Source organism: Adiantum capillus-veneris, chromosome 25, assembly GCF_014529385.1.
Source record: "Adiantum capillus-veneris isolate H3 chromosome 25, ASM1452938v2, whole genome shotgun sequence".
NCBI classification, from domain to species: domain Eukaryota; kingdom Viridiplantae; phylum Streptophyta; class Polypodiopsida; order Polypodiales; family Pteridaceae; genus Adiantum; species Adiantum capillus-veneris.
This window is the reverse complement of record NC_140955.1, coordinates 91,211,003-91,283,091: the sequence shown is the minus strand read 5'-3', so window position 1 is coordinate 91,283,091 and position 72,089 is coordinate 91,211,003. Positions and strand designations below refer to the sequence as shown.

General features: G+C 41.8%; 1 protein-coding gene across 2 annotated transcripts; it reads left to right on the top strand.

The window, feature by feature from the left end:
* The first annotated feature begins 39,423 nt into the window (after positions 1–39,423).
* Positions 39,424–42,582, top strand: LOC147425276 (putative pentatricopeptide repeat-containing protein At3g47840). 2 transcript variants are annotated; one of them, XM_086500446.1, is made up of 2 exons: positions 39,424–41,139; positions 41,412–42,582. In XM_086500446.1, exon 1 carries the CDS (start codon positions 39,539–39,541, stop codon positions 41,123–41,125), a length of 1,587 nt encoding a protein of 528 aa, XP_086356572.1. In that variant the 5' UTR covers positions 39,424–39,538; the 3' UTR covers positions 41,126–41,139; positions 41,412–42,582. The 2 variants fall into 2 exon arrangements, 1 of the variants encoding a protein (XP_086356572.1); XR_015186457.1 differs by having other exon boundaries at positions 39,425–41,580; positions 41,660–42,582.
* The last annotated feature ends 29,507 nt before the right edge of the window (positions 42,583–72,089 follow it).

Sequence of the window (72,089 nt, the reverse complement as noted above, 5' to 3'; positions counted from 1 at the left end):
TATGATCGTGGTTCGGACCTCAGAAGACATGAAGTCCACTAGTTTGGCAACATTCATTGGCGTTTTGCAGGGTGTAGGTCCTTGACTAGGAACTGGTGAGGATGGAATCTCATATTCCTCAATGGGATCAGGTATTCCTTCGTTAAACATCCTTCCCAACAAGAAGGGTGTATGCTCACTTTCTGATGTCCCGTCCTCACTCCCTTCTGGGATGATACTAGATATGGCTAACGGTCTATGGTTCATGTGGGGTGGATGAACTTGCGTGGGAAACACTGTGTCATGAATTTTGATATGCATGGGTTCTGGTTCTAGTTTCCTTTGAGTCCCCTCCACTAAACCTCTTAGATGTTTCACCTGCTTAATCTCGTCTACAGGGTTTGGGTACGTCCCAATCTTCTTTTTACGATTCTTCCCTTTTTGCCCCTGCGGTTTATCTTGGGGGTCTTGGATTGGATTTGGAAACACTTGTGGTGTTTTCAGAGGCTCTTTATGGTTTTCTCTCATTCGGTTTTCATTAGGTTCCATGTTACGGTTTTCTTTGTCGGTCTTTCCCTTTGTGGTATTGGTTCTAGTCTCCATTGTCTCGACTGAATCTGAATCATCCTCGAGGTCATTCATATACACGGGGTCATCTTCTGTTCCTATGTTTGTTTTGGAACTTGGCTTTGAATTTTCCGTATTCTGCGACTTCTTCCTTCGTGTCTTCTTTTTCTTTGCTTGGATAACTGAAATGGTATCTCTCTCTTCGAGGATATGTCCTGGCCCTTGAAGCATGGACCGTGTAATCGCATAAGCGGGTGCGACGAGTGGTATTGGTGATGTCACACTAGCAATTTCGACCAAATTCAGGGGTGTGATTTTAGGCGCATTTGGGTTATAGGGGCATTGGGAAATCAAGTGATCTATGCCACAACGATTACATGTGAGTATTGGCATTGCAGACGTGCTCCCTTGATTCATTTGCATCTGTGCAGCATTCTTTTGCAGCCTAATAGGGCACTCCGCTACTCGATGTGGTCCACCACACTCGTAGCATTGAAGAGGTGGCCTCCTAGCCTGGGTGTTGATATTTTGACCTCTGGATGCGACAGCAGCAGCTTGATAAACCAGCTTGACTTGTCCCCAACAATCTTCCATGTAGTATATAGGACACTCTTCCAATGTATCAAGTCCGTAGGCAATACTAGTGTCTATTTCCTCCTCACAGCCATCTGGATAAGCATTTGATGGCTCGCAACCCACTTGGTTCATAGGGGCGACTCTTGGATGCGGGGGCTGCGGTCCTAGCACAGGAGGTGGTAGCGGTGTAGCTTGTACAACATTTTGAGATCTAAGGAGCATGTGTTGCGGTAGTTGCTCAACAGGTGGAGTAGGCATCAATACAGGAGCTCGAGGTGCATCCGTCCAGGCTACAGGTGGTCTATTTGCCATCATACGTTTGATCATTAAACAATCCTTAGCTTGGTGACCATACCTACCACATGCGTTGCAAGTTCCATTAAATTTTACTCTAAACGTAGGGCACTCACTAGTGCTATGTGGACCTAAGCAAATGGAACACCATTGTTGCTCCCTTCTTGGATACATGTGACTATTTTGAGGGGGTCGATTATCCTTAAGAGACTCTTGGATTGCCTTGGTGAGGTCTGTCAAGAATGTTTCAAATACCTTTGGCTCATTGGCAATGGGCTTTGCAGTCATGGGTTCATACTCAATGGCTTGTGAGCTAGTGGATCTCGTGTTAGTAGACACCCTCATGCCTGCTATCATCAAGTTGTCCTCTAGTTGGATTGCATTGGCAGTGACATCTTCCCAGGTTGTGATACCTCTAATCACTAGTCCATTATAGATTCCTTCATTCCTCAACCCTCGAATGAATCGATCAAGCAGTTGGTTATTGTTGAAGCGCTCATTTACAGGGCAACGAGAGTTTAAGTGCTTTAGACGACTAATGAAGTCCCTTACTGACTCTCCTTCCTTACGTTCGGCCTTCTGTAGCTGAGATGCTACACCCCAAAGCACACCTTCTCGTATGTACTCCTTTAGAAACAACCTTCGAAGGGTAGGGTAGATTGTTTTCTCGTCCACCCTTAGGGTCCTATACCAATCTCCAGCCTTCCCACTTAATGTCAAGCTTAAGGCATTGCACTTATGTAGTTCATTGCGTTCCCCTAGGGAATCACATACTTGTTCAAACACTTCAATGTGTTTCCTAGCATCTTCGTCCCCATTGAATTTTTGCGTGAGTTTGGCAATTTGTGCTGCCTTACTTCTAGGCTCTCTATCATATGCATGACGCATATTTTCCGCGATAGATCGACCTATGGTTTGAGCAAACGCTGCCAAGTCACCTATGTGAGGAGGCAGGGCCGGTGGAGGTACTCTTGGAATCATATGTGGGAGAGGAACGGGTGCCGGTCTTGGCATATGTGTAGATGATGCAGGATATGGAACATAACCGGGCATAGGTCCACTCGGATAAGAGCTAGGGAGAGGCACTCGAGGAGCATAAGCAAGTGGTACAATTGGAGGTGTGGGGGCCATGTGTGCATAAGGGGCTAGAGGCACATACGGTCGAGGCCCCATATTAGGTACTACAACACTAGGTAGTGGCACTGCGCTAACCGTAGATGTCATCGGTACATTCTCTGTTAGGCTTATCCCTGGAGTGAGCACTGTGTTTTCCTTGATAGAGGGTTGAGCCAAGTTAGGGAAGCTAAAGTTTTCGCTCGGAGGCTCAGATTGCATAGAGACCCCAGGTGAAATGACGTAAGATGGGTCCATGGGGCTCATTAGAGGAGTCTCCATTTGTGATAGAGTAGGCTGTTGAGCCTTGCTCGTATCCAGAAATCTCATGGGGCCAGTTGAGAGTATATTTACCCCTCGGTTTTGCCTTTCTAATTGAATAATGCCATGGATAACATTACAGATCATTTTCTGTTGATCTTCGATGCTCGTGGCACTAGAGGTGGATTGTACAATCTCTATCCATCCTACATGGTAGGCGTGGCCAGAGTGTAGATCCGTCAACACCTCAGTGTGGAGGTCGTATGTCCAATGATCATTAATGAACAATCCTTCTAGAGTCGACGTGTTAACGGTTTCTTGTGAGGTAGAAGCAATGTTGCTCCCCGTGGTTTTACTTGTCACCAACGGTACTCTAGAGGGAACTTCTGAAGGAGGCAGCTCAACAGGGCCTTCTTGGTAAGAAGTTGGTAGGATATCCACATGGACACTCTTTAGGGGTGTGGGGTCCACGTGCGATGTGAAAGGAGATTCCACTTCCCCACCCCCTTCGTGTGCTTCATTTGCATCAGGTTCCGAGCGAGTAGCTCTACCTAATGTTTCCATGAAACGGCTAAACATACTAGTACTAGGCTGTGGAGCTTCGGGAGGTGCATGGCCTTCTCTCTTAGTGTTTTGGGTAGGGTATGCTTCCATGATTTCTGAGTCGGAGGAGGAATCACTAGCGGCTATTTTAGGGTCTTGGGTGGTGCTACCTTGTGTCCCCGCTGAGGGTCTAGAGCTTATCGTGGATGGGTAATGGGTGTCCGTATGAACAGAGGCACCCTCAATATGCTCATGTTCTAGCACCCGCCCAGAGCGTAAGTGCATGTGCTTTTGATACCCTAAGGTGTCAAAAAGCTGCTCTAGGAGGCCTTGTGACTAGTTTTTAGCGTGTTTTTTGTTTGTTTTTTTGCTAGATTTTTTAGAGCGTGTCGTGGAATGGGCCGTGTGATAGCTCGAAATGAGCGTATCGGTCAGAGGGTCGTGCCGTGCTTTACAGCCCTCCGTTTGGTCACTCTATGCCCTCGGAATCCCTAAAACTGTCAATTTCCAGTAGGGAACTAGGCCCAAACTAGAAAGTCTAAGGGTGCAAGTGGGAAGAGAAAGGAGGAGAGTGGAGGACTTGTCCCACATGCTCTCATTCTCTCTTGAGGGAGTAGGGTATATATATAAGAGTGAGTCTAGTATATATCATAGGACTGAGGCCTGGGCCTGGGCCTGGGCTTGGGCTTGGGCTTGGGCTTGGGCTTGGGCTTGGGAAAATGATCCCGATCCCGATCTATCTTTTATACAAACCAACCCGTCCGTTTTAAGTCACGTTTTTTATTTTCGAAAAATTTCGCCGCCCGCTCACTCGCGTTTTTTATTTCCGAATTTTTTATTTTTTTTATTTTTTTTTAATTTTTTTTTGTTAATGCAGAAAATACAGAAACTGAAAAAAACGCAGAAATGCAGAAAATGCAGAAATTGCAGAAAATTAAAAAAACGCAGAAATTGCAGAAAATTAAAAAAACGCAGAAATGCAGAAAATTGCAGAAATTGAAAACGCCGAACTTGAAAATGCAGAAATTACAGAAATTGAAAAAACGCAGACAATAGCAGAAATTGAAACTTGACAGCAAATGCAGAAAAACGCAAAAAACAGAAATCTCCACACACTCCTTCCCCGCCTTTCCTATGATAGAAATTGCACCACAAGGAAGCATAAAGTGCTAGCCGAGCTTAGTGTAGGGCATATCCCCGGCAACGGCGCCAAAAATGTGTGCTCCTTGCCGCACTGTCGAAGCAAGGGACTTGCCAATACACCGTGTGCGAGCCACAAACGGCTCCAAGCACACAACAAGCCTAAACTAGCAAGCTCAAGAAAACAAAGGGTGTGTCACTCACCGCTCTACGCTCGCCTTCGTGGTGGATTCCTCGCCGCGATGAAGAAGAAGCTGCAGTCGTGCCGCGCTCAACCGCTTCGCCGCCGTCGTGCCTTCGTAATGCTCGATCGCACACACACTCTCCCTCTCTCTCTCTCTCTCTCTCTCACACACACACACACACACGCACAAGGAGGTGAAGAAGAAGAAGATGGAGATGGAGATGGAGCAAGAGCACTCTTCAATTGCACAAATGAGAGAATGAGTAAAAATTAGGTTTAGTTGGCTTTTATAGGAGCTCACCCCATTCACACTTGGGCGCCCATGCTTAACCAACTAATCCCTTGAATGTCCAAGTTAAAGTGCGCCTCTCATCGGCGATCACTCTACCTTTCCCTATTGGTCCGACAAGCCTGGTACCTGACTCTATCGAATACATAATACACGTCTGTCGTAGGTGATGGGGTGTCCGTGAGCCGTGAGGGTTAACAGTGAGGTCGTGGGTCTGAGACCATGAGCGAATTGATGTTGTGTTTTATAAGTGTTTTGCTTAGTGCTTGAAGCTTCCATCTTCATTGCACTAGCTAGTATTGAAGGAACACAAAGTATTGTAAAAATTTCTCTCTTGATGGGAGAAACCTATAATACAAAGCCTTTTGGAGGGGGGACCGGCTCCATATGAATATGGTCCTCAACCGTTGTCAATAGATTAATTTCTCTCTGTTTTGAAGTATTGTTCATGCTATCTAACTAGGTGTTATGATATTTGTTGCTCTCTCCACCCAAGCACTCTTGTTATTCTCATTAGGAATCTATTCTAATGAAATGCTCACTATGTTCATGCTATTTTCCGCTACACACAAGTTACTTGGCCATTAAATGTTATAGTAGAGCATGTAGAACTGCTAAGAGTTCCTTCTGACATATGCCTAGAGCTTGCTCAACAGGATCGAGCCTTCGACTTTCATAGGCTATGGCGTGCCCTTCTTGGAGAAAAACAGCTCCAAGGCAATCACCACAGGTGTCGCATTGGACCTCAAATGGCTTTGAGAGATCCGATAGTGTAAGCACATGTTGAGAGATAAGATTGTCTTTAAGATTTTTGAAAGCATTGTTCTCCTTTGTGGACCAAATATACCTAACGTTTTTCTTTGTTAGGTCATGTAATGGTCCGGAGATTTGTGAGAACTTTTCTATGAAGAATCTATAGTATGCACACATACCTATAAAGCTTCTTAGTTCATGCAAATTCCTTGGATTAGGCCATCCTTTTATTACCTTTAGCTTTGATGGATCCATTTGGATGCAATCTTGAGAAATAATGTGACCTAAATACTGAGTCTCTTGTAATAAAAATTCACTTTTCTTTCCATTAATATAAAGTTTATTCTCTTGTAAAACTTGAAATATTACCTAGAGGTGTTTCTTGTGTTCGTCTAATGAATTAGAGTAGATGATTATGTCATCAAAGAACACTCCAGTCAAGGTTCGGTGAGGCCTGAATAGCTTCTCCATCAAGTGGTTAAATGTGGTTGGTGCATTGGTCAAGCCAAAAGGCATGACAATGTACTCGTAAAGACCAAACATAGTGCGAAATGCGGTCTTTACAATGTCTTGATAAACTATTATTATTTGATGATAGCCACGTTTTAGGTCAATCCTACTGAAGTAGGTGGACCCTTGTAGCTTACCAAATAGGTCTTCTACCCGTGGAATGGGAAACCTATTCTTGATAGTGATCCTATTTAGTGCTCTATAATCAACACACATACAATATGTGTCATCTTTCTTTTGCACTAATAACACTGGTGAACAAAATGGAGATGAGCTAGGCCTAACCATGCCTTTCTCAACCAACTCATGCACTTGCCGCATAATCTCCTCTTTTTGAGCTTGAGAAACTTGATAAGGAGGTTTAATCACCGTTAATTGCATAAAGCAGGTGGGCTTCAAGGATGAAAAATCCCTATTCTACTTACTATTTTGCAATTAATAACACCAAATATTTGTAGCAAACTTGAGGACCTCTCTTTTCATGGGTGCTGGAAAAGACACTACCAACATCATCTACACTAACAATGAGAGTGCATTGGCAGCTGCAAGGAACCTAGTTTTTCATGCTCGCACAATGCACACTGAGGTGCATTATCACTATGTCAGAGAGAGACTCTCAGCTGGAGAGATCAACTTGGCTTATGTGCCGAAAAAGGACGACCTTGCAGATTTGTTCACAAAGGCCTTGCCTCGTGAGAAGTTCAAAAGCTTTCCGCAAAGCTTTGGGCTTGCTTCCCTTTATGGATTGATCATGCACTCAAGGCATGGCACTTCCCTATACCCTATGTGCCAGCTCTTGTTCACCACATTTGTCATGAATATTAATTTCCAACCTTCTAAAAGTATTTAATAATTTAAATTGGCCATTTAAGTCCAAGGAAAATAAAAAGAGAACAAGTGAAATTGATTAAGCCACCTTATGCGGGATATAGAGGGATTCAATCTACTCTCAAGGGAGTAGAGATATACTTTTATTGGCCAACAATGAAGTCATACATACCAAACTATGTTTCCAAATGAATTATATGTCAAAAGAAAAAGTATGATAGAGGGAAGAAGCATGGCTTACTTCAGCCATTGTATATACCTGATTCCCCATAGGAAAGTATATCCATGGATCTCATCTTTGGATTACCCAAGTCTATACAACATGGGAACATGGGAATATGGTCAATAATAGACAGGTTTAGCAAAAAACAAACACATTTCATACCGTTCAAAAAGACTATTAAAGCCCACCATATGGAAATCCTCTTTATCTATCAGGTCTTTAACATTAGGTTTGTGTGACCATAAGCCACTTTAGTGGCTATAAATAACTTTGGTGTAAATTCTTGTTCTCATGAACCATAGAAAACCTCAACAAAATTGTTCAGGGATTTATGCTCAAGGCATTCTGGGAGTTGAAAAAAAAAATAAAAAAATAATAAAAATTTAGTATTTTCCAAGGGCCATCTTTTAGGTACAATCGAACAAAACTTGCTCACAAGTTTTGATATTTCATGTAGACCCCATAAAAACCTTCAAAGCACATTGATTTTTTTAAAAAAAAATCCTTGGACATGTATACAATAAGAATTAGGCATATATTATTTTTAGGAAAAATATTCTCAACTTGGCATAGGCTTCAAAAACAAGCATGCTATCAAATTTAAAAGCCACTTTAGTGGCTATTTATTATTTCTACAAAAAACATTTTTTTATTATTTTGTATACTAAGATGTTCCTCTATGTGATAGGGTCTCATTAATATCCTATGCTCATGGTTTTATGAAAATTAGGAAGTCTTAAAGCTAATTTTCTAGAATGAGGTACCAAGTCACTATTGTGGCTCAAGCCACTTAAATGGCATAAATACAAACCTGGTGCTAAGTATCATGGCATACCAACATCTATAGTATCTTATAGAGATCCAAGAATGACCAACAATTTTTGGAAATTTGGGTACTAAATTGAATTTTTCTTCGGCCTATCACCCACAAACGGATGGCCAAAGTGAGATAACAAATTCAACCATCATTGATCTACTTAAAGCTTATGTTACATAAGTAGATCAAAGAGATTAATGAGAAAAGTATTTACCCTTAGTAGAGTATGCGTACAATAACACTGTCCATACTTCTACAAGAAAGGCACCCTTTGAGGAAAGTGAAGGAAGACCCAAGCTCCCATTGATAGTCAAGACACTTGGGAATATATTTTCTGGTGATGAGTATAGTAGAGATCTTAAAGAATATTTTCAAAAGGTTAAAGAAGCTATATCCATCATGCAATAGAATAAAAAGGCTCCTGCTGATAAGTATAGATGAGCCTTGACCTTTAAAGAATTTCCAAAAGCACACCTAAGTCAAACTATGGGCAAGGGAACACAAGGACGCCCAACGAGTCCAAAAATATTATGCTAAGTTACCAAAAAAATATCATGGCCCATTTCAAATTCTTAAGCCTATCAATGAAATAGCTTATAAGTTATGTTACCAACAAGTTACCTGGCTCATTCATAATGACTCTCACGTGAGACATTTGAAACTTTATAAGGGTGAGCCACCCAATGAAATGAACTAGTAATTGAAGAACCACCCGAGTTTGAGACCATCCTATGATAGGAAGAGAAGGTTTTATGAAGTGGTAAGACTATCCGATGATATCTTGTCAAATTTAAGCGTTATCATTTTGAAGATGCAAGGTGGATTCAAGACATCTAGCTAAAGGATAATGTAAAACTTGTATAAAGAATTTTTTCTTGTTTTGACTCTATGATTTCTTTTGAATGTTCATAAGTTTTAAGTGTATGCATACCATGATTCAAGCTTGCAACATCTTAGTTTCTCAAGCATCCAGTAGATCTTGCCGATCTACTATGAAAGATGATTAGGGCTACGTAAAGACATGCTTGCAACAATTAAACCTTCCAAGAACCAACAAGTGGAGTTAGTTACCACTGTGGAGGAATTTCAACGGGTAAAAAGGGATCCTCTACCCAAAGTAATAGGACTAACTATGAATTTATTTTTTCACCCCATAGTCAAGGACGACTATGACTTCAAGCCAGAGGTAATGTCATGAATATTAATTTCTAACCTTTCCAAACTATTTTCTAGCTTAAATTGGACACTTAAATCCAGGGAAAATAAAATGAGAACAAGTGAGATTGATTACGTGCTAATGGACCAACCGGTCAAGGCTTGGTAGGAAAGTCCATAAAAGAACAAGGGTAATTGTTAACTAGTTATGTCAGTCATAGGTACGAATCAAAGAAGGATAAATGTATCTTGGGCAGCCTTGATCAAAGGTACATGACAAAAGAGATGATTGAGAGCCTATAGGAGCCTAAAAATAGAAAGTGACTGTGCTAAGATCAAGTCATTAGAATAAAAGACTCCAAGTATGAAGTCTCGAAAGCCTTAGGATGAAACTCTAACTTGCCACAAATTGTCTAAATTTAGCAAATTTTGGGAGCAACTTGGTGGCACCTCCAAAGCATCGTGCTAAGGTTTTGCACATGAGGTGAAAGTTTAAAGCCCAAAGGGTAAGTTTTATTTTTACCAAAGATTATCCTAATTCAGTAGTAGGTCCTAAATTAGCAGGTAGATTGTAGCCCTGGGTCACCTTCATAAGCCTCCAAGGTTTGTAAAATGCTCTTATACCCAAGATAATGAATAAAAGGGTAGGTTTATAGTTTTTATTAAGTTGACTCTAGCCTTTGTTTACTAAGCTTAGGTAGGCCACATATCTAAAGTAGCACACACTTGATTTATGTGAAATTAACAAGCATGTGTGAGTATACATGGTGTGTGCACTTTCCAAGAAGAGTCCAAGAGAAGGGGGGGCAAGTTTTAGCATGCAAGGAAAGCGGGACAAGTGCTGGAGCATTCCAGTGTGTTGCATTAGGAGGTTTTCCCACCTCATTGGTCAAGTGTGAAGAATTCTAACTTAAGACTAGTTGCTTTCTTGCATAGATATATAAGAGAGGCTCATTGAATTTTTGAAGCTCTTGCTCCTCTCACACACTCTCTCAAGTACCCAAGTTGGAAAAGCAAGCTCTCTCCCCCCCTCTCTCATGGGAGCTCTAGAGATAGACTCTATGGACAAGCTCTTGGTTAAGGATGCACATCCAAGCCAATGAAAGCTTCTTCTTCTCCATCTCTACTATTCTATCATACTATGCTATGCTAAAATCTTGACCATGAGCAAGCATATACAAAGAATCCACTATCAAATTGGTACCAACCAATACTAAAATGGTATTAACCCAGTACCAAATTAGTTCTAACCAGCACAAAATTGAGACAATAGCATAGCCAAATTGGTAATGTACATTACCAAAATTGGCACAAAATAGTATCAAACTTTCAATAGTACCAAAACAATACCAGAACTTACTACTAATTATATACATGTAAGGTAAATTTGCCAAAATAGACTAGTGTACTGAAACAATTCATTAGTAAAGACTACACAAGTTACGATGGACAACAAGGTGGACTTTTCATTGATCAATAATATGCAAAGTAGCAGTTATACAAAAGGTGTTATTTTTAACAAGTTAAATATCACAAGAAGAGGCACTAAACTCAGGTTACAATAAGCAAGAGTGTCAGATTGTATATACCTCATTAGAAGACAGGAGTCAAAGCGGTAGGAGTAGTACTCCATTGCTATGAAATGATTAGCTACAATGGATGAAAGGTCATCCTCCACATCAAACAAGGGGGTCCTATGAGCATACATCGTATTGAGTGAGTAGATTAATCTCAAAACAATACAACTAGTCCATGCTCATCACGAGCCATGGATTAAAAGAATTGCAGAGGCCACAATAGTGCCATTACTTGCCTCCTCAAATTCTTGGGGATCTACTGTTGCCCTTTGCCATGAAGGGAAAATTGGGAAGAGGCCTTCACTTCTCATGTGATGAGAAAAATAGAGTGCTTCCTTACAACAGCCACGTTGGGATTATCTATAATAGTAATGAAAGTTTGAACATGAAGACGATCAAGAACTTCTCATGCAATCTGCCTACATTAAAAAAAGTGTGATATTTTAAAAATAATAATGCAACCGTTACAAAATCCCAACCATGTGGACAAATATCCTGCAAGATTTTTGAATCTATCTATATGCTAAAAAGGTAAAAAGGTAATTTACAGTGTCCATCAAAGTGCTGGGTGAAGGTCCAATTGGGTTTGAGCCTTGACCAAGAGAATGTTATATCTTTCCAAGGCTAATCTGTAGTTCTCCATATCGTTAGTGAATTCATGAAGCTAGTCATGTAGGTGTTGGGGTTACAAGTTTCAGTAGTAGAAGCAGTCTTGCTTAAATCCTTCTTTTCACCCTCATCTTCCTTTTTCCACGTAGCTCCTTTCTCTCCACTAGGGTGTTTAGGGTTTGGGAAGGAGGGTTATACCCTAGGATCTTGAAGAACACCATCTTCATGTTTCAAGAAAGTCTTTGCAAGAGCACAAACATGTATTGTAAAAAATCTCTCTTTTGAGAGGATTATAATACAAGCCTTTTTGGAGGAGGGGGGGGGGGGGGGGGGGGGGGGGGGGGGGGGGGGGGGTGGGATCGGGTCCAAGCAAATCCGATCCTCATTGAGTTGTCAATCTTAATTAAGTATTCTCTTTAAATTTTGTGCATGGTTATGGTGTTTTTTTAATGTGTATTTGTGTAAAGAAATCAACCTGGCACAACCTATATTCTCCCTTCTATCTTTCTCTTAAGGGAAAACTCTCTTCTTTCTTTGTTAAATTCCGCTAAATCTAAAAGTTAGTATTTGATTATTTGACAACATCACTCCCAGGGGTGATTTGTTTCCATATATATGTGGTAGTATGTGTGTGGACACACTTAGGACCACCGACGCGTTTTGTCTCTCACTAAGAGGTTTTTTCCCCCATCCATTGGATGTATACCCATTACTCTAGGGTTTACTCATCTTTCCATTGTTCACTAAGCAATACACTTTCTATTGTGTGCCTTGAGATTATTCATCTTCTCTAAGTTGTGTGCGTTTCCTTGCAACCTAATTTTGGCATTTTCTAGATACAAGTATAGTGTTTTCACAAGTGGCAACTTTTGACAATGCTTTTAGTAGTTTTACTACAAGATGTTATGCATTGATAGATACACTTTTTCTAATAGCACTTAGAGTGCTATTGTTGGGGGTCTTCGTAGTATCACCTAATCACAACCCAAGACTAGCAAAACTATCAATCCTAAGATCGGCAACCCCGGCCAGAGCTTGAGGCATGAGCATCATTGGATGTATTGAATGAGAGGATTCAAGAGAATTCTCTTCCAATGCAATAGAGATTATCCATGAATCACTAACTCTAATCATATCATAATCATCATCAAGCATCACCTACACACATTGAACCCACCAAAGTCCAACTTGCTATAGACTTGAATTTCAAAGCACTCTCTTGACAAGCACACACTAATTGCATTGGTGTTGGCCTCTCCAAGAATCACATGCTAATCAAGGTACTTAAGCAAAAGCTACACACACAAGGGTGAATGATGCTTTAATCTCATTAAACCCATCCACACATGATCAAACAGTAGGGCATATACTCTAATCACAAGATTAAGAACCTACTTAATCAACCTAATTAGAGATGTTAAATATCACAAATTGAGTAGTCATAGAATGATAGGAGTGGTCAATAAACAAGAAGTCATCACCACACACTCATAGAATAATGAGAAGGTGAAACTACTTCATGACATAATGGAATATAGAAAAATTAAGACTAATGAAAAAAGTAGAGATTATATTAATCAAGAAGTGCTTCTCTAATTACAAAGGATTAGCACTACCCTTCTAAGCATGGGCGTTAAGCTCAAGGCTACGCCATCCATAGAGTGAACACTCAAGAGTGAGCTCTCAAGAATGGATACTCAAGAATGAAGCCTCTTTGCATAAAAGGCTTTCTTATAAAGGCATGAACCATAATCCTTCCTACTATGGGATTAAGTTGAGCCCTCTAGCATATACAATTTGGAACTCCCAATGAGCCCAAGACCAATGAAAAAAGTAGAGATTATATTAATCAAGAAGTGCTTCTCTAATTAAGACTAATGAAAAAAGTAGAGATTATATTAATCAAGAAGTGCTTCTCTAATTACAAAGGATTAGCACTACCCTTCTAAGCATGGGCGTTAAGCTCAAGGCTACGCCATCCATAGAGTGAACACTCAAGAGTGAGCTCTCAAGAATGGATACTCAAGAATGGATCCTCAAGAATGAAGCCTCTTTGCATAAAAGGCTTTCTTATAAAGGCATGCACCATAATCCTTTAAGGTATGAAAAAAGTAGAGATTATATTAATCAAGAAGTGCTTCTCTAATTACAAAGGATTAGCACTACCCTTCTAAGCATGGGCGTTAAGCTCAAAGCTACGCCATCCATAGAGTAAACACTCAAGAGTGAGCTCTCAAGAATGGATACTCAAGAACGGATCCTCAAGAATGAAGCCTCTTTGCATAAAAGGCTTTCTTATAAAGGCATGCACCATAATCCTTCCTACTATGGGATTAAGTTGAGCCCTCTAGCATATACAATTTGGAACTCCCAATGAGCCCAAGACCTTATACAATGTGAATAGGAAATATTGTGCACATCCATAGCACATCTCTAGCTTGGTGCATAATCGGTGTAGCATGTGTTAGCAATTGCTAACATTCGCCTCCTCCTACATTAGGAAAAATATGAATCCTCTAGGGGCCCTTTGGGATTAAAGTTAATTAGAGGCCAACCAATGAGAAGAGGGTGGTGGACACACTCTATGCCCTCAAAAATGTAGGGGGACAAAGTAGTCTTACACTTTTTAAATGGGCTCTTACCTAATGAGAAGGTGGGGTGGGGGGGGGGGGGTGGGCCATATGGAACCTCCAACTTCCCTCCTTTTTGATCCGGTTATGAAAAAATCCCAAAAATTTGAAATTTTTCAAAAATTTCAAAACTCAAATTTCATCTTCTGAAAACCCCCCTAAAACTATTTTATGGTCAAAAAAATATTTTTTGATCTCAAAAAGTCAAAACGTGCATCCAAAAATCCAAAAATTCAAAAATTTTTAAAAACTTTTAAAAAATCTTTTTTTGCTATCCAGAGCTCCCCCAAAATTAGTTATTAGGCAAAAAGGGATTTTCTCTCTCTAGAACCCCTTTTCCAACCCCTCCTTGGTTGCAACCATCACACTCATCCTCTACTCCAACACTCTCTCTCTTTACACCATCTCCATTGCTGCAGCAAGGAAGCTCCTCTCTCCTCCCCTACCACCTTCCATTGCCACACCAAGCAAGGCTTATCCACCTTCTCCTCCCAGTGCCACACCAAGCAAGGGTTGTCCACCTTCTCCTCCCATTGCCACAAGGGTTGACCATTTTCTCATATCACTTTATCACACCTACATTGTAGCAACAAGCAAGGTTCTTCTCCTCTTCCTAGTTTGCTTTGCTCAACCATGGCCAACTCTACTTCGCAAAGGCGACCAAAGGATGAGGTCACAGCACTTGCATGCCACAACACTAGAGGTGTAGATGATGAGTGGGTGCCACAAGAGCTCACCAAAGGTGCTTGGGTATACATGCAACCATCTGCTGTTGGCCCTCATCGTGTGCGGAATCGTGCAAACTTGGATCTTCATTGGAAAGGAAAGCTCCTTGGCTTCAAGAACCGCAAAGACAAGGGGACCATAGCCATTGTGCAACATGTTTTCTCAATGTCAACCATGCACTTGCAACAACCACCTCGATTTCCAACACATTGTAAGTACATGTTTTGAGAATACAAAGCTAAGTGTGAAATCACAGTGTAATGTTATTATGGATTCATACTTAACATTTGTCATGCATTTATAGTCATATTTCCATCCACGTTGGTGGAGGAGCAGCCACTACATAGTCTCTTCGGCACATTCAATGCTATACATGCGGATATTGGAGCAATAATGTTCCCGCATCTTTGCCCAACCAAACTGGTTCAAAGAAGGATTTTCTTCTATTCTCACTCCTATATTGTCCCTACTTCTACACAAGCATTTGGAACGCTTGAACCCATCAAAGTAACTTCCTTATTAAGTATGGAGTGGCCGGTCCCAGATTTGTGGTCGGTAGCATCTTTCAAGCAAAAGATGATAATGGATGTCCAAAACTCTTTGAAATACTCTAAAGCTTCTAGGTCTGTGGGCTTGAGCTGGTGTTTGCCTATTCATTGTTTTTTGCACATTTTTAAAGAGTTTGGATTTGTGGAGACTACCACAATGCTTGTATGTAAAGATGCGCATTACGAGGAATTAGGAAGGCTTTTAGAAGAGGACTGGGGTTTTGTGGAGGGCATGCACAACGGGGACCGGTACCGTTGTAAGGTTGGAGCTTCAGGTATTGGAATGCGCTATTTGAAATCCCGCACCTCCTTGTACATACGATTTCACTATGATCGTTGGATGTGCAAGCTTGGAGTGTGCACTCCCTTACAAAGTGTAGACGGCGCTATTGCAAGCTTTGACATTGCAGTGAAGATGCCCAACGATGCTTTGGAGGCAGTCCAAGTGAACAAGCATTGGACTCTCAGTAATGTTCGAGAACATTTGGTTATTATGGGTTTTGAGGCCCTTCAACAAGCACAATTTCGTTTACAAGGTCACAAGGTGAGAATCCTTCCACCACATTTTCAATACATCATGGTTTGTCGATCATTAGATGCTTATTGTAATGAATGTCCGCAGATTGGGAAGAGAATGGAAGACAAATTGAAGGTCGAGGAGGACTGGGGGATAGATGGAACTATGCTATCGATCTTATAACTTTGTAACTCTTGCAATTTTCATATTGATCCCCGCTGTAATCAACATGATTTGCTTCGGCAAATCATGCCTTTGAATATAATTTTTTGCATTGGGATGAGAAATCATTTTTTTGGTGAAAGTGCCTTTTTTTTTTAATGTCTTAAAAAAAGGGTACATTATAAAAGGGGGGCCACCTAACTCATTCACTATTTTCACTTTTGCAACTCCTGAGCTCCTCCACTCTCTATCCACACCCCAGGCTAAACATGGATGCTGCCACAGCCTCTGCATCTGTACCCACATCCACCCCTTTGTCACGCTTCATCCTCTTCCTCGAGGACACCAAATACAAAGGGAAGTTGGACCTCCACACCTTTTTTACTCGTCTCCCTGACCTTGACGCCACAGTTGCCCTTCACATGGATGCATTTGAGGAGATTTCTGCGTTCATGGAGGAGCACATCATAAAATATTCTGTATCTATCCCCCCACATGCAGGGATCTGGGTGCCTTGCGATCTTTTGCACTATATACACAAAGGTGATCGCCCATTCGCCAAGCGGTTGCAACGATTCCAAGAAATTGCAACCAATGCAGGCCATTACTTGGACGAGCAAGCCCCTGGGGTGTCAACGCTCAAGAAGCGCAAGTTGGGGGTGGAGTACCTTTCTCGGCTCGCAACATTTATCTTCTTGGTGAGCGAGGAACCTGATTTGGAGGAGCTTCGCTTACCACACCTTCAAGTTGGGTCCTTTATCAAGGACACCAAGGAGCAGCAGGTTATCCCCATGAACCCTGTAGCGAAAGGAAAAGCACACCAGCTCGAGTACCCTAGGGGTCTTGAGGAAGTGGTTGAGAAATCCATAGTTGCGGCTGGCCCTAGTGACACTCCAGTGCCACTACAACTGACGGATGTGGCTATCCCAGAGGTAGAAATTAGCCGCTTCTCCTCAGTGTTAGTGGATGGGGAGGAGTTTGTGTTCCTGCATGATTTGGAAAAAGCATTTGGCCTGCACATGGATGAATTCTTGAGCGTGCTATGCAACAGCAGCAAATGTCCCTTAGACAATATGCCAGATGCCCTAGAAAGCAAGCTCTTGCCAGATGGGGACTCTGTTGTTGACACTATTGCAGTTGTATGTGCGGAGGTCCTGGCAGCAGAGCAGTTGCACGTTGCTGATGAAGATTTCCAAGCCACGCAAGCCAAGGTTGAGGCTGCTAGGATGCCTATGCCATTATGCAACCTCCCATCTGATGATCCAAAGCTTGTATCTGTGGTGCATGGGACCATTGACTTGGATGCAAAGGGCAACAGGGAGGAGGATGACAAGGAGCAGGAGGTAAACTGTATCCTAATTTTCATGTTACTATTTTATCCTTTGTGTCTTTTTTCTCAACCTTCATCGGTTTATGACAGGATGTTGTGGAGGTTGATGATTTTGCTGCAAGGACGGGTGGCAAGCGGACGGGCTTTGGACCGCAAGCTTCCCTTGCGCATTACCTCGGACAACTCCCCCCTGGCGATGTGGCCATTATCCATAATGAATTTACTCCCCAGGCCCATTTTATGACTTGGTCGTTAAAAGCTTTGAGCAAGTTTTTGTGTTTGAGTACCATTGCTCAAACTGCGCATCAAGTGTTCCTAGTGTGTAGATCCCTTGTATGCACAGCGTTTGGCACTGGCTTTCGTGGTAAAGTGGTTGCCCAGATAGGGATACATGCTTCCATTGGCTCAACTGACCCAAATGCCATAGCGCAGTCCCTCTTGACTGGGGAGTTGCCTTACGCGCAAAATAGGCGCCAGGAAATGGTCAAAAAAATTCTGAACTCCTCAGATACATGATGTAAAATCACCGTGCTAGAAGGAATAAAAAATATTTGAAATTGTCTCTCTATATTGCAAATTATTTTCAATCTGATTTGTCAATCTTGAAAATTGTTTCAATTGGTGATATGAATTGTTTTTTGACTTTGTTATTTCAAGGTATGTAATTGCAGTCAATTTGAGTATAATTGTGATTTTTAAGTACCCTAGGGGGTTAGATTAGCCTGTAAGGGGCAAAAAATGCCTGGCCACAAGGGCGCGCAAATGGCCCATCCATCAGTTTTGGATAGGCCATTTGCGCGCCCTTGTGGCCAGGCATTTTTTTGCCCCTTATAGGCCAATCTACCCCCTAGGGTACTTAAAAAGCACAAATTTATTGCAATGGATTGGTTTTGCATCATTCATTTAAATGCAACCTTTTTATGGCAATTCCAGTATATGTTCACACTCAAGGACACTAGAAAAGCTCAAATCAATTATGAAATGAAGTTTCCAGCAAACTATCACTTGCTTTAGCTCTACCTACTACACCCTTGCACCAAAAAGTCAAATTACATTGGACACTTGGTTTCACAATATGTTATTTGTTTTGATATCCTATATGGAATTCAAAGCTTGAAATGACCAAAAAAAGGTGTCCATAAGGATCCATATAAAATATTGATGCAAAACCACTAGGTTTTAGTAAATTTGGTTATTTTAAGTACCCTTGGGGGTAGATAAGCCTACAAGGGGCAGAAAAAGGCCTGGCCACAAGGGCGCACAAATGGCCCATCCATCAGTTATGGATGGGCCATTTGTGCGCCCTTGTGGCCAGGCCTTTTTCTGCCCCTTGTAGGCTTATCTACCTCTAAAGGTACTTAAAATGCACAAATTTACTAAAATTGACTACAATTACATACAGAACTTGAAATTACAAAGATAATAGACAGAGTAGACACAACTGTTGATCATATTGTCATTGGAAAGTCAAATCATTACAAAGATAAGGGTGTGCAATACAAAAAGAGGAGTAACTTCGGCTAATGCTCGAAGTCTCGTCGCAATCGTCGTGCAAGCTGCATATCTTTTGGCTGTATTGTCACTCGCTTTGCATGAATGGCACATAGGTTGGTATCTTCCAACACTGAAATGATGTGGACCTCTGCAGCTTCTTGAATAGCCTCTAGCGCTATTGCTTGCATTCTATACTGATTTCCATAGCTTTGAAGCACTTCCTTCACAGTGCGAGCAAAGGGGGCGCGTCGAATCAAGAGCTCCGTCGTCTTCTGGTAGTGGCGGATTTCTGCAAATGCCCTTGCTATTTTTCGGCGCCGCTGCGGTTGTCTTGGGGGCACTTGCACATTTGCTGGCGGGCGGCGTGAAGGCTTCTTGAAAAACTTAGACTTGCGTCTGTTTACATGCTTAGGGGCTGGTTCTGCAGCCTGTTCTGATTCTTCCTCTTCCCTTGGTTGCTGATCTTGTCGTGTGGGGAGAGCTCCCTAAACTTGAGGCAATGTCTTCCCCCCAATGGCCACCCGGTGTGTGTGCGGTATTTTTTCTCGCAACCATGGTAGCTCACTCTCTGATTCGGTGTCTGTATTGACCACCCGAGTCCTGGATGGTCCTGCTTGTGATTGGGGGCGCGACGGTTGCTCCCTATCGGACTCTAATGTTTGCTGGCCCTCTACTTCTCTCCAGCGGTGGGCACGTTGCTTCATTCTCTTTCTAGGTGTTATATCTTGAGGAGGTGGAGATTCAACTGTCCTTGATGACTCTCGTGCCCTACCACCATGCCCACTACCAGAAGAGTTCCTGGAACGGCCAGGTGTTCGTGGCCGTTTTCTTGTGCCTTTAAGCCATGATGGCTTCTCACATCCTTGGAGGGTGTTTTTGTTGGCAGGCGGATGCTCTTTCGCGGTTTGTTTGGTGCGCGCCATTTCGTTGGTAAGAGCTCACCTGTTCTTAAGAAATGAGTGATTTATGAGAGCATGCAATATTTATAAGGGCCCATTTAAAAAGGGCCCTGTTCACACTAACTTTTTTAAAAGAAGTATTATTTTTTAAATAAACATGTCGCTAAGAGTTGGACCCTGCGTTCACGTTTAGTGACTCGCGTAGTATCCACTTTGATCCTTGTCGCACTCTGCATCGCCGCCATGCAGCATGCTTGGTGGGACCTTGCGACATTTGCCACTTGTTGCTATGCTCTTGACGACTCCATTTGCGCACTTCAATAGCAATCTTGGATTGTCACGCACGCTCCATTGTGAGCTTACGAGCAAATGTTGTGCGAAAAAACCAGTTGAACATCTCCTCCAAATAATTGGATTGCACCATTCCACCACCATGTCGAGTATTTTTGAAGTACACTCCCCTTGCTCGATAATGGGACTTCTCCATGCCTTGAGTGCTAAAAATTTCAAGCGATCCATACTTGTGCATAAAAAATGCACCATGCGCAAACAAGATATGTTGTTCACATGAGCAAACGATCCACATTAGTAAATAAAAACAATCCCTTGTAATGAATACACCATGAATGACTTACCATGTAATGTGTGATGTTATTTTCACCCCAAGAAAGGGTGAAGACCTTGGTAAAATCCGCCAAAGCTTCTTGAAATGATTGCCGTTGTTCTTCTGTTGTGCTGTTAAGGCTCATAAGCTTGACCATTTTATCAAAATGGGCCCAAACTTGCTTGCGCTTGTTTGCAAGCTCGCCATTTGAATCATTGTCAGTAGTAGCTTTGCATAACTCCTTCCAAAGCTCCCAAAGGTTACCTGCCTGCTGGTTGGAGCTGCTTTGAGCATCATATCGACTTGGCTTTCCTTGGGAAACTTTCTTCAAAAAGTGTCTAGCTTTTTGTCCACTCATTGACACTTGTTGAGCAATTTCATGGGCCTCCCCTGTATTCTTTGCAACAACTATAGACACATTTCCACCGTGACAGCCAATGGAATTCAAGAGTACCTCCACTCTTTCGATCGCTTCCTGGGACTTTTCCAACGGTTTCATTGTGAAAGCATAGTCAATGTGGAGCTTCAATAGCCTATCAAAAATACGCATGAATGCGTGTAATGTACAAAAATGTACATTCGATAGAGGAAATCGAAAGATTGGATTCCAAGTGTGGTCCTTTTGATCACGGTCTGGGGCATTGAGCATGGGACATCTCAGAATAGACGCTTCCCATTCTCTACCTTCATCTCCGACATCATGACAATCTAACCCTTGTTCTCCATGCCCTTGCCATGGAAGCATGTAATTGGCCTTTGCAGTGCTCTTATGTGATTTTTGTCCATTAGGTTTGTACCCTCGAGTGCAAAATGGACAAGGCATGAGAGAAGAAGCCCCTTGTTTGCAGCCAAGCAAACACTTTATGGTCTTCAAATCCCCACCTAAGTGCCACTCCACATCATAACTACCAAAGCCCTCAATCTCCAACTTCTGACCTGCAATTTGGGAGTGTATTACTTCTGTGATCCATGGAGTTCTCTCAAAAATCCACGAAAGTACTCCATTGGTCTCTTTGGGCACCTCAATAGCACCCAACCACCAAATGTCTTTCTCTGATTGCACGCTAAAAGATAGGGTGGGATATGGCTCGACTGAATCCCTTCGCTTGGTTTGCAGAAGAGCCTCGTTCATTAGAGTGACACTTAGCCTCTCTAACCTTCGGCCTATCACTATTTGACACTCATCGAGTTTCAGCACAAAAGCGATTTTTGTGCCAAGTACTACAAAATAAATAGTGCTAAGACCTTAAACTTCAGCTTCTATGAAAAGAATAATACCAAAGAAAAAAGTAAAGTGTGTCACCTTCTTCAGGTAACTCGTAAAATCTAAACATGGATTCTTGAAGCCTTCTAAGATCCACGAAAATATTGTTCCACATTGTGTAAGGAAAGCCCTTATTCGAAGGTCTTATGGATTGTTTCTTACCTTTTCCCCTTGTCTTTGTTGCGCACAAAGCATAAAGGAAAGTTGGCATTGTGTCCTCAATGTGTAGGTATGTCCCAATGCGGCAGAACACATAAAGGGAAGTTGGCATTGTGTCTTCAATGTGTAGGTATGTCCCAATGCGGGAGAACACATCTTTGTCTGTGGCCTTCTTTGCGAGCTTGACCTTGTGAGGAACGGGAAATAGGTTTTCCACAATGCCATGTTCTTTGAGGGCATCCTTTAGGAGTTGAAAAATAGCTTGATAGGATTTGGTGTTGATTCCAGCCTCATCACAAGCTTGTTAAACGTCATCATCATTAACCACATTTCTTAATTTACGCATAAGGTCCTTGGTGACTGCATCCTTAATGTGCTTACCTCCAGGTGATTGTAAGATAGAAATAACGTCCTTGGTATTGAGACAACTAGTGAGAAGGTTGACTCGATTATCTTGGCTTGTTCCACCGCATACCTCCTGGATGAAGTTTCTAGCAACAAATAAACATAAATGTTAGAGAATAGTGTGAAGTAAGAATGCAGCATGCAAGTAAAGACCAAATCACCTTGTGGCTGTAACTCGTCGTTTGCGTGCTCCTCCGGAATGTGCAAGAGTTTCAATGGATGAATACGGGCGTTTGCGTTCCCTTGCACCAAGGGGTGTTTCTTTCAAGTATGTGATGGTGTTGGTAAGCTTCTGGATGTGGGACTCCTTTTTTTGCATTTGTTGTTCAAGACTTTTAACTACCCTCTCCGAAGAGGCAACACTCTCTTGTAATGCCGTCGTCTTGAGGTGAAGAGCTTGACATTCGTGCATCCACATATGCAAAGAAGCACCTGCACCCATACACAGCCGCTTGCAATAGCCTAACAAGCCTGCTTCTCCCCTCCCAAGAAATTGAGAAATGTGGAAAGGCTATTAAACGGTGGATGGAAGCGGCTTATAGGATCGTAAAGATACAAATGGCCATCCACCCAAATGTCAACATTGGTCTCACAAGCGGTGCGACGTTCCTGTGATGACCTTTGATCACCTTCACTAGTGGTCTTCGATGCAAATGCTGTGGGTAAGCGAATATGTATGCTTTTGGTGTGCGGAGTACGTGGTGGTGGAAGCAAACCATTTGTGATGTCCGTGAGCACCATGGAAGCTGTTGCGTGAGGAGGCAAATGATGAAAAGATAGAGGGGGAAGGGTAGAGAGGCCGAGCAGGATGGGAGGAGAGAAGGAGGGAGGGAGAGATTGGGGAGGAGGAGGAAGGTAGGGGCAGAGAGTGAGAGGAGAGGGAGAGGGAGAGAGGAGGGAGGAGGATGAGAGAACAAAATGTTTATTACTTTTTGGGGGAAAAGATTTTTGAAAAAATGGACTTTCTAAGCTTGTGGGTTAAAAAATGGGTCAAAAAATGATTTTTGGATATGTATATATGTTGGGAGGGAGTTTTAAGTAAAAAACAAATAAAAATGAATTTTTTTTTAAAAGTCAAATTTTGACTCTTTTTGACTCACGGAATTGCTGATGTGGACACACCCCTATGCTTCCTTCACTTTAAAAAAAGCTAGAGAGAGAAAGCAACCCTTTAGGTCCACATCCTACATTTGTCTAAAAAAAAGGCTAGAAAAGCCTACTCAAAACTACCTTCTTTAATGCCCTTGCCCCCTAAACCCCACACAACATTAGCCTTAATCCCTAAAAATTAGGATTCCTTACAAGGCCCATGCAAGGTTCATATTTCTCCTAATGAATTTGACGCACGTCCTCGTGTACCACTGAAACAGAACACGGTGCCATGGTAGAAAGCACGTCCATGGAAGAATGTTGAGCTGCAAAACATAAGAACAAGTCTTGAGTATCAAAGACCAACAAGGATGAATAAAACATGAAGTACAATGAACAATTATGCAAAGTGAATTTTTACTTCTAAAAGATGGTTTCGTCATCGCCAAAAACTAAACAACATAAAGAAAAAAAACACCTAAACTATATGAAGATTAAACCACTCAAAATTTCAGTTTTGTGCATAAAACACAAGTAATCAATTATGACCCTAGGCTAATGCAAGTTCATAAACCTACTAGCCTAGAAACTATGTGACCAATCTTAATAAATCATCCAAGTCTATCATGTCTAAGAACTATAAAAAAGCTCCTAATCTATTAGTACATTGCTACATCTTTTTGAAGTTCATGGAGGATTGTTTTTAACATTTCATAGAAAAAAGTAAAGGAAAAACCCCTAGGGAAAAAAGTGCCTTTAGTTACGCACATGGTGCTCTTTAGTAGCAAGTGTATACATACACATCAAAAAATGAGAGAGAAAATGCTTCTACATAATCTCATTTTGCAATTTTTACAATCTCTTGTGCATGATTCAAAGTTGATCAATTTCTAGCTCAAATGAAATATGGAATTTAAAACAAGCAAAGAGCTAGAAATAATGCAACTTTAATGAAATGAAGTGGCTCTTGAAAGCCAAAATTACATTTCTAAAGATATCCAAAAAAGTTGGCTAACAATTAGCTCACATGAAATTTTACAATTTTAGAGAAATCTATGAGCTAGAGATGACTGCAACTTGTTGGAATGAAAGTGAACGGCTCTAAATAGCCACGTTTTGCAATATATTGCAATTCCAATTCCCTCATTGGATCAATGAAATCCCAACCTTGCCACATCCCTTCGAAATAAATCCATCATTAGTGCTCTTAAGCATTTATCATTCAAAGTAAGCACTAAAAATGTTATGCTCAAATGGCCATTCAAATAATCTCAATTTTAGTGCTATGCAAGGTTTTTGCATTCAATTCAAGCACTAAAAGGTACAAGCAATGTCAAATCCAAATTTTAATGTACACTCTCCACCAAACATCCATGCAATGTCAATTGTAGCTCTCAAAAATGTAGCCCTCATGCATACCAAAAAGAATTTGTCTTTTAGTGTAATGCAAATTGCACACTAAACCATGCACAAGTAAAATTATTAGTGCGAGTAAGGTCATTTTGTGCATAGAAACCATCACACAATGAAACCACATGCAACCAATGTCAACACCATGCTTATGTATAGCAGATATGACATTCATAGAAAATGGGCTGAGTGAATTTTTAACTCTCATGAGATAACCAAAACCATATTTTTATGTCATTGGCCAATACCTCTACAATATAGCTCAATTATTAGTGCACCAAAACATTTGGAATTCAAAATATGCACTAAAAGTATTCATGATTGAATGCAATCTATGAAAAACTGTGATGGTTATTTACCAAAAAGTTAGCCCCTTTGGCATTGAAATTGAGCTATACAAATGTCAAGCTTTATCACAAACCCAAAGTTTTATTGTTACCTCATGGTTGTGTACCCAAAATTGATGCTCATTTGACATACATATCAAAAGAACAAGGGAGGGATAAGTCCTACAATTTTGGTGTATCCACTCCAAATATCTTCAATGATTCGATGAAAACCACAAAATTCATTTCCCATACTCTCATATATAGCATGATGGAGGACTAGCCATAGCCAAATACAATCAAGGTGAAAAGAATGTAAGCATGATCATTGCCATCCTTTATTCAATAATAGATAAGCTCTTGAGTGGCCATAAAGGGAGGCAATTAGTTGGGTTCAAAGCTTGTAAGGATCGCTCCACCTTCCTCCCTCCAATTGATCAATTCTCATGTCATTTACTAGCTTGGGAACTACTAGCGGGTGGGAATTCTTCCTTCCTTGGTCAATTAATCATATTTTTTGATAAAAAACTATTGTGACTTTTTGATGTGTCAAGTGATCAAGTTTGCCGATTATGAGCCGGACATCAGAGAGGAAGCTAGAGGGAGGAGGCGAGATCGGATTTAGGATCACTGCAATGGAGCTGTGTGTACTGTGTGTGTGGGGTATGGCCAAGGCAGAGGACCCATGCTTTTGATGGCTAGCCAAGTTGCAGGCCTGTTGATGGAATCCATGGCCGAAATGGAAGAGGCCCACGAATCATTGCAATGTGGTTGTAGCATTGAAGCCTTCAGGGGGTTTGTTTGACTATCATCTACACTGCCAGTGAGGCAGATCGCAAGGGAGAGCAGCTTGTTGTGTGTGTTGAGCAAATAAGGGGCCAAGAAAGCGGCAAAGTTGGATGGATGTATGTGTGTGTGGATTTTTCTTTTTCTTGTGCCATAATTGCAGCAGACCCTGGTGGCCTTCCATCATGAATATGATTAACAAGACCCTGGTTTGGATTTTAGTGAAAAAGAGGGGTGTGCTTTTTTGAAGTGGATACAATGAGGTAATAAGGCTTGCGGCATCATTCAATGCCAGAGAGAGAGAGTCAAAGAGAGGATAGGTTGCCAGGTCTTTGTGCATAGGAATGGAAGTTTGTGTGTGTAGTAGGTAGCGAGATCATGTGGGGCCGCAGTACCTACTACCCCCGTTTTGGCTGTGTGTAAATAGCTAGGGCGAGTGAGGAAGTGTGTAGGTCTTGGCCTTGTCAACGCAGCCTAAGGGAAGCAAAAGTCGATCACCTAAGAGAGCGGGTGTCTGTGAGCTACACGGTGGAGCAATTGACGGTGTGGCCTCTTCAAGAGCATCCAAGGCAAGCACAGGAGGGTCGGATACTGAGTATGGAGTCTAGACAATATTGGCGAGTGTGTTGAATGTTCATTTGGCAGCACCAATAACGGACAACAGGAATAACAACAGTGATCAGTGGAAATGTGGGTATGTGGGTCCAAGGGTGTTGTTTGCGTCGTGCCAGGAAAGTGGACAGAAGCTTTCAATTTTAAAAAATCTCCTTACGGGATGTTCCCACGGAGATGTGCAAGCATGGGTGTGTGTGAGATTACACACAATTGAATGTTAATCAATGAATGCATAATTCCATGACTACATATAGGATAAATGTAACATTTAATGACCTATGACTTGTGTGTAGCGGAAAATACCATGAACATAGTGAGCATTTCATTAGAATAGATATCTAATGAGATTAATAAGAGTGCTTGGGTGGAGAGAGCAACTAAAAGCATAACACCTAGTTAGATAGCATGGACAATACTTCAAAAGAGAGAGAAATTAAGAAATTGACAACAATTGAGGACCGGATTTGCATGGAGCCGGTCCCCCCTCCAAAAGGCTTTGTATTATGGTTTCTCCCATCAAGAGAGACATTTAACAATACAATTCTTTGTGTTCCTTCAAGACTAGCTAGTGCAATGAAGATGGAAACTTCATGCACTAAGCAAAACACTTATCAAACACAACATCAATTCCCTCACGGTCTCAAACCCAAGACCTCACACACCTTCGCAGATGGTGAGAGCTAGCAGGGTATGAGAGTAGATTGAGAGGAAGAAGGAGTATTCTTACCAGAAAGCTATACATCTCCTCACACAATCACTCATATTAGCATAGCTTAGCTTAGTAATTTTCATGGTAGAGGAGATGAGCATGCATTGAAGGTTGGCTCTTGGTTGGATTTGCATCACAAAGCCAAGAGTTGTTGGTGTAGGCCTCCCTTCTCACAAGCTTGGAGTAGGTGGTAAGCTTTCCATTAACGCTTGAGAAGGAGAGAGAGTCTTCTTTGCTTCACACATGAGATTCTGTGAGTGTGTGTGTGATAATGCCTTGCAAAAATCAGTCCCCTCTCTCTCTTGGTCGACCCCCCTTGCTAAATGCTCATGCTATAGCCCTATTGGACCTCCCCAGGCCTAGCCAATGGAAATTAAGCAACAGAAGTGATAGCCTTTTGTCATGTGCCCCCTTTCCCCTTTTGTGAGAGCTTTAGGTAATTAATAAATGCAATTAAACTCTCATTGGCCAATAGGAATCAGGCAAGACATTGGGTTGCTGAATGCTCATTGGACCCCTTGGGAGACTGTCTAATAGTCTTCTAGAGATCTTAATTCTTATTGGTTCTTTTATTAAGTCTTTTTAAATTTATTAAACTAGATTTACTCTAGCCTAATTCTCATTGGTCCACCTCCAAGGCCATCCAATAGGATTTGAGTACACCTTGTGGGAATCTGGGCTAGGGAGCTGACATGTGTCCCTCTCTCCCGTTGTGTACAAATGAAGCTTGTGAGTGTGTGTGTGAGTTTCTCTCTCATCCCCTACTTGCAAGGCTCCAAGGCCATCCAATAGGATTTGAGTACAACTTGTGGGAATCTGGGCTAGGGAGCTGACATGTGTCCCTCTCTCCCGTTGTGTACAAATGAAGCTTGTGAGTGTGTGTGTGAGTTTCTCTCTCATCCCCTACTTGCAAGGCTCGCCCCCTCCTATGTAGGGATTATGAAGAATTTTTTGTGACACACACAAAGCATCCAATTCCCTAATGTTTGACCTTTGGACACAACCTTTGAATTTTGGAACCTTAGCATTTTGGAAGTCTTAATGGGCTGAACCTTAGGGTCTTTTAAGCCCATTGTTGCACATTGCTCTTTTGTAGATGGCCCCCCCTTTGGATCCCTATTTTCCCTCCTTTGGATCCTTATTATAGCCGGTCTGCCAGCTTAACCAATATTCTAGCTTTTTCTCCCCTGGCACTTCCCCATATTAAATAATCAGTTTAACATGAGAAAATCATTTAGGAGAATTAGATATTAGTTATTATGACATTACCTTCCTCTTGAAATCATAGTCGTCCTTGACTATGGGATAAAGAGATAAAGCCTATTCATTAGTCCTTTTTCTAGCGAAAAGAGGATCCCTATGTTACCCTACGACATCGTTCCAGAATGGATGACTAATCCATTTGGTGCTTGAGAGCCTAAGCTACCACAAGCATGTCTGTACATTAGTCCTATCAATCTTCCATAGTAGAGTGACAAGCTCTACTTAGTGTTTGGAAGACGTCGTCTCCGCAAACTTGATCTAAGCATGCATACTACTTCATTTTTGTGCACAATAAAGAAAAAGAGAGTCTTATAAGACACAAACTTTGTTCATTTTAAACATTTGTACATTTGCTTACTCTAAGGAAGCATTGTAAGCATTGACAAGGTTTAGGTTATCCTTTAATTGTATACCTTGCATGCATCTTCAAAAGAATAATTCTTAAACTTAATAAGATATCGTCAGATAGTCTTACCGCCTCTTAGTACCTTATCTTCATGTTGGAGAATGGACTTGGGTTGCATCACCTCCTCTTGGTCCTCGATCTCCAGTGGGTCTTCAATAGTTGGTTCTTGAGGTGGCTCTCCTTTGTAATGCTTTAGTAGGCTCACATGGAATGCATTGTGTATGAGCCAATGGTTGGGCAACTTGAGTTGATAGGCCGCTAACTTAGCATAGTACTTTTGGTGTCCCGTAGGATTCTTGCCCGTGGTGTGCCTTAATCGAGCCTTGGGAAATTTTAGTAAGACCCAATCATTTTCTTTAAAGGCTTGGGCTCTTCTGTGCAGCAGCAGCCATTTGCCTTTGCTGTGAGATAGAGATAACATCCTTAATCTTTTGAAAAGATTCTTGTAGGTCTCGGCTATGCTCATCTGCAGCGAAGATCTTCCCGTGTACCTTAAGTAGCAGGGGACTTTTTGATCTTCCCTCAATTACCTCGAAAGGTGCTTTTCCCATGGAAGTATGTACAATGTTATTGTAGGCATACTCCACTAAGGGTAAGTACTTCTCCCATTGGGACCTTTGATCTACTTCCGTTACATAGGCTTTTAGTAGATCAAGAATTGTTAGGTTAGCTCTTTCACTTTGGCCATCCATTTGCGGGTGATAGGCCAAAGAGAAGTTTAGCCTTGTCCCTAAATTCTCAAAGAGACCCTTCTAAAAATTACTGATCATTCTAGGATCTCTATCCGACACTATGGACATTGGCAAGCCATGGTACTTGAAGATTTGTGAAATGAAGAGGGTTGCCATTTGATGGGCTTTGGTAGTCTTTTTGACAGGTATAAAATGAGCTTGTTTACTGAACCTGTCTACTATCGTCCATATTCCCGTATTCCCATGGATAGACTTAGGCAATCCAAAGATAAAATCCATGGATATGCTCTCCCATGGTGACTTAGGGATTGGCAAAGGTTGAAGAAATCCAACTTGCTTCCCTCTATCAAACTTCATCTTTTGGCATACCACACATTTAGAAACATACTCTTGTGTGTTTGCTTTCATGGTAGGCCAATAGAATTATGTTTCAATCCCTTTTAGGGTAGACTGAATCCCTCTATGCCCCACATAAGGAGGAGCATGAGATTCATACATTACTTTCTCACAGGAAGTGAGTTAGTAACGCATAGTCTATTGCCATAGAGAAGATAACCATCTTGTAAAGTAAATGGTTCCTTTTTCTTCCCTAATGAAAGCTCTAAAATCGCGATCAATAGCATACTCATCTATCATAGAATATAGATCATTGTGAGTTGCTATGGAAACCGCATTTACTCTCAGCCGTCTTGAGAGTGCATCGGCTACTTGATTATTCTTACCAGCAATGTTAGCAATATGAAAATGAAATTGCGAAAGGAAATTTTCCCACCTCATTTGTTTGTCGGAGAGCTTGGTCTGCGTCATGGAGTACTTAAGACTTTGGTGATCCGTTCGCAGGATGAAAGGAGTCCTCAATAAATAGTGCTTCCATGAGTCTAAGGCATGTAGAACTGCGAGGAGTTCCTTTTCATATATTCCTAGAGCTTGCTCAACAGGGTCGAGCCTTCGACTTTCATAGGCTATGGCATGCCCTTCTTGGAGAAAAACAGCTCCAAGGCAATCACCACAAGCGTCACATTGGACCTCAAATGGCTTTGAGAGATCCGGTAGTGTATGCACATGTTGAGAGATAAGCTTTTTGAAAGCATTGTTCTCATTGGCAGACCATGTATACCAAACGTTTTTCTTTGCTAGGTCATGTAATGGTCTTGCAATTTGTGGGAACTTTTCTATGAAGCGTCTATAGTATGCACACATACCTATAAAACTTCTTAGTTCATGAAGATTCCTTAGTTTTGGCCATCCTTTTATTACCTCTAACTTTGATGTATCCATTTGGATGCCATCTTGAGAGATGATGTGACCTAAATACTGAATCTCTTCCAAGAAAAATTCACTTTTCTTTCGATTAACATAAAGTTTATTCTCTCTTAGAACTTGAAATATTACCTGGAGATGTTGCTTGTGTTCGTCTAATGAATTAGAGTAGATGATAATCTCATCAAAGAACACTCCAATAAAGGTTTGGTGAGGCTTGAATAGCTTCTCCGTCAAGCGATTGAATGTCGTTGGTGCATTGCTCAAGCCAAAAGACATGACAATATATTCGTAAAGACCAAACGTAGTGCGAAATGCGGTCTTTACAATGTCTTGATCAACTATCCTTATTTGATGATACCCACTTTTTAGGTCAATCCTACTAAAGTAGGTGGACCCTTGTAGCTTATCAAATAGGTCTTCTACCCGTGGAACGAGAAACCTAATCTTGATAGTGATCCTATTTAGTGCTCTATAGTCGACACACATACGATATGTGCCGTCTTTCTTTTGCACTAATAGCACAGGTGAGCAAAATGGAGATGAGCTAGGCCTAACCATGCCACCATGCCCTTCTCACCAGCCAACTCATGCACTTGCCAGATAATCTCCTCTTGTTGAGCTTGAGAAACTCTATAAGGAGGTTTATTAGGCGGCGAACTTCCTGGAAGAAGTTCAATTGCATGGTCACCATTGCCTCATTTAGGAGGTAGTTCACAAGGGATATCGTCATTAAAAACATCTTGAAACCCCTTGAGAAAATTGGATAACTCTAATTCCTTGTGATTGTTTATATTTTCTTTTGCTAAAGCATTAGGTTCATTTTGCGAATATTTAACAAAAATCATGTACACGGAAATAGAGCTCTTTATTGACTTATTGAAAGCTTGTGTATGTACAATGGGTATGGTGTTACCCAACTCCTTAGCATCTATGTACATATATTTTCCCTGAACCTAAAGTAGATTCTTCTTTCAGGGAATTTAACATTGGCAGCCATGCAATCAAACCATGGTGCCCCTAGGATTACATCCTCATGCTTGAGAGGAGATATAAAGAAGTCCTCTTTGTCCACATAGCTTTGGACATGGAGCCTCAATTTCCCAATTAAGGGAGTGACTGAAGCTTCTGGCCCCTTGAAAGCACCATCTACGGGTAGGACATCTCCCATCTCGTAGGCTTGTATGCCTAGCTTGGTGGCCAACTCTGTGGATATGAAATTGTGAGTAGAACCAGGGTCAAAGAGAATAAAAGCATCATGTTCTCTTCCCTTTCCCCAAGAATGGCATAGAGGAGATCCTTTGTGGTGAATGTCCACCTCTTGGATTTCAACCAAGGTAGCTCTAGGAGGCTCATGGCGGGTGTTCTTTTGGGGGCAAGCATGGTACACATGCCCTTGCTCGCCACACTTGAAACAACGGTTATCCTTGCGATAACGCTCAAGCTCTTCAGAAGAGAGTTTCTTTTTACCTTTGTAAACTCCCTTCTCCTTAGTTTTATTGGAATTGCCCTTAGGAGACTTTTGGACATTGTCCTTCCCCTTAGGCTCATTGGAACCCTTCTTTTTCGTGGGCTTAGAAGTTCTCTTATCCCCTATTTGGAAATTGATTCGAGAAGCCACCATAGTATGATGTATAACCGCTAATATGGTGCGTGGCCTTTGGGAGTTGACATACTCCGCCATTTCTTCAGTTAAGCCCGCGCAAAATTATTGTTTTTGCTCTCCAAAATCCATGTTTTTGAAGATAGTGGCTTTGAGATGTAAGTCCCAAAACTTGTCTACATATTTGTGAATGGATTCGTAGGGAGAGAGCTTCAAGCTTTGCCATTCGGTGACTACTTTGTTTTTGGCATCGGTGGCCAAAAAATGCTTCATGATGAAAGCTCTTAAAGCTTTCCATGTTCATGGAGCTTCACCGGTGGCTCGTAGGCTAGACCACCATTGCCTGGTGGACTTTTGAAAGTGCATAGCTACATGGCGTAACTTAGAGGACTCCGTAAATCCCTCATCTCCAAACGCCACATCAAATTGTTGAATAAAGGCCAAGACTTTGTCCATAGCACCAAAGGTGCCATCGTAGGTAAGAAAAGAGATTCTCTTTCCTCCCTCTTTAAACTTCTTGAGCTTGGACGACCTCTTCTATGTGGCATAGGATTTCCTATGGCCTCTTCTTTTTGATGGTTCAAAGGTTGCACCATCACTTTCTTCAAAAGATGAATAATTTGAGGAAGATGGAGAAGAGGGTGACCTCTTTCTCGCCTTTTTCTTGCCTTGATCTTCTTTGTCTGCACCATCACTTTCATAAGAGGAAGAGGCTGAAGAAGATGGAGAAGATGGTGTCCTCTTTATCTCTTTTTTCTTCTCTTGCTTTTTTTCATCCCTCTTTGAATTATGGTGTGGAGAAGTGTGTGATGGCCTTCTCCGTTTAGGAGGTGATGGAGAGCGTTTAGCCCGCCGTCTTCATGGAGCCATCTCCGTCGAGGTGGTAGGAGACTCACTTTTTTCTCGTTTCTTTGGTGGGGGTTGAGTTCTCCTTTGAGAGGGAGATGCGTAATCAAGAAGCAAATTTTTGAGCCCTTCGTATGGATCCTCTTCTTCTTCCCGAATCGGAGAGGAGCCTCTTTTGGAAGTCTCGCAAGGAGGCTTCCTAAGTACTCTCTCGTCATGGTGGGGATTTTGGAGAATCCCATGAGCATGAAGCTGTCGTTGCACTTCACTTTGGATGGATGGATTGCCCATGGCTTGTTGAAGCCTAGAAACAAGGTAGTTAACAAGCATAGGGACATCATTAGTAGCCTGCTCATTAGCAAAATCAAAGCTATCAAATTAATTTCACTCTCTTTACTATTGTCAGCCATTCTAACAACTTTTAGGTGTAAACTTTTTAGGTGTACTTTGGCACTTCAAGCCCTAGTTACTACTCCTCTTTACGCCTTTAGAAGAAGCACTCAAGCTACTGTACCCGTGGCTCGAATACCATTAATTGCAAGGAATAGAAGAGAGGGTTTTTCAACACAAAAATAGCACCGGCTCCTGTCAAGCGTCTAATAGCTCAATAGTGGTTAAGCCGTAGGCAATCCCCGTAGGACTCCATTAGTAAGACCATAGCTCTCGACGGTGATGCCTCGTTATCTGCACAAAGGCAGGCGCACTGCAAGGCTAAAAAATCCCTATTCTACTTACTAATTTGCAATTATTAATAACAACCATTTATAGCTAGCTTGAGGACCTCTCTTCTTGAGCAAGAAAAGAGAAACCTTGTGCTCTGATACTAATGTAACATTTAATGGCCTAGTAACTTGTGTGTAGCGGAAAATAGCATGAACATAGTGAGAATTTCATTAGAATAGATTCCTAATGAGAATAACAAGAGTGCTTGGGTGGAGAGAGCAACAAATAGCATAACACCTAGTTAGATAGCATGAACAATACTTCAAAAGAGAGAGAAATTAAGCTATTGACAACAGTTGAGGACAGGATTTATATGGAGCCGATCCCCCCTCCAAAAGGCTTTGTATTATAGGTTTCTCCCATCAAGAGAGACATTTTTACAATACAATACTTTGTGTTCCTTCAATACTAGCTAGTGCAATGAAGATGGAAGCTTCAAGCACTAAGCAAAACACTTATAAAACACAACATCAATTCCCTAACGATCTCAGACCCAAGACCTCACACACCTTCAAAGATGGTGAGAGCTAGCGGGGTATGAGAGTAGATTGAGAGAAAAAAGGAGTAGTCTTACGAGAAATATGTACATCTCCTCACATAATCACTCATATTAACATATCATAGCTTAGTAATTAGGAGATGAGCATGCATTGAAGCTTGGCTCTTGGTTGGATTTGCATCAAAAAGCCAAGAGTTGTTGGTGTAGGCCTCCCTTCTCACAAGCTTGGAGTAGGTGATAAGCTTTCCATTAAAGCTTGAGAAGGAGAGAGAGAGAGAGAGAGAGAGAGAGAGAGAGAGAGAGAGAGAGAGAGAGAGAGAGAGAGAGAGAGTCTTCTTGCTTCACACTATTTGCTCATGCTACCACCCCATTGGACCTCCCCAGGCTTAGCCAATAGGATTTCAAGAGCATAAGTGATAGCCTTCTGACATGTGTCCTCTTTCCCCTTTTGTGAGAGCTTTAGGTAATTAATTAATGCAACTAAACTCTCATTGGACCCCTTTGTCTCCTGGCCAATAGGATTCAAGCAAGCCATTGGGCTACTGAATGCTCATTGGACCTCTTGGGAGATTTTCCAATAGTCTTCTAGAAAGCTTAATTCTTATTGGTTCTTTTATTAAGTGTTTTTTAATTAATTAAACTAGATTTACTCTAGCCTAATTCTCATTGTTCCACCTCCATGGCCATCCAATAGGATTTGAGTACACCTTCTGGGCATCTGTGCTAGGGAGTTGACATGTGTCCCTCTTTCCCTTTGTGTAAAGGAAGCTTGTGAGTGTGTGTTTTCCCTCATTTTGATCTACTGAAAGCTTATGTCACAGATGTAGATCAAAAGTCCCAATGGGAGGAGTACTTACCTTTAGTGGAGTATGCTTACAACAACACTGTACATACTTCCATGGGAAAAGCACCCTTTGAGGTGATAGAGGGAATATCAAAAAGTACCTTGCTACTTAAGATACATGGGAAGATCTTCGTTGCATATGAATATAGCCAAGACCTGCAAGAACCTTTTCAAAAGATTAAGGATGCTATATCCATCTCTCAGCAAAGGAAAAAGGTTGTTGCTGATAAGCAAAGAAGAGCCCTAGCCTTTTAAAAAAATTATTGGGTCTTGCTTAAGTTTCCCAAGGCTCGATTAAGGCACACAACGGGCAAGAATCCTACGAGACACCAAAAGTACTATGCTAAGTTAGCAAAAAGGTACTATGGTCCCTTTCAGATTCTTAGGCCAATCAATGAGATGGCCTATCAACCCAAGTTGCCCAGCCATTGGCTCATACACAATGCTTTCCACGTGAGCCTACTAAACCCTTACAAAGGAGAGCCGCCTCAAGAAGCAATCATCGAAGATTCATCAGAGATCGAGGACAAAGAAGAGGTGTTGCAGTCCGAGTCCATTCTTCGACACAAAGACAAGGTATTACAAGGCGGTAAGACTATCCGACAATACCTTATCAAGTTTAAAAATTATCCGTTTGAAGATGCTAGATGGATGCAAGGCATACAATTAAAGGATAACCTAAACCTTGTCAATGCTTACAATGATTCCCTAGAGTAAGCAAATGTAAATATGTATAAATAAACAAAGTTTTTGTCTTATAAGACTCTCTTTTTCTTTATTGTGTGCACATGTTAATAAGTATGCATGCTTAGGATCATGTTTATATGGACGACGTCTCCCAAACACCAAGTAGAGTTTGTCACTCTACTACTATGGAAGATTGATACGGACTAATGTGCAGACATGCTTTGCGGCAGCTAAGGCTCTCAAGGACCAAATGGACTAGTCATCCATTCTGGAATGGTGTCGTAGGGTAAAATAGGGATCTTCTACCCGCTAGAAAACGGATTAATGACTAGGCTTTATCTTCTCTACCTCATAGTTGAGGATGACTATGATTTCATTTAGAGGTAATGCCATAAAAACTAATATCTAATTCTCCCAAATAATTTGTTAAAATGATCATTTAATATGGGGAAGTACCAGGGGAGTAAAAGCTAGAATATTGGTAAGGCTGTCAGACTGGTCTCTGCAGGGATCCAAAGGAGGGAAAATAGGGATCCAAAGTGGGACAGTCTACAAAAGAGCAATGTGCTTCAATAGGGCTTAAAAGACCTAAGGTTCAGCTCCATTAAGGCTTCCATAGGCTAAAGTTCCTAAAAATAACTCAATTGTCCAATGGCCATAGTAGGGGGAAAATTGGATGGTCATGGGAAGACTAAAAAGTCTTCCCACATCCCTAGGAAGGAGGGGGCGAGCCCTAATAGTAGGGGATGAGAGAGAAACACACACACACACACTCCAAAGCTCCCCCTTTACACAAAGGGAATACTGGACACATGCCAGGCACCTAGGCTAGTTGCCTCAAATCCTATTGGATGGCCATAGAGGCGGACCAATGAGAATTAGGCTAGAGTAAAATTATTCTAATCAATTTAAAAATGCTTGATAAAAGAACCAATAGCATAATTAAGCTCCTAGAAGACTATTGGGCAGTCTACCAAGGGATCCAATGAGCATCCAGCAGCCCAATGGGTTGCCTGATTCCTATTGGCCAGAAGACTAAGAGGTCCAATGAGAGTTTAATTGAATTACCTAAAGGTCTCACAAAAGGGGAAAGGGGACACATGTCAATTATGCTTCTAATTTGTGATTGGCTAAGCTTTACAGGAGCCAATGGGAGGCCAACATGAGCATTTAGCAAGAGGGGTCGACCAAGAAGAGAGAGTGGGTTGCATTTTAGTCTAAGACATTGCTACACTCACACACACAACTCATGTGTGCAAGAAGAACTCAATCTCCTTCTCCAAGCATTGAGAAGTAGAGGCCTACACCAACAACTCTTGGCTATGGAATGCAAATCCAACCAAGAGCCAAGCTTCAATGGCATGCTCATCTCCTCTACCATGCTAATTACTAAGCTAAGCTATGCTATTTGAGTGATTATGTGAGGAGAATACTTCTTTCTCGTAAGATACATCTTCTTCCTCTCAATCTATCCCTCATTCCCAGCAAGCTCTCACCATTTTTGAAGGTGTGTGAGGTCTTGGGACTGAGGCTAGAGGCTAGGGACATTAGGTGTGTTTTTCAAGCATATTTGATGCATGAAGCTTCCATCTTCATTGCACCAACTAGTATTGTTAAGGAACACAAAGATTGTATTTACAAAAGTCTCCTTTGATGGGAGAAGCTATAATACAAAGCCTTTATGGAGGGGGGACCGGCTCCATGTAAATCCGGTCCTCAACTGTTGTCAATTGTTCTATTTCTCTCTCTTTTCAAGTATTGTCAATGCGAAATTAGCTAGGTGTAAATTGCTAAGTTTCTTTCTCAAATCAAGTACTCTCTCTCTCTCTATGCTCATTAGGAACTTGTTCTTATGAAATGCTCACTATGTTATCAATTTTCGCTACACACAAGTTACTAGTGCATTAAATGTTACATTTATAGTTGTCTATCAGTGAGATAATTATGGCATGGTTCATGATATTGCTACTATTGTTGGATGGAGTGCAGACCACCTTAACGTAGTTGTCAATAAGACACCAATTTGCAAGAAAGAAAGTAGGACGATGCGCACAATGTTGATGTCCACAATGAAGAAAGAGCACACTTAGTCATTAGAGACCATTGACATACCGTCAGACGTTGCCTCGTTCGATTCTCTAGATGAGGACGATTGGACAAAAGAGGAGGATGGGACACCTATGCGAGGTACATTTTGACACCTTCTATCTAAAAATAAAGTTTATCTTCTTGCTTTGACCTTCATTTGTTGTGCAGGGGTATGGAACACAGACATTGGTTTGTTTTGCAATTGCTTGCGCAGTATACAAACGAGAATGATGTTGTCGTCAAGTACAGAGGAGAATGTGGGACATTGGCTTTGTTGAGGAGCCAGATGCACCGAATGATGACAATTTTTGAGAGCAACGAAGAGTTCTCCACCAAGCTACACACCGTTTTGAAAATGCAAGCGCATCGACTTAGAGAGATGCAGGAGCGAAACAAGAGGCATGCAAATGAGGTGGATCGTGCCCTTAAGGCAACATCTTTGTTGGGGCTACTTCCAAACATTGTGGAGTTAGATCCACTAGCCTATGACTTAGAGTAAATATTTCAGTCTGCACCCGCATTGTGTGGACAATGATCCTTTTTGTAAACCGTTATGAACAATCGCTTTTAACATGCTTTTGAATAGAGACATCCTTATTCTCAAGTGGCCTTATCTTGCAATTAAGTGGATTTTTATGTTCTTGTGACCCTTTTCGTGAAATGTGAGAGAGTTATATGGAGTTCATGTGTGCCACATAGAGAGAGAGAGAGAGAGAGAGAGAGAGAGAGAGAGAGAGAGAGAGAGAGAGAGAGAGAGAGAGAGAGAGAATATAAATTGGGAAATAGTAGTGACATGGATTAGGTGATGAGTGGCTATCACTCAATTTGCGAAGGGAGCTTTTTGCAGAAGATTAGAGAATCAGCAAAAACTTGATGGAGAGAGCTTTTTGAATAATTTTACCAAACGATCCATTCTCCATAAAAAGCTCCCTCGGTTCCCCTACTCCACCATGTTAAGCTACAAACACCACAAATGCTCCTTCGCTTTTGAGTTAGAATATATTCCCATTGAGGTTATGGAAATGGGGAGAGTTATGGAGTTCATGAATGATGCGCCAAAGCTCTACACATCAACTTCATATAATTGGGAGGTAAGCAAAAAAGTTCAAAAGATACATTGTATCCAAATATTGAGCTCGCGTGGATGAAGAAGTGGTTTGGGAGATGGCATGCAATACACTTGCTTGATGACCCATCACTAGACCCCACAACGAATGATGCTTTCTTACAATGCAAATGTATCAGGATGTGAGAGCAATCTGGAGGTTTACGCTTTGCATGTTACATCACCCACGTTTCTAGCTTAGCTCCCACTCCCTTCGATGTGAGGGAACGGGCGCGAGTCCCTTCGATCAAGTTAAGAGTTAGACCATAATACATTACTAGAGTGTGACCCTTACGTCAAGCTAATCACCTCAACATGGAGCATGCGACATGTCGAGATGGAGCATGTGACATGTTTCATTTCATTTGGTCTTCGTCTTCTCGTCCTCCAAGGTCTACTAGTAACTAGCATCATGGCAGCGCAGCTCGAGTATGCTGCGGCTGGTTGATACAGAGCTATTCGTCACAAAAGGAAGTAGCAGCATAACTCATGTCGTCATACAAGACCTCGCCCTCACCTTGCAGAGGTGCGGAGCCGAGAAGCACCGGACCCAGGCGCTCCGTCTCCATTTCTACTTGCTCATCCATGGCCTCGACACCCACCATGTGCTCGGCAACTACCTCGTCCCCATGCTCGTTGATGCCGCTACCCTCCCCCTTGCCCACAGAGCTTTCCTTCGACTGCCTCATCCAAACGCATTCTCATGGAATTCCCTCATCTCTGGCTACCTCAAGTGCGACAAACCCCACCATGCCCTCTCCATGTTTGCACGTTTGCAAAGCAATCCCTCTGTGCATCCAGATGACTACACCTTCATATCTGCTTTCAAGGCCTGCGCACAACTTAAGGATCTGGCAAGAGCGTGTGTATTGCATGCAGAGGTGGTCAGATCAGGCTTACTGGAGAAGAATCTCATTGTTGCAAATGCACTGATCGACATGTATTCAAAATGCGGTGCATCAACTAACGCAAAGCAGGTGTTTGACAGATTGCCACTAAAGAATGTGGTTACATGGACTTCACTCTTAGGGGCTTATGCTGAATGTGGGCAATATCAGGAGGCCATGGCTTGCTACCAGGAGATGGAACTTCAGGGTGTCATCCCAAATCCAATCACACTTGTTTGCATCCTAAAGGCTTGTACAAGTGCAAGAGACATTGCTAAGGGACAAGAAATGTATGCAGAGATAGAGAGAAGAAGCTTGCTTGATGATGATGTTTTCCTTGGCAGTGCCGTGGTTGACATGTATGCCAAGCATGGCTTGCTTTCAATGGCACAACAGGTTTTTGATAGGCTTCGATCCCGCAACGTTGTCTCTTGGAATTCCCTAATGTTAGGATATATCGACCATGAAAATGGTGAAGAAGCAGTGAAGTGCTTTTCACAAATGCAATCTGAGGGTTTGTGCCTCACAGACGTCTCATTTCTTTGTGGTTTGAAAGCTTGCGGAAGTATTGGATCTGTAGAAAAGCTAGAAGACATTCATGCTGAGATTGACAGAACGGGTCTTCTTCAGAGGAACATTCTTGTTGGTAGCACTCTGGTCAATATGTATGCAAAGTGTGGCTCCCTTGCCAGAGCTCAACATGTGTTTGATCACCTTCCTGTTCGAGATGTAGTCGCATGGACAGCGCTCTTGGCTGGATATGCTCAAGCTGGAGAAAGTAAGAGTGCTGCCGATTTTTTCGATAAGATGGTCGGAGCAGGTGTCAAACCAGATCCAATAGCATTTGTTGTTGTTCTCAATGCATGCAGTCGAAGGGGGCTATCTAACAAGAGCGAGACATATTTTCAGGCCATGGGGAAAGAGCATGGGATTGTTCCAATTCGTGAGCACCATAGCTGCATTCTCGACCTCTTGGTCCGCATAGGCCAATTGGACAAAGCTGTAGCAATGATACGACAACTTCCTTGTGGCCCCAATCTTGTGATGTGGCGCACTGTCTTAGGTGCGTGCATGAGCTTGGGAAATTCGAAAGTAGGGAAGCAGGCATTTGAACAGCAGTATACTTTATAGCCTTCCCTAGAAAGGTACATATATACTTCGGAGGGTGTGCATATTTCAAGGATTACTTTGGACTGTCCCTTCTTGTAATTTTCCCGTATGCCTTCAAGCAGGAAAAGTTGTCAAGCTAAATCGTATCATTTCCTTGGTAAACGCAACACCCTCCGACAAGAAAATTTTGACATTATGGCAATACAATCAGTGGGATAACTTTTGGATGGTCTGCATATGATAATAGTCCACCATGTCACTGACTTTTTGGGCAATGTTGCATTCAAGAATTTTCACCTTTTTTCAGGCAGTCGTGGGGAATGCAGATTTTTTATTTTCGAATGGAGCCGTTATCAGCTGTTGATTTTCAGGAGCATGCGACTATACGGTTGTTTTAAGAATAAGGATACCCACTTGGATGGCCCATACGGTGGACAATCCCTAAGCTCCCTTCATTGTTCGTAATTCTTAAATTTGTAAGTGCAGATCTTTTGAAGCTTATAGTGGAACATAACTTAACACTTATCTCATCATATGCCTTTTGGTTGCATGCAGACAGCATAGAACAGATGCGCCTCTTTTGGGTTTCGCTGTCCGACTCAACTGCATTGTTGGCATTCTATTGGTGAACTCACATTGCTATTTGGAGTTAATGTTGACCTGTTTCACTGATCAGCTCTTGATTAGTCAAGATGTTTTTGTGGAAGATGTTGTCCATGTGCACTGTGGAAGACTGTTAGGAGGCCACTCCACTGGATTCCCTAGCCCCATGTAGATTATTGCCTCCCAGCTTATGCTAGAGCGGAACATCCCGAAACTTTTTGGAGTGGTCAATTGTGCCTAGGTTGGACAGCCAAACAGAGCCTTCTTTCCCTTAAAATGCACCCTGTTTGAAGGAACTTTAACGACCTCCTGAAGTCAAAGAAAATAAAGAAGAGAACTGCATGGGCCTTTGAAGGCATGTGTTGTATCTATATGGTGCCAAGTGGCTTGCTTTTGGAAGTCATTGGCTTATATCAGGGAGATATATATTGTGCCAAGTGGTTAGTATCTGGAAGTCATTGGCGAAGTGGCCTTGTGCATTGTGTCCTTTTGAATTGGTTGGTATTGCCTTGTGCATGTGTATAACCATGAACAAGTTGGCACCAAGGGTAACTGATACCAAATTACTTAATATAGCTTATGGTCGAAATGTTGAGGTTTGTCTGGAGGTTTTCCTTTAGGGCTACCAAACAAAGGTCTTCTAAAATGTCTTTGAGCCATCATGTACTTAATGATCCCTTGTAGCTCTAACTCCTGTCAAGGTTCAATTTGGTTGCTTACCTTGGTCTGAACTTTGAGATAGTCATGCTAAGTCAATTGCCGTGACAAGACAAGGATGAGGTGAGGTAACATTGAGAGAGCTAGACCCTTCGATTGTGAACATGGTCCAGTTCATGTAAGTAGTGTTTTGAATACACAGCCTAACTCATTGGCTACTGATGTTTGATTGTGTTGGTAGACTCCAATTGCAAACAGTTGCACTCTAAGTCCCTCTTTAAAAGAGCCAATGGATGGAAAACTCAATAATGTGAAAAGTCTCAACGGCCTACATAAGAGGATGAGAAAGAGTGTGTGTGTGTGTGACCTACTCAGTATAAAAAGCAATGTGGCACTAATCAACAAGCTTTATCCAATGGTCTGCAATTGCTCCCAGGAGTTCCTTGCTTTACTAAGGCCTTATGTAGCCCAAAAAATATAGCTATTGGGCAGTGTAAACTGGGCTGATGTAGGGAATTTAAAAGTGCTCCGTTAGTTGAGCAGCCTTAGTGTATGGGGGAGTTTCCTGGAAAAGAGACCCAACTTCCAATGCTATTTAAAGGCTTTCATCCATCAGGAAATCTATAAAAATAAGAAGGGGCATCTAGACAACATTTTCAAAGAGCAATTTTCTAAATTGGGCTATATAAAATCCAGTGGTTTTCCGAAACTTTAAATCTTTTGGAAAATTATAACTAAACCATGAAAAACTAGTGCGTTGTAATTGTTTAGAGCTTTTCGACACCAGGAATATGTATGATGAGGGGGTTGACCTCTCGATGTCTCACTTGCACCTTGCATGTCTTCAATTTGTTGCTCTTGCACTCAAAACTCTTCCATCACCCTAATGGCAAAGCTTCACATAAATTATCTTTTTTATCATAGAGGTCTATATTTAGGTGTCTTAACAAAAGAGTTTCACCAAATTGCTCACAAGTAGTGGCATTTGTGTCCACAAATAATGAACTATTTCATACTGAGAGCCCACAAGACTATAAAAAATTCCATGTGTATCATCAAGGCATTATAAGGGGATTGGATAAAGCTTATAAACGAGAAGGTAAAAGGAGAGCATCTAAAATGTTTGAGAATGCAATCAAGCATGTATTAAAATTTGATTAAAACGCGTCAGTTGTAGTCCTAATCCCATTGACACACAATTTAGAGATGCTAGTATATCCCAACAACCAATTTATGTCTCTCCCAAGTATATATGCTAGTGGTGATGCAAACCACACATATTCACCCAAAAATCCTCCAAGATGTGAAGCGGGTGGAGACATATTTTCTATGGCCCCAAAAGTTGGGTGTTACCACTCTTTGCTTAACATCCAAGCTAACCTCCTTGATGAATTTAATCCACTTCGACCACTATGATCTATAACTACGCCAAAACAGGTTGCTCATGCTATCTTGAAGACAGTTACCTCCAACCATGGAGCACCCCATTCATTAGCTATATGTCTTTGGTCTAACCCTTAATCATGGTATTGATATTGGCTTGCCTATGGCAAGATTATACCAATCCTATGGATATTTTGATGCCTATGATTGTCCTCCAACACAACTTTCTTTATCATGAAGATTTGATTTTCTCTTTTCATGACTATTAGCCAATCTCAATCTATTGTATTGATGTTAGGGTTAGGTCCAACCTATATGCACTTTGAGCTGCTCTGGTACATCTCTGAGGCGTTTCGTGCATAGCAGGGGTTAACCACGCCTGTGCACGTCAGAGCCGAGCTTGTCTACCGCCACCCTCTCTCAGTAACTCTGCCAAAAGAGGCGGAGAGTTACACAAACCCCTGCTAGAGGATGCAGTTTCACCCGCAAGACGACATATTTGATTCTGTCACCTCTAGCCCCGCCCTGCTGCGAACTGTCTCTCTTTGCCACCTAGTCAAGGCGGCCATCTCCCACAGACGCGACACCCAACCCTCTTGAATCTGTTCTCTTGGTACTGATCTGATATGGAAATCGGCCTTTTGACCTGCTGCTCATGGTGGTTGCTTATATACTGCCCAACTTCTGTTGATGTTGGTCATGGCTGCCTCTAGATCTACACTAGGCTCCGCTCCACATAGGCTTTCCCTACCTACAGCAAGTCGATGAGCTCAAAGGCAAGCTCCTCCATCGCTGGCCCCTCAACTTCTTAATCATGGGTTCGAGCTTGTATTCTTTGCTTATCAAAGACACTATGTGTCAGTGGCAAGCAACTAGTTTGCCTTGATTGCTTCACTATGTATATGGTAAGAAGTAAAAAATTGATAGTAGTGTGGATTTTATCGCATGGCATAGCTTTTGATGAAGGCTCCACAACATCTTTCCTCAAAGATTTCGCCATAAGCTCTACGACCTCGCATCACAAATGAGATTTTGCATTAAAAAAAGTGTGGATGTAAAAATTTCCACATTATAATAAAAACGGAGCAAGATGCATTTTGTGCATTTGCAATGCTTGTGCCAAAAAAAAAAACCACACGTATGTATGGTGTGGAGCTGGCACAGTTCTCCACATTTATAAAGATACCGTAAGGAATGTGCCCTTCCCTCGCCACTTGTATCCCCTCCAGTGTTGAAGGGGGACTTATGCTTCTCCTTCGGTGTTAGAGGGACTTTTTATTGTAGAATATCATAATTGTACAAGGAAGAACTCATTACCAATGTTTAATAAAGACATGTATCATTCTGCATTGCCATGTCTTGTTGTATTGTCCGTGTGTCCCTTTGTTGGGCATAACAAGTTGTTGTCACCTTCATCTGAAATCTTTTCAACAAAAATGATATAAATTCATTGCTTTATTGTATACATGATGTAATCTAAGAACTTTGACATCACATAGAGGAAATCAAAACACAAAATATGAGTGTACCTTTGCTATTCGTCGTCTGCACGAAGCACAATGCTGGATGGATCGACTGCCAGACCTCTCTTGCGTTGTTGCATCACCTTCCCACCATTATGTGTTGCTCGAATTTTTCCAACATGTTGACTCTCACATTCACTTTTTCTATCATGCATACCAAAACCTACATTACTTTTGATGTCCGTGGTCTTAGGGTAGGTTGAATCTTCCGGATGGTCCCTGGTTGCCCTTGTGGAGAAAATCTTGCAATCAGGAGAGAGGCCATCGTTTCGTGTCCACCGAAAAGTACCCCTTTGGGTCAAATCTTGCAATCGGTGCATTCTAGCTCCGGATGGGAAGCTTTTCGAGAAGTTTTGGTGCTCTCTAAACTGCACCACATGGTTTCAAGATGCAGGCGTACATGATTGCATCAGGAGAGAGGCCCTCGATTTGCATCGACTAAAAACAACCTAAAGATTTATGCCCTACTCCTCTTGTGCATATCCCACAATCGATACACTCCAAGAGATGATGTTCCGAACAGGAAGCTCCTCAAGCACTTTTTGTGCTTCTGAAGTGCACCACATTTGGCATACATATCGCGCAAGGCATGCCAAGCATGACATTTTTTGCAACAACCCTCGGACTAACAATATCAGAAGTGAATTTCTAAAGTGCACCAAATTTAGCAAACATGTCAACCTAGGCATTCCCAAGAATGACATCTTTTTCAACATTTCCCGAATAACAATATCAGTGTGAATTTTTATGCACATATCAACATCTTGTGTAGAGCCACATGCCTTCAAGATGCATGCGTATGTGAATGCATCAGGAGAGAGGCCATCACTTTGCATCCGCTAAAAACAACCTAGAGATTTTTGGTCCTGCTCATGTTGCACATATCCCGTAATCAATGCACTCCAAGAGACGACATTCCATACATAAATGTCCTCAAGTACTTTCTGTGCTCCCTAAAGTACAACAGATTTGGCCTACATATCGACAAAGGCATTGCAAAGCACGATAGTTTATTGCAACAACCCGAGACTAACCATATCACAATGAATTTTGAAGTCCATATCAGCATCGTGCATAGAGCCACATGCCTTCAAGATGCACGCGTAGGTGATTTCATCTGGACAAAGGCCCTCACTTTGCATCCACTGAACATAGCCTAGAGCTTTTTGGCCCTGCTCTTGTGGTGCATATCTTGCAATCAGTGATTGGCATACATATCGACCAAGGCAGTGCAAAGTATGACATCATTTTTCAATAGCCTTTAACTAACAATACAATTGTGATTTTTTTGTGCCCACATCAGCATCTTGCGTAGAGCCACATGCTTTCAAGATGCATACGTAGCTGATTGCATCTGGAGAGAGGCCCTCGCTTCGCATCTGCTGAAAACAGACTGGAGTTTTTTGGCCCTACCCTGTGTGGCAAATCCTTCAATATGTGCATTCGAAGTGTCCAAACTCTGGACAAAAAGCTCCTTGAGCACTTTTTGTGCTCTCTTAAGGGCACCACATTTAGCAAACACGTCAACCAAGGCATTGTGCACGATACCCTTTTTCAACAACCCTTGACTAACAATATGAGCAAGAATTTTCATGCCCATATCAGTATCTTGCATAGAGCCACGTGCCTTCTAGATGCACGCATATATGATTGCACCTGGAGAGAAGTCCTTGCTATGCATTGGTCGCTGGAATCAACCTGGAGCTCTCTGGCCCTGCTTCTGTTGTGCATATCCCGCAATCAATGCACGACATTCTGGACAGAAGGTCCTCAAGAGCTTTGTGTGCTTTACAATATGCACCACATTTGGCATACATATCGACCAAGGCGTTGCCAAGCACAACAATCTTTTGCAACAGCCCCTCAGTAATAATATTAGAGCAGATTTTTAAGCCCATATCAACATCTTGTGTAGAGTCGCATGCCTTCAAGATGCATGCGTAGGTGATTGCATATGGACAGAGGCCCTCGCCTTGCATTAGCATCTTGTGTAGAGCCACATTAATTCATACATAGGTGATTGCATCTGGAGAGAGGCCCTCGCTTCGCATCTGCTGAAAACAGATTAGCACATCTCTTTTCAGTAGCCTTAGACTAACAATATCATTGTGAATTTTTGTGTCTATATCAGCATCTTGCGTAGATCCACAATGCGCATGCCTTTAAGATGCATGCGTTGGTGATTGCGTCTAGGGATAGGCCCTTGCTACCCACCAGCTGAAAACAGCCCACAGCTTCCTAGCCCTGTCTAGGCTTATCCTGCAATCAGTGCATTCCACAAGATGAAATCTTGCACGGTAACCTTGTCAAAGACTTGATAGGTGCACCGCACTTGACATACTTACTGACCAACATTTTCCCCAAGTATGCATTTTTTTCAAGTAACTCACTATCTCAAATATCAGCATGAATGCTATTGCCTTGGTACAAAATCCTCTCCTTAGCACAGTCTTTAAGTGAGCTAAGAAAAGAAAGACTCGTTCTCTTGCTCTTGAATTTTGCTTGTCTAGCCTTTATTGCTGCTTGCTTGGGGGTGTTGCGAGAGAAAATGGATGTGTGTGGAGCAAGGCATTGCCAAGCACAACAAATTTTGCAAGAACCCTTTGCTAACAATATCAAAGAAAATATTTAAGCCCATATCAACATCTTGGGTACAGCCACATGCCTCCATGCATAGGTGATTGCATCTCTGCTGAGCATATCCTGCAATCAGTGCGTTCCACAAGACTACGACCCATACAGTAAGCACATCAAAGACTTGTTGCGCACTAACAACACTTGACATACATACTGAACAACATTTTTCCAAGTATGCATTCTTTTCAAGTTACCCACTATCGCGAATATCAGCATCAATCCTAGTGCCTTGATACAGAAGGTCAAGATGCATGCGTATGTGATTACATCTAGAGAGAAGCTCTTGCTTTGCATCCATTGAAAATAGCCTTGAGCTTTTTGGCTTGCTCTTGTTACACGCATCCCTCAATCAATGCACTCCAAGAGAAAACAATCCGGATAAAAAGCTCCTCAAGCACTTTTTGTGCTTTTTGAAGTGTCCCACATTCAACATACATATCAAGCAAGGCATAGCAAATCATGAAAGTTTTTTGAAACAGCAGTGCATTCCAAGAGACGCTGTTTCAAAAAAAAAGCTCCTCAAGCACTATTTATGCTTTCTCAAGTGCACCACATTTGGCATACACATTGACCAAGGTAGTGCCGAGCACATCGGTTTTCAGTAGCCTCTGACTAGCAATATCATCGTGAATATTTGTGTGCATATCAGCATCTTGTGTAGAGCCACATTGCGCCTGCCTTTCAAATGCACGTGTAGGTGATTGCATCTGGAGACAGTAGTCCCTCACTATGCATCAGGTGAAAACAGCCCACAACTTCCTAGCCTTGTCTCGGTTGGGCATATCCTGCAATCAGTGCATTCCACAAGATGACATCTCGCATAGTAACATCGTCAAAGATTTTTTGTGCGGTGCACCGCACTTGACATAATTATTGACCAACAATTTTCCCAAGTATGCATTCTTTTCAAGTAACCAACCCACTATCGCAAATATCAGCATAACTGCTACTGCCTTGGTACAAAACCTTCTTGTTAGCACAGTCTTTAAGTGAGCTCACAAAAGGAAGATTCATCTTGTTACTCTTTATTTTTGCTTGTGTAGCCTTTACTGTTGCTTGCTTGGCGACGTTTCAAGAGAAAACGGATGTGTGTGGAGCAAGGAATTGCCAAGCACAACAATTTTTGCAACAACCCTTGGTTAACAATATCATAGAAAATATTTAAGCCCATATCAACATCTTGGGTAGAGCCACATGCCTTTAAGATGCATGCATAGGTGATTGCATATGGACAGAAGCCCTCACTTTGCAACCGCTAAAAACAGCCTAAAGCTTTCTAGCCGTGGCACTCCTATTGTGCGTATCCTACAATCAGTGCATTCCAAGAGATGCCACTCCGAACAATAAGCTCCTCAAGCACTTTTTGTGCTTTCTGCATACATGCCAAGGCAGTGCCAAGTACACTGTTTTTTCCAACAATGTCAATTCTTTTGCCCATATCAGCATCTTGCATAACGCCACATGCCTTTAAGCTACAAGTGTAGATGAATGCATTTGGAGAGCTTCCTTCTCTTTGCATGTGCTGAAAATAGCCCAAAGTTTCCTGGCCCTACCGTTATTGGGCAATATCCCGCGATCAAAGCATTCCAAGAGACGACATTCCAGAGAGGAAGCTCATCAAGCACTTTTTGTAAAAACAGTCTAGAGCTTCGTGCCCTGCCACTATTGAGCATATCCCGCGATCAAAGCATTCCAAGAGATGACATTCTGGACAGGAAGCCCAATATCAGCATCTTGCATAACGCCACATGCCTTCAAGATACAAGCATAGTTGAATGCATTTGGAGACCTTCCTTCTCTTTGCATGTGCTGAAAAGCCCAAAGTTTCCTGGCCCTGCCGCTATTGGGCAATATCCCATGATCAAAGCATTCCAAGAGACGACATTCAGAAGAGGAAGCTCGTCAAGCACTTTTTGTGAAAACAGTCGAGAGCTTCCTGGCCCTGCCACTATTGAGCATATCCCGCAATCAAAGCATTCCAAGAGATGACATTTTGGAGAGGAAGCTCGTCTAGCACTTTTCGTGCTTCATGAAGTACACCACATTTGTCATACATGTTAGCCAAGGCAGTGCCAAGCACTTTTTGTGAAAACAGTTCAGAGCTTCCTGCCACGATCAAAGCATGTTAGCCAAGGCAGTGCCAATAACCTCTCTCTCTTTTTTGTGAAAACAGTCCAGAGCATATCCCGCAATCAAAGCAATCCAAGAGATGACATTGTGGAGAGGAAGCTCGTCTAGCACTTTTTGTGCTTCATGAAGTACACCACATTTGTCATACATGTTAGCCAAGGCAGTGCCAAGCACTTTTTGTGAAAACAGTCCAAAGCTTCCTGCCGCGATCAAAGCATGTTAGCCAAGGCAGTGCCAATAACCTCTCTCTCTTTTGTGAAAACAGTCCAGAGCATATCCCGCAATCAAAGCAATCCAAGAGATGACATTCTGGAGAGGAAGCTCGTCTAGCACTTTTTGTGCTTCATGAAGTACACCACATTTGTCATACATGTTAGCCAAGGCAGTGCCAAGCACTTTTTGTGAAAACAGTCCAGAGCTTCCTGCCGCGATCAAAGCATGTTAGCCAAGGCAGTGCCAATAACCTCTCTCTCTTTTGTGAAAATAGTCCAGAGCATATCCCGCAATCAAAGCAATCCAAGAGATGACATTCTGGAGAGGAAGCTCGTCTAGCACTTTTTGTGCTTCATGAAGTACACCACATTTGTTATACATGTTAGCCAAGGCAGTGCCAAGCACTTTTTGTGAAAACAGTCCAGAGCTTCCTGCCGCGATCAAAGCATGTTAGCCAAGGCAGTGCCAATAACCTCTCTCTCTTTATTCTGCGTTTTAGTGCACAACGCAGCTCTCTCTCTCTCTCTCTCTCTCTCTCTCTCTCAATATCTCTTTGCGCTTCCATCTCCTTTTCATGATGTGCTGCGGCCCAGTGCTTTGATCTTCTTGCACCATTGCGTTTTTTGTTATTTCTGTCTGTGTTTTACCATGCGTTTTTTATTTTACAAACTCTCCTATTTTAAGATCCACTTAATTCTCGCCACATGGCATAGCTAGCTTTGCTGCATTCTTCAAATTGTTATTACATAATCAAGGTAAATATATGTTTGCACACTTTGGCTATTTCTCCCAATTTCTAGGTCAAAATTTGAGGCTTTTGCCTGTAGTTACGCTAAAACTTGTATAAATTTCCCGATTTTCTTAAAGGCAAGCTCAAAATCAAACCGGGATTTTACAATTTCAATTAGAAACTAGTGGTCAATGTAGCAGCAGTTTTGTCCGTAGATTTAATGGTGGGTTGTAGACAACCTAGCTCGCGCAGTGAATGGCAAAATTTGCATCACGCAAAGAAGAAGCAAGGAACAATTGCACCCATCCATTGAAGGTTGTGCAATGTTAGCTTGTTGCTAGTGAAAATAATATTGTGGCTTTTCTCCTTATGGAAATTGCTCGTAGCCATCCACGTCAGCTCACATTGCTACAAGCAATTGCCAAATGGGGAAGGGAGAGCATCTTTTCAAATGTTACATCTTAAACTTACCTTGCCCTCTTTAGAAGATGGCTCAACCTAAAAACATTATGTAGGTTTTGGCCTTACATCTTTTGGTTCTTTGGGTTAAAGCAAGCGACACAAGGCATGGAAATATAAGTTACGCGACTCGGTTCTTGTGCTTGATTTGGGCCGTTATAGTTTAAAAGAAAAAAAAAATTCATGTGAGGATTGTATTAAGGGGATGTCTACCAATCGGCATCTATCATGCAACCCAGGTGAATTACACTCATTAGATGGTGGAAAGTCCATTTCCATTATCTTTGTTTGCTTAGTTACATATTGATTGAATATGCACAGTGGGGGGATGGATGGAGACACACACACACACACACACACACAATGTATGATATATTCCATCGTCTTCTATAAATTACAAATATCTCATATCTACCCAAGGTAGTGCCTTCACTCTCATCGCATTGTCAATAATGCATAGAGAAATTTGAGAGAGAGAGAGAGAGAGAGAGAGAGAGAGGGAGGGAGGTGTTTTCATCTCCTTTAAGGCTATGGTACGGCCGGCTGCCTTCGGCGGCCTCTCTCTCTCCCCATCTCTCCGCTCTTTATCGCGTGCAAAAGAGCTTTTTTTAGTTTTGAACTTTAGCTTTCAGGTCGTAAAATTGCAACACATGTAAAGGGCTCCCCCTTCCGTCAGATTATGTTAGTAGATATGTAGCCCCCATCCATGCCAACGTGAATGGTTACATGTAGTGTTGATAGGAGGAAAATTGTATCACTGGCTAGCTCAAGGTATACTAGAGGAGAGGATACTTGACCTCAAGGAGAATGGATGCACCTATTAGGATTTGAAAATAGGTCCTCCTTACGCAGGGCAAACCCTTAGAAGCAAGTCATACTCTAATACCACATGGAAGTAGAAAAGGAAGAATAGTAGCACTTGAAGACTAACTATTGCTATGGATCATACGAATATGTTGCCTCAATTTTCCCAGCAGGTCAATTTAGACGGGATCTGCTCAGATACCTCGCAAAAGCTAAAGCGAAAGGAGACTCCCCGTGAGAAAATGGTGGGGACAGGGCCGCGTGTCAGGAGGTGAGTGAGAGGAGCAGATTTTTTTTGCAGGCAGGAAAATGATATTTTTTTTGTCAATTTCGGGCAGAACACCGACAGGCGCGGACGCGAGAGCTCTCTGCGGACCTGCAACGCAGCTGTCCTGGAGAGGGTCTCCTCTCTCTCTCTCTCTCTCTCTCTCTCTCTCTCTCTCTCTCTTTGTCTCTCTCAAGCTGCGACGGACCTGGGGTGGCCAAGGCGTACTATCTGAGTCAGTATAGGGATGTTGCTGTCGTGCTTGCAAGGGGAAAAGGGAGGCCGTCGACAAGTGCAAGAGGGAGAATTTGCAGGAGGCGGTTTATGCAAGAGGCGGTTTGGTTAGCACTCGTGGGAGGCGCAGGAGAGTGTATATGCACGTGTCCTTTGGGGAAGAATTAGATGCATGGCAACTGAAGCAAAATCGGCAGACCAAGAGGGAGCTTCAACAGGGAGCTTCAAAGGGGTGGGGAAAGCCATGACCCCGAGTTGGTGCTCGTACAATTAGAGTCCAGGAGCGCAGGGGATGAAGCGTAAGGCATGCAAGTCGTCGTCAGGGAAGGACCAAGCAAAGCTGCAAGGCGCTGAGCTCATGATCCGAGAGCGCGCTATTTTGCAACGAGGTGCACAGGGGGTGGGGGAGTGCGCAGTGCACGATTGGAGAAGGGGATGGTCGACAATCGAGCACAGAGGAGAGACTTTACCTTTGAAATGAGAGATTCCTTGAGAATCTCTCCGACAAATTAATTAATGGATGTGAATAAGTTAGTGTAGTTTATGATGAAGATAGTGGACAAGGAAGGAAAATTTGTCAAAAGGAGAAGTTTGACTTGAGTGCTAATGAAGATGTCGTATTTAAGAATTTTTTTTTGTTTTTTAATGCGCTCAATTGAGTTTGAATTGTATTAATCGACGAAAGCTACAAGTATCCTTGACATATCCTTTGCACATTTGCACAAGGGAACTCCATAAAAAACACATCTAGGGCCCGTACTTCCATGAGTACTACTTTTAAAGAAGTTTTCACTTTCTATTCCTTCTACAATGGATTTTCCACCAGCATGATTCAAGAACATCACTTTTGTCGAGAGGCTCGCATTTTTTTTTGAAAGAGTAGCTCGTTCATGGATTGCCAAATTGCTCTCAAAACTATAGCTCTTACTATGCAGAAGTCTGTCTGCAGATCCTCATTGTCAATGCGTCTAGAGTCAAAGGCCAATAAGCACCTTCGCCCCAAGCCTCTTGCTTTAGCTTTAACTCCAGTTGGCAAGAATTCAAAGAGAACTTTTCGGAGGAAAACTTTGTCTCTCTCTTTCCATTTGGCCTTCCAAATGTTTCCAACTAAACTCCACTTAGTAGTTGCCCGCTTTTTGGACCATGTCTTGTTGAGATGTTCTACCCAACCTTCTAAAGAGCAAAACATGGCATAAATTGATTTGGTCTTGGGTAAATAGAATATTCTTTCACCATAGTACTTCCAAGCTTGATTACACTTCCAAGCTTTCTACTAAAACGGTGAGGAGCAAGAAGAAGGGTTAGGCTTTTTTTTTTAATAGCAAAACTCACAATTGTGAGTGAATTATATTGAACAGCCCAGAAAATTACAAGGTCTTGTCATGCTCTTGTTCACCCATGACATCAGCCAGGGACTATAGTTACATCGGCTATCAGAACAGCAACCCCCACCAACCCGTCCCATCCTCCTTGATACACAAGGTCCATAAACTTATCCTTAGAGTTGGGTCGCGCCCAAGGGGAGTGGGAGGAGTAGGAGGACGGCGTTTACCATTTTTAAAAATTTCGAAAATGTTTGCACAAAACCCGAACGTTGCCAATAACCTTGCTATCACTTTGAAAAAGGGGGGGCATAAGCGAAGGTTACGGGAGAGCTCCTTCCTCCTTCATCGCAGGGTTACAGGAGCCAATCAGAGCAACGCATGTGCGCTCGTGTTTTCTGCGCTCATCTTCTCTACGCTGAAAGGAGATAGGGTGCAACCCTGTGCATCCCCCTCCCCCCACTGCCCCCACTGGCACGGGCGCAACCCAGCTCTGATGAGATCTTTTATTTACCAATGGCCAAGTTTTTTTCCCGTCCTAGGCATTTCATCTGCTGACAACAAGGTACAAGGAGTGTTAGACCAATCTTCCAAGTGTTGCTTTCTTGAGTAATTTTTGCGAAGCTTGCCACTTCAAAACCTCCTTCAAACACACGACGGTTAGGCCTTGTAATCTAAATGCCCAAAAATCTAAACACTTATATGGACCACGAACAAGTTATTATGTTAGAAGAAGATCTCAAAGGATTTTATGTATGGTGCTCAAATTAAAAAAAGGAACGATTTTTGGGTTTTTCAATGAAACAAGTGGTGTGCATTTATTATACAAAAAAGTGAAATGTATGCTCTAATTGTGAAAGTACTTAACATTGTCAATCCAAGTCTTTGTTTGGATTGATTGGGGGTTAAAAATTGGATCATCTGGAATAGACTCAAGTTATGATGATATGATGGAGAGCAAGATACTTTTTGTGTCTTTACTTGAAATGGTTAGGGTAACACTAGCCTTCTGTCGCTTCTCTCTCTCTCTTTACTATGTCACTGTGTAGCCAAAGCTGCAAAGAACACATGCCAAAGAAAGGAGCTTCTTTCACGTGTCAGAGGGGACCGAAATCTCTTCCCTTTTTATAATAGTATAGATGAGAACCGAGATGCTTCCGTGTGAGGAGTACTTATATTCCATTTCATGGCATGCACCATGCACCATCATTATGGTTGCATGGGACGTCTTGCTGGAGGACCATATTTGTACCTATACTTCTTAATTGCTAGCCTCTCTCTCTCTCTCTCTCTCTCTCTCTCTCTCTCTCTCTCTATATCTATATATATATATATATATATAGATATATATATATGTGTGTGTGTTTTTTTTTTTTTTTTTTTTGGGGGGGGGGGGGGGGGGGGGGAGGCAATGTTTTCCTTGATCGAAATTATTTGCTCAGCAAGACTGCTTTTAAGTCCATGAGAGAATTTGAAAGAAAGTTACTAGATAAAAGTCTATTTTATAAAGAAACACAACATATTGGGCCACTCCTAGGTCAAGAAGATTTTGACAAAGCCATAAACAAGAAGTTGTGTTTCACTACTGTCAATTAATCATGCTACTTGTAGTTTTTTTTTTCAATCCCCCGCCTTGTTGGTGGAGATGGAAAGGTTCGGGGTCAATGTCGCAGAGGCATTCTAGCTCGAGGATGGTCGTCGTGGCATGTAGGGCACAGGTCCTCTTGTTGTTTTTCATTGTTCGCATGGTTTGTTCCTATGGTGGATCGATGGTTACTATGTTGGTTGCAGGCTCAACTGGTGCATGGCCCGCCATAACGGCCTGGATCTTGTGTGATTGTGTGCGGTTGTTCATAGCAGGGATTGGATTTCATTAGGAGATTTTGAGAAAGGGGCTTGGCTCCCCTTTGCATCTTACGGAGTTCTAGTCCTGTGAAGGCCATGCATCTGGTGGCTGGGTGGTGCTTAGTTTTTTGGTGGAGGCCCCTTGGCGGCCCGTGACGATTTACTCTCCAGTATGGTGTTCCTTTGCTCTCTGGTTTTGGCCCCTCAAATCCTGCTTGGGGAGGGTCTTCTCTATGGCAGAGTGATGGCCTTTTGTGGAAACCATGCAGTACCTTGTTGGTGGGTGTTTGTACTCGAGGGTGGCTCCCTTGTTAGCCTTTCTATTTGTATGAACGGTATTGTGTTGTTCGGCTTGAGGGGGTTCTCCAGTTGGGGTGGCAGTCCGGTGTGTGAGAACCTCAAGTTTTATGTTACTGATGTATCATGTCCTGTTATGGTGGTGATGTGTGATGCCATGGTTGGTGCGGGCATGGCTGTCTCTATAAATGTTTTGGTTTCTAATTTATCATACACTCACAGCTGTTAGTTTTTGAAAGGGCGGTGGTAATGCGTGTATTAGTTTCCACCCAACCGTGCTATCTTATAGCCTCCCCCTAGCGTACACATTGTCCAGCCGTGCCAGTGGCCTTGCCCATAGAACCCATGTCCTTACATTACCCCCCCCCCTTTTGGAGAATCGTTTTCGTCCTCGAAAACAAACGTAGGAAAACATTCTTAAGTGCGGAGACATTCTCCCATGTAGAACCTTCTTCAGGTCTATCTAGCCATTTTACCAACACCTGTCGTCTGACATGATGTCTGGTGCGAAGCTCATGAGAATCCAAAATCTTTTCGGGCTCATGAGGAATGCTTGGCGGTTCGATAAGGTCAACCAGCACACCTGTGTCAATGACATTATCATTTTGTCCTAGCTGTTTTCGTAAACGGCTAACATGGAAAACAAGATGAACTCGTGAGTGCTCTGGAAGAGCTAACTTATAGGCCACTTGACCTATACGTTTGAGAATGGTAAACGGTCCACAATAGCGTGGTGAAAGTTTAGCAACTTTTCCCATCTTCAGACTTTCTGAATGCTCCGGAACTTTGAGGAAAACCTTGTCTCCTTCTTCGAAAGTAGCAAGACGTTGATGCTCATCTGCGTACTTCTTATATCGATCTTGAGCTTGCTTAACATTCTGTCGAGCAACTCGAAGCATGTCAAAATGGTCTTGGAGAAAATCCTTCGCTCGTTGCATCTTCTCATTAGCCAACCAACCCCACCGTAACGGGTGATCTAGGTTGAAATCCATACAAAAGCAGAAATGGACTAAACCCTGTAGTCACATGCTTTGAACTATTATAAGCAAATTTCAATATAGGTAAGTAGTCTTCCCAATTGGTTTGCTTCTTGCTAACGTATGCTCGTAGCATATCCTTTAGCACTTGATTAACTCTTTCTGTTTGACCATCCGTTTCTGGATGATCAGTCGTACTTAGATTAAGTTTAGTTTCCAACTTTTGGAACACAGCTCTCCGGAAGTGATTATCGAGCTTTCGATCTCTGTCACTAATGATACTAGCTGGAAGACCATAGAGTCTATATATATGCTCTACAAATAGCCGTGCTAATTCCGGTGTCTTAACCGTAGTCTTAGTGGGAATGAATCGACCCATCTTTGTGAGACGGTCTACAATTACCCAAATGGCATCATGGACACGATTTGTAGTAGGTAGTCCTACTACAAAATCCATAGAGATACTCTTCCACTTACCTTGTGGAATCTCTAAAGGATGTAAAAGGCCACCTACCTTGAGGCGCTCTGCCTTATTAACTTGGCACTGTTGGCAGTTTAGTACATACTCTTGAACATCATGATGTAAGCCCGGCCAATAAAATTGCCGTCGAACTAAGGCATATGTCTTACGGATACCTGGATGACCAGCACTTGGACTATCGTGACTCGAATAAGATTTGGCGCCTAGTGTCTGAGTCCTTTGGCACACATACTCTACCTTTGTGGAGTAAGTAGCCATCATCAATGGAAAAATTCTTCCATCGCTTAAGCTCTTCCTGAGTAGGGGTGGAGCTCTGTGTGTTGGAGTTTCTATCTGCGCGTGCAGAGACATGTTGATCTAGCTGTTTAAAGACATGTGAGTGTGAGGGATCCCTTTTTAAAACTGCACTCCACACTTTAGCATATGAGTGATCTTGTGCACACTTGCCACGTAATGACTCCAAAAATCCACTCTTTAGGTCCGTGAAAGCAAGTGAATTAATATGAGGCATCCGACTTAGTGCATCCGCTACTACATTATATCGCCCCTTGCGATATCGTAGCTTACAATCATAATCTTGAAGGATTTTTGCCCATCTAGCTTTACGGCCCTTCAAGTCTGTTTGAGTAGTAAACCATTTGATACTCTCATGGTCAAAAACTACTTCAAACTCAGCACCATATAAATAGTGTCGCCACTTTCGTAAAGCATGAATTATGGCATAGAGCTCTCTCTCATAGATAGAATAATTGTAAGAACTAGGAAACTAGATCCTCCTCCCAACCTCCCTTTATATAGGCAGGCTCCTAGCCCCTTGCCCTAGACGGATCCCTTGTCCACATTGCCTAGCCCGGCCCTTGGCCGTAGTCCGTGACTAACCTAGTTCTTAGGGTACAGGACCCTTGTCCTGACATTACTTCCCCCTTAAGGAAGAGTTTTCGTCCTCGAAAACACAAGTAGTACTATCTTCTTAAGAATACCGATGTTTTCTTTATTGACGTCCCATAAGTGAGCCAGTTGTTTGTATGATCAATAATTGGTGTAGTGAGGAAGTTCAATGAAACCAAGAGTAACATCTTGATTTTCAACATTGTTGTCCATTTGCAACCACTTGGGTCGAAATGGTAACTCTAGTTATAACTCACTTGAGTACTATAAAGGAGTAGCCACAACTAAGAGTCACTTGGGTCTAATTGGTAACTCCATTTATAACTCACTTGAGTACTGTAAAGGCGAAACCATAACGAAGAGTTGCCGAAAGGCATAACCATGTTCAGATCTTTTGAAGGTACTGGAATAATTCAAGGAAACCTTGGCGCAACTATCTCTGAAGTTGAGATCCAGATTTCCAACTCCCCACCACAAGAGGTGTTCAAAGTCGAAAAATTGTACTTAAGCAAATTCTAGAATAGGGAGAAAATCATCTATTCAGAAATGCGTTGTTTTAACGTTGTCGAGAAATTTGCGGTCTTCCCAGGAAAGCACCGGGCTTATGGCTGTGAGAGTTTGTGAGAGAACTCAACAAAAACTATATGAAGGAGTTAAACCATAGATGCCATGAAGACTAGGGTTTGGAAAGAAGTGCAATCAAAGAAGACTCACTCTTTCTCTCTTGCACTCACACACACAAAGAAAGAACACAAAAGAGAATGTCAAAACAATACGAAGATGAAAACATCAAGGCTATGGTCATATCGTATCATGGGTAATATGAAAGGGTTAATAGATGAGTTAATGGCATTCAATCTTGGCTGACCAAATAGGCTACGAATTGTTCTTTGGAATTGTAGTTTTGTGCTTACCATAATATATATAATTTGTCTAGTGATTGGGATTAATTGTGTGTACAAATCCTCTTGGTTCATAGCAAGATAACTACGCTTACATCAAAAGAAAAATTATAGTCTATGAGAGGTAGTATGATGGGATCCGGTGATAGAAGTATTTCATTGAGCCTTTTAGGGCCGAAGAGAAACACTATAGGTTGTTGAAAGTGTATTTTACGGCTAATCCATACGTTAATTCTAATAGATCGTACAGAGTGAAAGCGATAGAAATGATCATCATGTGGGTTATTCATCTAGGATAGTATGTGAGAAATGTAGATATGAGAGAAGTGAAGAGATGAGAAGTTTCCCTCCCAAGCCCTATTCTTGCCCGTAGGCAATAAGGATACTGCGGGGAGAGATGTACCTATAGCAAGGAGAACCTAAAATTTGTAGAGAGGATGAATGACTAAGAGTGAGAGAGAAAGGTTTGGTTAAGGAGATGAGATTAGATACATATATATATTTTTTGGATTAGAGATGAAAATGAAAACAACAAGAAATCAAGAAAACATCAATGTAGAACACATCTTACTTGAGAAACCCTTCGGCACCATTATTGATGGAGAGAGAAGAAGAGGAGAGAATTCAACTTTGATTGATACGCCAAGTCCACGTCCTTCTTTGATTAGAGTTGATCTTCCAAGGATAGCATGCAAAGATGGCTAGTCTTCCTCTAGGAGAAAGTGTAGGCTTAGGCTTATGTTAATGGCTAAGTACAATTAGGCATTACTACTCACTCCCTCAAGAATTCCTCTCATCAATGGCTTGAATGCTTGAGTTTTCTTTTCAAGGAAGAAGACGTCCCCTTTTATAGGTGAAGGGAACCCCCCAAGGGTTTACACAAGAAGAGAGGAGCCAGTGTGAATAGGAATTGGAAAAGTTGGAAATGAGTTGTCCCTGCATGATGTGGGCAGACTGGGGTCGAGTATTTTGATCATATCTCCTCAACCGTGGCTCCAAATAAAAAAGTAAAAATATGAGCAAAAACTTCAGCTCATTAGCTACGATTTTCATTTTAAAATCATTTTCCAATTCGGATTGGAACCTTGTGTAAAAAAATCATCAAAATAGGGTCCATTTCTGGCAGCAAAAGTCTTCCCGTGGTCCCCTTAGCCTAGACTTTCATTTAATTCCAAAGGACACCTCATGCCATATGAAAGCATGACATTGCTCCTTGACAAAGTTTTGTAATCATGCTTGCAATAATGCATTAAAATAAGTGTATCTTTGAAATCATGCCACCTAGTGTCCCACTAGGATTTGATTCCCTCCTAGTAGCTATTTTTAAAAAAATATAAGAAAAGTATAAAAAAACATAGAATATATATATATTGGAGTTTACCCTAGATATAGGATCTAGCTAGGGTGTGAGATGATAATGAGATAGTAGAAATAAAGAATCAATGCTTTTTGCCCCAAGTTAAAGAGGCAGAGCTATTGAGTTTTTTCCATAGTATTTTCTGATGGTAAAGTAAGGATAGGTTACCCTTGAGAAAAATAATAGGATGAGATCGAAGGCTTATTATTATACTTAAATATGCATATGTACATTATAGGAAAGATAATTATGTATCTAAAAAGTTACAAGATAGATCTTGTAGCATGCGTTCCCACTATATACGTGTCAAAGCACGACATCCACCCCCTCTAAACCTGCACATCCTCCGGTATGTGCCACATTATTTCTTTGTAAGATTAGCCCTCTTATACATCTTCCTTGCTTTCTTCTTCACTGGATGATTCCAAATCTTCATCTTCACTTTGATCTTTACCTATGGTTTGCTCTTCTTCCTCATCAACATCTTCTGGATCATTGTCTCCTCTTCTCTTAAACATTTTGATCCTTTTTTCTGCAATGGGAATCTTTACTTTTGTACCATCTAGTTCAGACAAGCTGTAAGTATCATTTTCATGCACATGCTCTACAACATACGGTCCAAACCATCTTTTTGAAAACTTACGCATGACTGTGTGCTGGTTATCAAGGCTACTATCATACACCAAAACTCAGTCATCTTTGTCAATTGCTTTGCTCCTGAGTCGATGTCGCTTATCAAAGTATTCCTTGTTTTTCAACCTTGCATTTTTGAGTCGTTCTTTTGCAGCTTCAATGTCTCCAGGTCTTCTCTGTAGTTGCCTTATACGCAGTGCAAGGAGATCTTCCCTGCTAAGCCCCTCTTGCCAAGGTAGTACATTCCATGTGGGAATTGTATCTTCAATCGGCATCACTGGCTTTTGACCATACATTAGCTCCGCAGGCATGTAGCCAGTTACTGAGCTATGTGTTGTACGATCAGCCCATAAAGCATATGGTAACAGTTTTGGCCACTCACCAACTCTTCCTTCACAAGCCTTGGCCAAAGCTTTGATGATAGGAGGATGCCCTCTTTCACTCTTTCCATTGCCTTCAGGGTTGTAAGCTGTGGTAAGAGAAAGCTTGATTCCTAATCTAGAAAAGAACTCCCTTGCTTCTTCGGCATCCAGCTCACCTCTATCTGCAGTGATCTTTCCCACACAACCATAACAGCAAATCACCTCATCAAGAAGGAATCTGCACACAGCTTCTGTGGTTTTAGCTCTTAATGCTCTTCCTTCAACCTGATCAGTTAGGTCTTCTCGTGCAAGAACCAAGTATCTCATCTACCAGAGTCCTAAAGGCATTGTGACTAGATCCACAACCCATTTATAGTGCATGGCTAGTGGATATGTAGGGTGCAATCCATCACGATGTCGAACATTTGAATACATTTGACAAGTTACACATGACTCTACAAACTGAGATACATCTTTATACATACCCTTCCACCAGTATTTTTCTTTCAACTTGGAGAAGGTTGCCCACACACCCCTGTGTCAGCCCATAGACTCTCATGAAACTCTTGCATGAGCTTTACTTGAGTCTCTTTTTTGCATATAACCCGTTGTGGTGTAGCACCCTTTTGTTTAGGATGCTTCCACAAGTAACCATCCCTCAAAAAGCACCCCTATGCTTTCCTGCGTATCCTCTTGAATTCTTGTTCAGACCAATCATCCTATTTTGTTAGAGTACTCACGTAGCTTCCAATAAGAAGCCAATCACCTTCATAAAGCTCTTTCAAGAATGATTCAAGTAGATTAGTCATGCAGACATTGTTACCTTTGACATGAGAGATAGAATAGAACTTTGTACGTACATCATCTCCCTCATCAATCATTTGTGACTCATCTTCATACCTTGCCCTTGATAGCATATCTGCCACTGTATTGTCTTTATCTGCAATGTGCTTAAACTCGGGATTTAAGGACTTAATGTAGGCAATCCACCGCAACATAGCAATGTCTGGTGTTGAGCAGCTTGTAATCATCCCAAGAAGTGGTAGACAATTTGTTTCTACAACCACACATGCACCAATTAGGTACTCTTTCCCACTTTTCAAGGCTGTAACCATACCCCATAACTCTCTCTTTATCTGTGGATAGTTTCTTTGGCAAGCACTTAGTACCTTTGCTCCAAATCTTACCACATACCTGTGTCCTTCTTTGTCATCTTTCCCTATTGCCCATCCAATCCCTGTAGGACTGGTATCTACTGTCACAATGACTGGCCTTTGACACTCATAGTCTACCTTTCTCAAAGTCGTTGCTGACTGGAGCAACTCCTTTAGCTTTTTCATGGATTTTACATGTGCTTCTGTCCATTTAAACTTCTGATTCTTTCTAAGCAGCTGATAAAGAGGATCAACTACATGTGCATAATGTGGAATCCAAATAACATAGAAGACACATGCTCCCAGAAACCTTCTAACCTCAGTGATGCTAGTGCACGTTTCTTTCATTCTTTGGATGGCATCTACCGTTGTTGGACAAGGTTTCCTACAATATGGCCCGCACATGTGCCCCACAATAAGCACTTCATTGACACCAAACATAGACTTTTTCCCTGACAATGTAAGATTCACTTCTTCCAACCTAGACAAAATTTTATCACAATCATTTATGTGATTTACCACAAACCTGCGACATCCCTTGAGATCCAAAGCTTCATCTTTGTCACTTTCTTCACATCCTTTGATAGGCAAATCATCAATGAAAGGCATTGTGATTTGAGGAATAAAGTCACGTAAGACCTTATTCATCCCATTCATCATATGTGCAACCGAGTTGGTTGCTCCCTGTGGCAAGGTACACATCCTTACCAAACCCAAAGGTGTACTCATGGTTATCAAGTCTCTACTTTCGATTGCAAGCTGAAATTGATCATACCCTGAGTAGAGATCCCCCATTGAGTAGATTGCCCTCCTTGCAAATGCCTCTGCAAACTCGTCCACAATTGGACCTGTACCTACATTTCTAATTGTCACCTTGTTCACTGGTTGCATATCTTGGATGAAGCGTAGAGAACCATTCTTCTTCGGAACTGTGAACCACCTGTTTGAGTATGGAACACAAGAAGGCTCCAAGATTCCCATTTTGATTTTCTCATTCAGTAGCTCTACTAACTTTGGCAAATGAGCCTTTGGAACCGGAATAGGCCGCAGATTCCAAGGCACATGAGGTATTGTGAAAATTACCATAGGAACTACAATAGAAGGATCAACACATCCTCTCTCATGTGGCTCAAATGCAAAAGCCTTACCATGATTTGAAAGAATTTCTTTGAAGCACTTTGTCTCCTCCTGTGTTAGAAACTCCTTGCGACCAATTTGCAAGTCTTGGAAAGACTCCTTTGTGAAGGTATGCCCAATCTTTTTAGGATTCCTCAAACTTGGTTGTGAAGAAGCCTGCTCAATCTTTTCCCTGTTGTTGGGTGGTAAGGGTGAAGCTACTAGTTTCACCTTCTTTGCTACACTCTTGTATTTAGTTTCAACATGGACTTCTGGGCCAACTGTTTGGATTTCTTTAAAGGCTTCTATTACTTGATACATTTCCATAGAGCAAACTTCCACAACTTCATTTTCAAGATGCAAATTAGACCCCATTATAGCATCAAGCTCACCCATAGTATCTACAAAAGAAACTTGTTCACACAAACCCAAAACATTTTTAGTAGGCTCTAGCAACCCACTCTTTTTCATGCCTATTTGTACATTATGCACATATTACCTCTCACATCTCTTCAAATCTTCAAGTTTTGTAAAACATATTGATCCATTCTTTGTTACCAAGGAGCTCATTGAAAACGCTTCACCTATTTTTGGATCAGGCGAGACCCTTTTTCTTTCTGTACCACTGCAATTCCGCTTTACAATGGTACTTGGCCAAAACCCATCATTTCTCTATGATCATGAAACTCTTTGCTCACCTTTGGTAGAGGATGTTCTTTGAGGTTGTCACAATTTCTTTCATGGTTCACACAAATTGTGAGAAATTGGACAGCTCGTTTACCATCTTTGCTACGTATCCTAGCATATGTTGAACCATCATCCATTACCTTTGTTTCCATTCGAACTCCCACAATGTAGGGCTGTCCAAGGATGAGATGATATGAAGATGTATCCTGTACAAAGAAGTTTTGGTCAATCTTTACATCACCTATTGTTACCTTCACACCTGCACATGCTGCATACAATTCAACGGATGAAATGTTTGCCACTTTTACTATCCAGCCATGATCTGTGTCCATCGGCCATTTGCACTTGTTGTAGAGACTCTTTGACATTATGTTTATTTCTGAACCATGGTCAATCAAAGCAACAAATGGCTCTTCAAGATCACCTACCTTGATCAAAGTTTCTGTAGTAGCCCTTGCCCAATGACTTCGTGAATAGTAACTCCTAGGAATATCTTCGACTTCTTCATCATCATTTGAGAAATGCACTTGCTTCACTCTCCCACTAAATTGGTAGCATCCTACCACAGCTCCATCATTCTCCTTATTTTGCAGTTGCATCCCTTGTGTCTTTGAGGTTTTCCCTTCAACCTGTGGACGAGAAAATTCAGCAAGGGTTTGTCTCTTCCTCTTGATGATGTCAATGATCTCCTCATGGAATTCACGCTTTGCAATGCCAAGAACTTCTCTCAGAGTAAACCCAATCTTGCTATTCAAGATCCTTTCCTCCAAGACTTTCTTTAAATCTGTAGCAATCTCAATATCAGATTGTAGTTTATAAGTAGGGCCTTTTGTCTTACCTTTCGTTGGCTCTTTCTTCTTTCCTGTTGTAGACTCCTCCATGAGTACTTCAGGTGGAGATGCTCCTTGTGTTGAGGGTGTTTGAGAAGGCATTGAGTCGCTTCTTCCCCCACTTCTAGAAGCTCTTTTTGATGGTCCTTCATCAGCATTCTCACGTCTGCGCTTCTCTTCTACAATTGCCTCATTTTGTTGGCATTTTGTAATGTAGGCATGCACTGACAATGAGTCCACTGGATCATTCCATCCTGTTTCTAGACGTATGCAATCACCTGCTTCATGTAGAATCTCTTTTGTAAGCTTTCCTTTTTAGCTAATTGCATGACATTTGGCCAAATTTGACCATGATGGTCACTCACCTCGTCATCACAAAAATGTTCAATTTTTACTCCATAAGTAGCTGCCTCAACTGAAGAGGTGGCATGCTTAGTTGCCATATCTTCAACTAAGGTTTGCATTCCCCCCTTCCCAAAGTTAGTCCTCAAGGGTAGACCTGTCTCTCTTAAGTGGATTTTACCATCCTTAAAAAAGACAACATCTTTTGACAAAGCATCACTAAAATCATCACAATCCCTTCTTACATGGTCTGTACTATCACACCAAATACATCTATTAACAAACCCTTCTTTGGGCTGTTGTCTTTGCCTAGGAAGTGGCCCTGATGGTTGGCCTTTTTCTTCAAGCTTTGCAAACTTCACCTTCAAGTCACGCATTCCCTTCACAAGCTCATCTAGCATGGACTCATCAAACTTAGGAGCGATAAAAGTAGGCTTTACCATTTTGTCAGAAGTTGAGGTGGAAGGACTTGTAGTGTTTACTACCATCTTGTCCCTTCTTCTTTGTCGTTTGGCAAGCAGTGAGACAGCACCTTCAACCTCATTCCAGTCGGTCTTTAGTCCTTGCTCAGCATCTTTATCTTCAAGAAGAAGCTCCAAATTTTCTTGAAACTCTTTACCTGCAGCTTGTAAGAAAAGATCTGTCTTCTCTGCATCTAGTGTGGCCCTTTCTGTCCTGGTGAGTTGTGCATAGCGCCGCTCAAATTCCCTAAGTAGCTCTGTTATTGATAGTCCTTGCTTTGGCTTGACTACCCATTCTAAGAATGTCCTTTTGGTCACTCTCTCAGAGTCCTCCATGAAATATTCCTCCTTTAAAGCTACTTTGAGTTCTTCCCAATTTCTCACATGCCCATCTTTAATTACCCTAACATGCTCTCTAATTTCTGGAGCAACAACTAGCTCAAAGCTTTGAATCATCTCACCTTTTGGCACGCGATGCAACTCCATCTCCTTCACATAATCGCGTAAGTACTTGGTTACATCTTTGCCATTGAACTGATCCATTCTATTGACGACTGCTTGTATGGCCTTCGTTGCTGAAATCTCCCTTCTTTCAATGGCATGTTGTTGTTGCATGAACATTGCAAATGCTTGAAACATTTGAATTGTTGCTGGGTCAAAATGCATACCCTGTTGCTCAGCATGATCACCCATGGTTATCCACAAAATCTCACCCTAGCAGTTTCGCGTCGGGTCCACCAAAAATATGTCGAGAAATTTGCGGTCTTGCCAGGAAAGCACCGGGCTTATGGCTATGAGAGCTTGTGAGAGAACTCAACAAAAACTATATGAAAGAGTTAAACCATAGATGCCATGAAGACTAGGGTTTGGAAAGAAGTTCAATCAAAGAAGACTCACTCTTTCTCTCTTGCACTCACACACACAAAGAAAGAACACAAAAGAGAATGTCAAAACAATACGAAGATGAAAACATCAAGGCTATGGTCATATCGTATCATGGGTAATATGAAAGGGTTAATAGATGAGTTAATGGCATTCAATCTTGGCTGACCAAATAGGCTACAAATTGTTCTTTGGAATTGTAGTTTTTTGCTTACCATAATATATATATTTTGTCTAGTGATTGGGATTAATTGTGTGTACAAATCCTCTTGGTTCATAGCAAGATAACTACGCTTACATCAAAAGAAAAATTATAGTCTATGAGAGGTAGTATGATGGGATCCGGTGATAGAAGTATTTCATTGAGTCTTTCAAGGACGAAGAGAAACACTATACGTTGTTGAAAGTGTATTTTACGGCTAATCCATACGTTAATTCTAATAGATCGTACAGAGTGAAAGCGATAGAAATGATCATTATGTGGGTTATTCATCTAGGATAGTATGTGAGAAATGTAGATATGAGAAAAATGTAGATATGAGAGAAGTGAAGAGATGAGAAGTTTCCCTTCCAAGCCCTATTCTTGCCCGTAGGCAATAAGGATACTGCGGGGAGAGATATACCTGTAGCAAGGAGAACCTAAAATTTGTAGAGAGGATGAATTACTAAGAGTGAGAGAGATAGGTTTGGTTAAGGAGATGAGATTAGATACATATATATATATATATTTTGGATTAGAGATGAAAATGAAAACAACAAGAAATCAAGAAAACATCAATGTAGAACACATCTTACTTGACAAACCCTTCGGCACCATTATTGATGGAGAGAGAAGAAGAGGGGAGAATTCAACTTTGATTGATACTCCAAGTCCACGCCCTTCTTTGATTAGAGTTGATCTTCCAAGGATAGCATGCAAGGATGGCTAGTCTTCCTCTAGGAGAAAGTGTAGGCTTAGGCTTAGGTTAATGGCTAAGTACAATTAGGCATTACTACTCACTCCCTCAAGAATTCCTCTCATCAATGGCTTGAATGCTTGAGTTTTCTTTTCAAGGAAGAACAGGTACCGTTTTATAGGTGAAGGGAACCCCCAAGGGTTTACACAAGAAGAGAGGAGCCAGTGTGAATAGGAATTGGAAAAGTTGAAAATGAGTTGTCCCTGCATGATGTGGGCAGACTGGGGTCCAGTATTTTGATCATATCTCCTCAACCGTGGCTCCAAATAAAAAAGTAAAAATATGGGCAGAAACTTCAACTCATTAGCTACGATTTTTATTTTAAAATCATTTTCCAATTCGGATTGGAACCTTGTGTAAAAAATTCATCAATATAGGGTCCATTTCTGGCAGAAAAAGTCTTCCCGTGGTCCCCTTAGCCTAGACTTTCATTTAATTCCAAAGGACACCTCATGCCATATGAAAGCATGACATTGCTCCTTGACAAAGTTTTGTAATCATGCTTGCAATAATGCATTAAAATAAGTGTATCTTTGAAATCATGCCACCTAGTGTCCCACTAGGATTTGATTCCCTCCTAGTAGCTATTTAAAAAGAAATATAAGAAAAATATAAAAAAACATAGAATATATATATATATATATTGGAGTTTACCCTAGATATAGGATCTAGCTAGGGTGTGAGATGATAATGAGATAGTAGAAATAAAGAATCAATGCTTTTTGCCCCAAGTTAAAGAGGCGGAGCTATTGAGCTTTTCCCATAGTATTTTCTGATGGTAAAGTAAGGATAGGTTACCCTTGAGAAAAATAATAGGATGAGATATAAGGCTTATTATTATACTTAAATATACATATGTACATTATAGAAAAGATAATTATGTATCTAAAAAGTTACAAGATAGATCTTGTAGCATGCGTTCCCACTATGTACGTGTCACAGCACGACAACGTATGCTCTTAGCAGATCCTTTAGCGCAATATTACTCTTTGTAATCTGCCTATCTCCTTGGATAACTCACAATACTGAGGTGTGTTTTCCTCACGGTTTACAGACAGTCGTCCCAGATGAGTGGTAGACGGAGAATCGCAGTATTGTACAATCATCGTGGTTAACTTGAGAAAATCTACAAACTCCCAAACCGAGCCAAGACCTCTATTTGTGATTAGTAGACCCAAAAGTTATCTCATAGAGATAGTGCACATAGAGTGCAGAATGCTTCATAAGCAACAACCTTAGGAATATGCATGCCGTTCGAAATCAGCCTTTGCTAAACACTAGCGTCCATAACACCTAGGGTGCATGCATTTAGCAAAAACTAACCCGAACCTGCATATCCATGCTAATCCTTGCCAATACTTATGGCCAAAATGTGATGCGCCTAGCACACATTAAAAGGAATGTAAATAGTTCTGAAAAGAAACTAAATACGTTTAGTTTCAATCTTATGCAAGCCTTGCTGAAACGTCTGAATCACAATAGAAGGTAAAACATTGATCACTTCTAGGTACAGACAATGAAACTTTTTCATTAACAACTTATAGCTTTGCTATATGTATAAACAACCATCTGTAATGTTGTTTAGCGGTACTTGGACCTTAATAAGTCATTCTGAGTATCCGACAATTTTTGGCCACAAAATTGCTCCTGATACGTCGTGCTAAAAGTGGTCTATAAAACAGATGTGACCAGCACCTAGGGACTTTGTCGTGACACATAATTGAAATAATGGTGCCAGTGTCAGTCCAGAGACTCATATTCTCCACATGTGGAATATGTCTCATGAAAGGATGTGTAAAAAAGAACATCCTTCAAGTACAGGATGTACTTGTGTGTGGAGGTAATTGCAAACACTCTACGACAGGAGTGAGAGGGACCCTCATTAGTCTTGCTCCACTGGCTAAACCAAACTCCTTGAGTTCCTAGACCATGTTGTATCCCATGTGACAACATGTGCCAAACTGAACCCTATAAGTAGGTTCGTAACTGCATAAGGCAGAAAGACAGATTGGATGTTGGGTTAAAGGCCCGTGTGCCCGGCTGCCCGTTGTTCAGCCGCCCATGTACAACCATTCATTTACTCATTCATAATAACTATACTCACAACTACACATTGGAGTGTGAGTACCGCCCCGCCACACACTGCGTCTATCTCCTTCTTCGTGCTGGCTCTCTGTGTGTGTGCTCTCCGATCCCAACAAGTGGTATCAGAGCTTGGTAGTGAGAGCATTGAGAGCTTCATCATCATTGTTGAGTGTGTTGAAACTTGCTGCTGTTTCATTGCCGTTTTTCGGTTTCGCGCACGCGCGCATTTCCAAAGAGCAGAAGGTTTTTCTGAGCTTGGCATTGGAAGGTTCAGCACTCTGCGAGTATTTTCATCAGGCGTCCTGGGGTTTAACCCCCCTTTCGGAGCCATTCGTGCCATTAGAAATCCCATCCGAGCTACAGACTAGGAGCTACGTTTTTCATCTCTCTTTGGTAGTTTTCTGCTGCCAGAGCTTCCATAGCCATTACAGGTGCCATTGTTGTAGTGTCTTCCACTTACATGAGCCCACAGCTCATTTGAGAGTGTGTAGCCTCTTCTTGGAGTGGCCTCATACACACAGATAGAGTGGGAGTTTGGCGACATTGTCTTCTTCGACTACAGGTACAGGTACAGGTGCAGGTACAGGTGCAGGTACAGGTACAGGTACGGGTACAGGTTACAGGTTACAGGGAGCTTTGGATACAGGTTTCTTCTGTGGTTACAAAACATGTATTTTGACTGTGGGACAGCCATATGGTTGTGGTTTGAGTGGGAGCTTCTACTCTTCTGGGCAGTCTGTTTATGCGTGTTCTTGAGCTACAGGTTTACATCATCTATGTATGTTGATGGATGTGGATATGGCAGTTTGACAGACACTCTTTATGCATGATATTGTGGAGATTTGGTTCACTTATACATAGAGCGGGTTTGCTCTTGCTTGCAGTGTTGTGGTTTGAGTACGGACAGGTACTTGGTTGACAATAGAGATTGGACTTCGTTGAGCTTGTGCATTGGTTATATGCTCACTTGGATCCATTTATGCTCACGGATTTGTGTAAGCTTGGTCAGCTTATGTCTCTATTGTGGTTATTCAGACATGGAGTATGTTTATGCCTCTATGACAGCTCATTGTTGATGCATTTTGTGGCATAGTTTGCCTAGGCCGGTTGAGTTACAGGTGTCACGGGTTTATGCATTTGTTTGTGGATTTCTACGTACGTTTTTTGACCATATTATGGGCTGATTTATACTCTATGCGTTTGCTCTTTGATTGAGCAGCAGGTGTTGTCAGATTTGCAACACTACTTTGTTGTGGCAGTTTGTTGGTTGGTTACAGGTTTCTCATTGTTGCATTCTTGTTGTAATGGGCACTAAAGAGGACACAGTTTTCAATATTGAGAAGTTGGATGGTGCTAACTTCTCATATTGGAAAGATTAGATTTGGGATGTCTTGGTGCAGAAGAAACATATTCGACCTCTAAAGTTGCAGGGAGTTAAGCCAGAGAACATGGAGAGGGATGATTGGGAGGAGTTGGATGAGATGTGCAGGTCTACCATTAGGCTTTCCCTTTCAAAGTCTGTTTATTACAATGTGAAAGATGCACAGGGTGGAGCTTATGAGCTATGGCAGCGGATTTGCGATATGTATGATAAGCATTCGGCTGCTTCTATGGTGTATTGGATTAAAAAGCTTATTGATTTGCGAATGAAGGAAGGTGCTTCCATGAATGCGCATTTGAATGAGTTCAATACAATTTTCAGCCAACTTGCTACGCAGGAAATTACGTTTGAGGAAAATGTAAAAGCTATGTTTTTACTTGTCACGTTGC

Coding starts and splice junctions, on each gene's coding strand:
- LOC147425276 (XM_086500446.1), top strand. CDS start 39,539: ATGCTGCGGCTGGTTGATACAGAGCTATTCGTCACAAAAGGAAGTAGC.